Source organism: Numenius arquata, chromosome 1 (genome assembly GCF_964106895.1).
Source record: "Numenius arquata chromosome 1, bNumArq3.hap1.1, whole genome shotgun sequence".
In the NCBI taxonomy this organism is placed as follows: Eukaryota; Metazoa; Chordata; class Aves; order Charadriiformes; family Scolopacidae; genus Numenius; species Numenius arquata.
Window position 1 is genome coordinate 72,580,363 of NC_133576.1, and position 72,089 is coordinate 72,652,451.

Sequence of the window (72,089 nt, forward strand, 5' to 3'; positions counted from 1 at the left end):
GTGATAGGTCAAGTAGGAATAGACAGTGAAGATCCAGGAAAATGGAAGCAAGCAGTTTATATCAGTTACAATACTGGAACCAAAACAGGAACCAGAAGAGAGAAGCAAAAAGACAAAGTTAAGCTGCAGTCTCAAAGAATCTTTTCAGTAGAAGTCAAAATATATTTTAGTGGCACTCAGCTTTCCAAGATTTGACTGTGATGCTTCCACAACTTTTATCCAAGACTCTTTTTCCTTCTCAAACATGGAATACACCCTAAGAAATCCCTCAGTGACCCGACAGGGGAGTACCTGGAATTAACACACAATGACAGATACTTCTTATTGAAGCTTTTAGCATTAGTGGTCTCTGAGCATCACTGTTAATCTACAGAGGAGTCTATTTTATGTGCTGTTTCTAGATTTTTAGAGATCCTTACTTTGAGCTCCTAGCACCCATGTTGTTTCCCAAGTTTTTCCACAGCTTGAGTTATGAGTATGCATAGCTGTAACAACGTGCAGATCTGATGAAAGGGTATTGTACGGATTTCTATCCCATGTATGGAAAAGTGTGAATATATTTTTCCATGTCTCTTCAGGCACATATATTATTAGACAGATAGACTGACAGACAAATAGATAAAAATAAATAATTCCACATAGTGTATGTCCAGAATATTCCACTGTCAGTAGTTTTCTGTATTCCCATAATAACATTCTTTTTTAATTGCCAATTCGTAACTTTTTCAGTTCTTTCACACCAACATCTGCTTTTTTCTCGAGTCTCTGAACAAGCACAGCATAACTGCCTTTCATGTGTCCAACATCTACCAATGCCTCTGCTTTCAGCCATGAAGTTTCCTAGACACCAAAACAAAGCATTCTTCTCATACATCACAAGCGAGGCAGTTAGTTTCCACATAGTTCAGGGCTCTGCTAATCCAGAAGAAAACTACACTTGCCCAAGTCCAAAGGGATTTTAATTTGGGACTCCTTTTTTCCATGGGAGTTATGTGTGGAGCAGACTATAAGTATGCCCTGGTTTGAAGACCACAACGCAGAAGAAAGTGCAACCAACATACACAGGGGCAGGAAAAGAGAACAATGATGGAGGAGTCTGATTTTGTGGTCCAGGGACAAGGATCCCCTGAGTGGGTAAAATTTTCATTTCTGTCTTCTGCCCTGCCCCTGCACCTTATCATCGACATGTAATTCTTCAATTATCCCTGGATTGCTGTAATGAAACCTTGACTATTTTGGCTTCAATTGACTTTGAAGAACTGGGTCAGAATGCATGTGTGACAGACAATAAGCCATAACTATAAAAGCAACAAAAACCGCAGAAGGTGCTAGTTGTGCAACACGGTCCTATTAACATATCATGCCAGAAATCTTAATTCTGGAATTTCCTGAGGTAGTTTTAACCATACAATCTTCACATTGCATTAAAAGTCCTCTTTGTATAATGCCCAGGGTGAGGTCAGCGAGTGTAGCAGGAACTCAAACATGGGCTTTTGGGCTTAGTGACTTTAACCTCTGCTGCCTGACATTAAAGATGCCAGTCAGGAGAGACACAGGGCGTAAGCGTGGGTTACAGTAGCATATTCTTTCGTTGTCTGCTACTCACACCCTTATTTTCACAGCAGAAAAGGAAGATCAACAGACCTGAAGGAAATTGGATGTAAGTGTTCCTGGACTCAAAATAATATAATAAGATTTATTTTGAGTATTTATATGCATACACGGGGGTTGGGAGTGAGGAAAAGAAAAATACTTAGCATGGGTGTTAAGGAGAGAAAAACAGTGTCTGCTTTGACAGTTAGTATTTGGTGCCCTCTTCTGCACCCATCCATATTTTTAAAGTTCTTTAGAATCAGGAGAAAAGCATCTGTCTGTCAGCCACTTCTACATAGCGGTGCTCTGCTGCTAGGGGCAAGGGTCATCCTAGCAGATGTCAGCCATCGTGGTGATGGGAAAAGTAGAATCTTTTTTTAGGTGAGAGGAATGAGTTTATTAATAGAGAATAAAAGGCTGTGAATAGAAATTAAAAAACATTTAACTGAGATTTCATTTATGACATCTAAATTATTATATTAATAAAAGTAGATTGTATTTTGATTGTGACTGAATAAGAAACATACCATGTATATAAGGTATATAATCAGTTTAATCACATGCTGATCCCAGGACAATCTCATCCCAACATTTTATGAAATTACAAATAACATATAGTGCACACAATTCTTCATAGTAATTTAAATGTCACTTTGCTAAATGAACTTGAAGACAGATTTGCACTTCTTGAATGCAGAATTGTTCCAATATTAATTTCTATTTTTTCCATTACTGAAAGATAATTTTATGCTAGAATTTCAAATACTTAAATCCAAAAGGTTTCAGCAGTACTAAACTCAATTGGAAAGCTTGCTAACTATCTTTATCCTTCTACCTTGAACTTTATCAGCAGATGCATAAAGCATTGCAAACGTCTTACAGCAGCTCTCTACCAGTCTGCCACAGCCTGGGCAGCTCTTGTTTCCTGCAGGATTATTCATTTATTTTGAAGAGGGATGATATAGAGGTTATCATTGTGCCAGCTCACAGCTCCTTCACTGAGAACCAAAGAGAGCAATACCTAAATCATGGATGTTGTTATGAACATAACAAGCCTCAGGTTCCTGTACGGCAGCCCACGTGAGCCCCTGACCCAGGGCAGGGTTGTTCAGAAACACCATCTGAGCAAGAAGCAGAAGACTGAGGTTTGACTTTCCCCTTCCAGGTATGTCTCTGTTCCTGTTTATTGCTAGTTGACTTAATGAGAAGAAATCCATTTGACATTTTAAGATTTCCTTTCTTGGATACATAGGTTTGAGCAGCTGCTGCTAACCTCCCCTACAGTTTTGAAGCCAGTTTGTTTTCAGTCAAGCTAAACCTCAGAGCCAAAACTGTCAAACTTGGGTGACTACATTCCACATGCAGACATGAAAGCAATTGGCCAGATTTTTGAGGATGAAAAACAATCAGAGTTTGCATCAACTCAACACCTCCAAAACTCAGGCCATTCATTTAAGTGAGCAAATACGTATTTAGATTCCCAAACATCAATTCCTATTTGGAAAGGATGGCTAGTATTTTCAATTTCCTTCAACAATGAACTGCCAGGCTTACTAACCTGTCCTGAAAACTGTTACCTTCTTCCCTGTTTTTTTAACTTTGGGGGAGGGAAGATATGTCTTTTATGTAATTACTGAGTTTTATACATATGTCAGAGGATAGGTAGGACGGGGTATATCATAGAACAAGGCTCAGGAAAATATGCAAACTGCCGCTCTGAGCAGACACCCGACCTCAAAAGCATAAGCAGAGATGGTGCACCCAGGTGAGCACATCCCGAATCTGACACGTTACTGCCACTAAGCAGATCTGAGCAATACAAGGACTCTTGCTACACTAGAAGATCTGCATCTTATTGTGCAGGAGTGCAAATCCCAAATGTAGGAGCATCTCTGCAAAGCTAACTTTAGCTTAAATGTTGCCCAAGTTTAGCTCATACGTGGAATCCTAACTTCAGCCTGGTGAAGCCTGGAGCACTAACTGGCTGGCCCACTAATGGATGCAGTCTAACAATTGATCTTCCTGTAGCAGGGACATATGTTTGCTCCATGGGAAAACTTCAAGGGTATACAGTCCTTCAGTGCCTTCTGCTCATCTAAAGAGGTCAGCCTTTTCTTATAAGCTATTAACTGGGGATGTTTTGTTTTGTTTTGTTTTGCAGCTTGCTCCAGTAAAGAAATCCATAGGATGGCCATCCACAACTCATAGCATTACATAGAAGCATAGTGTGGACAAAACAAACTCAAGTGTTATTTCACAGTGTGGTTGCTTTCATGCAAACAGAGCTAACACAAACAGAGTAATTCAAGCATGGATAATTCATGTTAACTCTTCACTGAAGACACATCCATCAGTGGTGCACAGGAAGTGATTTTACCCTTGCTTTGTTTTCACTTAGATCGCTAATTAAGAGAAGTTAATCTAAACAAGTTTGAACTGGATTAAAAGTGTCAGCCTCAGGGATTTTTTTCTAGTTTACATAGATCAAATAAAATTAATTGATGTAAACTTTTGGAACTTTTCTAGTGAGGACAAGATCAAGTGCAAATATGAGCACAGACTACAAAAAATAGATTCTAGAGCTTGCAGCACCTCTTTTTGTGATGTCTTATACTTTTATATCATATGACCATCTGAAGCTAAGTGGACCTGGCCACCCAACAAAGGATCAGGACACTGAAATATGGAGTTGCCCTTTGCTTGCATTTGGATAACCCTGATGGATAAAACATTGTTCAACATTATTCAGGAATGACATCAAACATTTTGCCTCTGTACATAAAAAATTGCAGTCTAGACCAAGAGGAGGCTTTCAGAATCCTTATTTTCTTCTCAATTTTGCAAAAAAATCTCTTTGAATTCAATATTAAATGAAGGCATTTAAAAATACTAAACCAAAGCTGCACTTTAAACACAAACAAGGATGAAGTACCATGGAAAGAGGAAGGACATTTTCCTCCTTTTACCGCTGTACCTACAGTCTTTGAAGGTGATTAACTGTTGTATGCTCTAATATTAAAAGGATTTTTAAAAGGCATTTTATTGGTAGGATTCCTGATTTAAAGAGGTGCTTCAGGAAGTAATCAGCTGTTTTACTATCCTGTTGAGATAGCTATCTGCCACTGTAAGCTCAAGTAATATTCATATCAGTATAAGCAATGTTATGGCATACAATCTCAGAATAAACTGTGTGGAAAGTGGCTTCTAACATTGCATCATCTACATAGTAAAAATATATGCCATTAATAGAATGTACTTACAAAGACAACAAACAAATATCATGGGCAGGCTGCCTAGGAGAAACAGGCTTTATCACTGTGCCATCATCCTATTCCTCTAACCTAATATAATGAAAATAACTTTGATGAGTCAGTTAAGAACACGATTTCTGAATAAAAACACTTGGGTCTTCTTTTTCAGTGTCAGTATATGAACATCAGATCAACTGCCTCAACCTTTAAACTGCTTGCCTCCTGTCACACCACATCAACTGAAATAAGCACAGGGACTTGTGCTAGAAGTCTGTTCTTTGAAAAGGAGGAGTCTGGGAGGGGGTAAATTTCAGAGGAGTTTCCCCGAGCTTGGAAAGCATTCCCCGTAACGATTGGTTTATCCAGGCTTTTTTTTTGTTTGAGTCTGCCCTTATGGATTTCAGAAGCTAGTTGTTCTACCAGGCCTGACAACAAGGCTCTGAAAAACCCCCTTTTTAAAATCTAAACATCACCTAATACATCCAGAACCTAAAAACTCTAGCAATGTCCTCAGTCCAAAGGTCAAGAGGAAACCACTCTGACACCTTCCCAAGATGGCTCAGCACTGATGAAAACACCATCAGTTCCTGAGGAGCTTCATTCATCTGATTCTAAATCTATAGTATTCTACTTAAATATACCAATGAAAAGATTGAGCCCAAGAGCCACAGTAGCTGTATCTTGAGAAAATTACTTAGACCTCATCCGAATAGGATGAGCTCTGGAAGTGTGTGCTGCCACACAGCTCCCCATGGATCAGGGCAAATGTCACCTCACCTAGCATTAACCACCTCTGCACCTCAAGGGAGACAGTCATCCCCTTCTAAGCCCAGGCCGCCCAGCCTGCAGAACAAGGAGAACATCCCCCAGCAGAGGCAATACCTGTGCACAGCGACCTCAGTGTCATCGTGAAAGGAAAGTCAGTAGAGGTTTTCTCCTAAATATGCCTGAAGCCAGGGCACAGAAGATCATACTCCTTGGCCTATGTCTACTTCAGCAGAGGGCAGGAGAGAAGCAGGCAGAAGGCAAGGAAGGTCTGGACTGGGATGGAGAAGAAAGGAAAGAAGAGTGCCTGAGGGAACTAGACAGGGAAGCACTGCTCTTTGCCGTGTAGATCACTTGGTGGGTTCAGTTCTGCCTGTGCTCATCCTTGAGCAGAGCAGCAGGCAACTTAAACCTCAGCTGCTTTTTGGGCCAAAGCAATGCCAAGTTTTGCCACAGTGCCTTGCTACACTGCATGCAGTCCTGACTGAATGGTTCACCTGAGACCTACTACGCTGTTATGGAAGCTGCTACTGGCTTCAGTGATGCAAGCGATTCTTGGGATTCTGTTATTGAGCCAGTCTCCAGGGCTATATGCTAACAGATTAAACAGTGTGAGGGAAAGTTCCTGGACAGGGGAAGTCCATCAGCTAGACTGTACAATTACACTGTTAGAATAGTTCCAGCCACAGCTTTGATCTGTGCCAAATAGGACTTCGCCAAGCATAGTTCAAGAATAAGTACAGCCCTGGCACCGCTTCCAGCAGGTGGTTTGGATGTGGCTGCCCTTTGCTGAAGGGTAAGAGCTTTATTAATATAGTTGCAAGCCACTTTGTGACAGTTGGCCTCTGTGCCAGAACAGGGCTCCAGGATGCTTCACCTACCACCAAACATAGCCTAAGCGCCTGCCAACTGAAGACATACTCAGCCTCTGCAGAAATTCAGGACCAGATGTGAAATGTTGTTCCCCAAAGGTCTGGAGACACTGAGAGTATGAATGATGAGCCAGACCACTCACCCTCAGAACTCCAGGGCACTCTCTGACTTGCCTCTGGAGAGCAACACCTCGCCTGAGTGTGCTGCTGTTAGCTTGAGGTACATTTGTTGATGAAAGTGAGGTAAGTATTGCTTTTGGTGCTACCAGAAATGGAAATGGAAGTACAACAGAGCATGGGATTGTTGTTGTTATAGGCAATATGAAAATGAAAAGGATTATACATCTTCCCACTTAGGTGTTCATTTTCATAGTTGCAATTTTCAGATCAGAGGGTATATCCTGCTGCAGTCTTAATTTCCAGTAAACACAGATATGGTTGTAAATAAATATATACTGTGGCCCATAGAAAGTACAAATCATGTGCCTTACTACTGTGCAATAAACCTCCTGGATTCCTTTTATTTAATTAATCAATGCATAGGGAGATTTTTATTTTAACATCGTCACTCCTTAACCATTAGAGCTCACTCCCTGGAGAGAAATATCCCCAATTATCATAATTATCATATAGTTCAGCTTCTGCAAATTTTATATTATACATTTAACTTTTGGCACCATAAAATGTGAAGTGCAAAGTACACGATGTGCCTTCCTGCACAACTTAAGAGTAGCATTACCTACTTCCTAGCTTTGCACACTTTTTGTGCTTGTGACATGAAATTACACAAACACTAGCCATTCTTCTCTGTTACCAAAGTAAGAGAAAGCACGTTTGCTTCAAAAACACTTGCTATAAACATTCCTCCAATATGGTAACCATTGAAAAACTGTCTAATCAATTTTTAGAAAAATTCCCAATGGAATTCCTGAAATTTGGAAAACAAATCATATGAAGAGCGGTTGAAGGAGCTGGGACTGTTTAGTATGAGGAAGAGGAGGCTGAGGGGAGACCTCATCACTCTCTACAACTACTTGAAAGGACACTGTAGAGATGTTGGTGCTGGTCTCTTCGCACAGGTAACTAATGACAGAACAAGAGGGAATGGCTTCAAGCTCCAACAGGGTAGGTTTAGACTGGACATTAGGAAAGAATTTTTCACAGAAAGAGTGGTCGGGCATTGGAATAGGCTGCCCAGGGAGGTGGTTGAGTCACCATCCCTGGATGTGTTTAAGAGACGTTTAGATGTGGTGTTGGGGGATATGGTATAGGGAAGAACTTTGTAGTGTAGGGTAGATGGTTGGACTCGATGATCCCAAGGGTCTCTTCCAACCTGGATGATTCTATGATTCTAAATCATCAAAATAGGTTAGTTTGTGAACTGTTCTTTCAGAGCTGATGTATTAAAACTTCACAAACAAAAGTCTTCTGCCTATAGATACATTCATTCAACTTGTCTGACTTTCTTATTTATTTTTAAGAGGGAGTAGCTATCTTTGTTACACTGGCACTGACATACCAGGACTGCTCCCAACAATGATAACCTATTAGATGCTTTCCAAGAAAGAATAGTTTCTCTGGAGCACCTAAGTGGTAGACTACTTGGCAAATGAGTTATTCAAGAAATTTCACTTTCTGAATATACTTACTGTCCTAGGTTTTCTTCAGAAGTTTTTCTAGATGTTTACTTGAGGAAAGATAGAATAGATCATTGTTGGAAATTTAAAGATAAACTTGCTGTGGAGGAATGGCTGAGTGAAAAGGGGCACGACTTGATTGCAATGAGCAAGCCAGTCTTTGATAGGGATGAAAGCCCGGAGGAGGCTGTGAACTCTCCTTGAAAAACAGAAGTATGAAGAAGTAGCTACATGATAAACAAAAGATAAGCGGTACTGCCTCTGGGAGATAGAGAAACATCTGCTGCTTGTGGACAAGAGGTCTGCACTAATTGTGTGAGCGCTCTAGGCGCGTGAACAGAGACTGTAAGCCAATCGTATAGCTGTCGCTAGCACGTTCTCTGCTTGTCTGTCTTTATATACTCTGTGAGAACTTGAATAAAGTGAGAACGATCATACTCATATTGAGACTCATCGTTACTCCGGGTCCGTCTCCCACTCCGACAACTTGCCACTTGAAATATTGGATTGCATTTTAAAATTACATATAATTAATCTGTATTTTGTACTTTTGATATTAGATGCTTAGAAGTTCTGGTTAAGCAACCTAAGGATGTATTTCAGAAATTATTTCCGTGCATTTATGAACAAGAGCTTTTATTCTCAGTCTTGTTTATTTAAGTGTTTTGGACACACACTGTAGCTTCCTTTCTGCCATACACTTCTGTCCCACCATCATCTGTTTATTTTTACTCCTAAATGTATATTTGGAATTGTCACTTAAGAGAAAGCCTGTTCTGTCAATGTCTTTCTCTGTTCTACTTCATTCAGATCTGTTTCTTTTATTTCTATATCTTCATCTTCATTTCTTTAAATATTGACTTAGAAATTCTTTAATTCTTAACTAAGAAAATATGACAGACATCTTTATTGGTTTCTATTAGAATTACTCACAATGTACTATATATGCTATTCCAATAAAAGAAATTTAAAAAACAGATTTTGATCTAAATCAAGAAGATCTACCATAAATAGGACCATAATAACAGCTTGTTAGCAGGGAGTGAGAATATTGCTGTGGCACAATAGTTTCTATATTTTTCCAAAGACAAGTAAAACAATGAGATAGTGGTATTAAAAGGAAGACTCTTCAGCTGTGGAATATGGAGGAAGGTTCAAGAGTGTGGATTCACTTCGAGCTACCCAAAATATTATCACATTCCAACAGTAATGTTTTTATAGATTAAAATCATAAGTATAACTGGCAGTCTAAGGACATGTTATTTAGAGAAGATGAACCATCTTCTTATAAGATTGGTTTTGATTCTTTGAAAACATTTGGCTTCCATCTGCTACAAATTATAAAACAAGCACAGAATAGGTACAAAAGAAAGAATATTAATGACTTTTTATTCTTGTCTTTGATTTATGGATATAATCTTACTTGTGTTAGCATAAACTAAGACTATATATGTTGGTGTAAACAGCATATTTTTAAATAGAAAAAGATACTTCTCTGCCTACTCCCTTTTACAGCTTCTCTTTTGGTTGAGCTTGTTCAGACATCTTTAGTAGGGTTCAAAGAGGCTGCAAGTTGTATACACGTAACCTCAAAATGTAAATCAACTATTTATTGGCCAGCAGCCACAAAAGGTAGCCAAGACTTAACATTTAAGCATTAGTGTGCTCACCACTCTGACAAGGCACCTGATGACTCTCTGCTGGCCAGGCAGGCATCAGTCGCAGGGGAAAAGGCTGACCTCCAGGGCTCCTGAGGATGGCCCCTCAGCATGGCACAACTGCCATCCTTCAGCGCAAACTGAAAGTCCCTGGCTTGAAAAAATTCCATTAAATGATCCTGGAAATGCTTAGTACTTGGTTTTGAAAGCCCTTCTTGGGATGAATGGCATTTAATAGTGTGCTATTAATGATAACAGCATTGTTCACCAGGGAAGAAGTTCTTTAAAAAAATATGGCGGCAGAATTTTGGCCTTGGCTCAGTTCTAAAAAGAATTTCAAGAGGACAGAAGCCCCCCATCTTTGCCAATATATTCAGTTACTCTCTGCCTTCCAAAACATTTGAGAATCCTTGATGGTCATCTAATATTTGAAAAGAGAAGACTCACTCAGATATGTTAATTCATTTTGCCAGATTTGTTCTACTACTGGAGTAAAGAGGAAAATATTTATCATCTGATTTCCAGTGTGAAGATGAGAAGATGAAAATTTGTTTTCTCTTATAAATTTCAAACAATTCCAATTTTGTACATCAAATATTTGCATTAATCTGAGAAAAACTCTAAAGACCAATATGTGTTTGTGAACATTCTCAAAATAATTGGAAGGTGCTTGACTATCATATGTTGGCAGAGTGTAAAAACCTATTTCAATAAACCTAAATAAACAATTTAAAGTGAAAATTAAACTGCATATCATTTGCAGAAAATTTAAAACTGAAAAAGGCAAACCAAATTTTTCTTCCCCAAGCCTGGTCTACATTGTCAGGCCAACTGCATGCAAGCTCCAGTAAGATGTTTAAAAACTGACCTGAGCACTATTCTGAGTGTACTTTACCAAATAATTCTTCATTTAATTTCATGTTCTTCAGTGTATTGTCCATTGGATGAAATGGCACCGGTACAAACCCCTCACCAGAAAGGCAATTAAAGTACATATCTGTATTTCTTAAAACACTCTATCAGCTTGAGTAAGAGATATCATTATCAGGTCAAGATGAAGGAAGAGCCTGACAAGATAGGAGGGAAAATGTCCATATCAAGGCAAGAATAATAGCCCTATCAAGAAAAGTGGTGGGAAAAGGACAGATCCAGGCATGTAAGCAATATCTCTGCCAGCTATATCTCTCAATCCATTACTTACTCAGATGTCAAAAGAAAGAACTTCTAATACAGGAACAATAACTAAATGCCTAACCAAGAAAGAACTCTTTGAATATTACTCACAGGAGTAAAGTTACTAATTTGTTTGAGCATTTTCAGAATCAAACCTTTTATGATACACGCATCAAAAAGCAACATTGTTCTCCTGAAGAGCAACACTGGCAATTTGAAAGGAAAGCACTTTTAAAAATCAAAGTAATCTTTCTAAATTATTCTACTGTTTAGTCCTCACACATGCAATGACATTTGACTGTAGTGGGACTGAAGTTCTGCTCTTAAAGGTTGCTGGTCCCAGAACTGCTAAACACATGGTCATCTTTTGTTCTCCTATTTTAGCAGAATGAAAATCCAAGGAAAATCAGCATATAAAAGCCATATAGACAGGATCTGATCCAGCAGCCCAAGATCGGTGTCATATTTTCCATAGACTCAGGCAAATCAGATCAGTAAGGTCAAGCCTGTGCAGGCAGGAACAGTAAGGGAAAGAGATGTCCCTGAAGTGTACGAAAGTGAAATACCAAATTATGTCATCTGTTGTGGAAAAGTAAGTTAGACTTGCCTTCAAGTTCTGGTTCAATGCTAGATTTATTGGAATGTAGAGGAGAGAGTGCTGATAGGAGAGTATAAATATAGAAAATATTATATGCAGAAAATATAATATGCAGAAATATAGAAGAGAGGTAAAGAGAAAAAATGTCTATCCTATTGATCCCACAAAAGTTACATGTAGTTGACTCCTCTCCCCTTTCATTTTTAGTGTTTGAAAGTGCAAGTTTTTTTATTTTGAATAGTATCACATTTTCCCTGACAACTCCAGTCTAAAAAAGATTTTTTTCTGAAGGCTCCTTGCATAAAAAAATGTGTATTTCATTCCATATTTGCTCAGAACCTCTAGATTCCAACAGAAATTCTAAATGAAACTCCTGTCTGTTTCCCTCTTTTTAATGTATCCAAAAGAGTGGAAAACTAGAAATCATATCCCAGGGGACAGTGAAGTCCTCTCCCAGGAGATATTTAACAAGCTTCTTTTTCATTTTGTTTTGCTTTTATTTAAGTAAACCAAAATAACTTAATGTGATCTGTTTTAATCATATTGTATATCTAAGTACAGATTGACCTTTCCATGTAACTTTATAAATGACAGAAGGCTTGGCCAAAGAGACAAAATGTCTGGCATCCTTTAGAATATGCTGGAGCCTACTCACCTCCACAAGGTTCAGGATAATTTGCTGCCAGCCAACCATGTTCATGTGGATTGTGGCAGCACATTATAAATGGTACATGACTTGTGTCATCAATAAGTAAGTAAATCAGTCGGTTTGTGACTACATGCAAGAGATTCCTTCTCTTCCCCCCGCTCCCCCCAAAACCTGCAAACTTTCTCTCCCCTGTTTTGCCTCCCATTTTGAAACAGAACTATCATAATCTGAGAAATACAGTTGCTTGCTGCAGATGTTCAGATTTAGGCTGACATGCAGTATTAAATTCTCACATGTAAAGAGGTGATGATTCAGGCAGTTTCTACTGATACTTATAATAATCTTAATTATGTGTGCTATTTCATGAGTTAGCTCCAGACTGCATCATTTGCCCTCTTAACTGCTTTCTTTGATGGTTGAAGATGGCAGAGCAAGAGATGTCAAAACAGAGACTGCCTTTCAACCGGCAGGTCAGATGGTTGAGAAGAGAAAGCATTCAATAGTGCTTCCTACTCTTCTCAGGATTATTTCCTGCAGTTGGAACTTGGCCCAAAGTGGTCAATGGCTGACAGGTTCTCCAGGTTAACATAAAATGCCTGGAGGCAAAACTATTTTCCAGGCGCCAGCCTAGCTCTCGGAGAGCAGAGTACTATTTCTGGATTCAGGTTAGCTCTTGCACTGATGTTCGAATGCTAAAGAAGCTTCCTGTTCTTGCCTCCCCCTGCAACCATACCCACAGAGGATTATTGTGGACTAAGCTCTTCTACTTGTGCAGCAGAATGACAGGAAGGGATCTTTTTCAGGCATCACGCTGACTGGGTCTTCAGGTACTGGCACCCCCAGGGTAGACCGTAGGTAGCACCTTGTTGCTGCAATAAGAGAGAAGCCAAAAAGAACGATCAGTTCTTTTCTCAGAACATCTGGGGAAAACATCTGTGTTACGTTAGATACTTGGTTTTGCTGGACACTTTATAGCCTTGACATAGATTCAATACAGTCTCATGAACTGCTTGTTTCTGTAAAGAGTTCTACAACAAAGTGCAGATTATTTTCTTTATTATTTGAAAATAGTGGTCAGAAAATAAAAGCGGTACTTGGTGATTTTTTTTTTTCTTAATCCAGATCCAATTTGTCATTCTCTTTACTTCTTATTTCTATGAAATATGCATAGTATGTATTTCTTTGGACTTTCTGTGGAAGCCCTGATGACTCAGAAGCTTCTGCTGCGACGGCTCTTTTGAAACCTGAAATCTTTTAAGTCATACTTTCTTGTGCTTCATTACTTCACAGACTGGTCCAAAGCCTGTTAAAACAAAGTTAAAGCTTCTCTTTTTTTCAGCTCTGAACTGGCTGATCGTTTTCATCGCTTTCATTTTGAGGGGAAAAGAAATTTAATTCTGAATTAAATCTGAACTTTGTCCTCTTCAGAGCACCTCCAAGAAGCACGGAAAATTGTTAGGTGCTGGATCTGCCATTTCACGAGCTGCAAAGACACCGAGAGGACCACTTTTATTCCATAACTTTTCAGCTCCCATCTAGCTTTCAGCAGGTGAATGCAGTCTCCTGCCAGATTAGTTTGTGGCCAAGGTGACTGCGTCCTCAACAACCTGGTCTCCTCAGCAGGATTAACTTAGTGTCTGGTCCCACAGCACTCTATGGGATAGCGCTTGGACATTGACTGTCATGCACCCTGCATGAATTTTAATCCAGCAGGAAAGACGTGAGGCCACAGGAAGGCACATCCCAGCCTTAAAACCAAAACGGAGCTTGCAGTCTGACAAAGATACAGATGGAGTTCACAACCTCCAGCAGGATCCATAAACTGTACATTGGCAAATCCCTCGTGGTGTCCCAGGAGGGCACGGTCTGAGATGTATTTTCTGGTTATCTGGTGAGGTAGACAGGACTTACAGTGTCTACTCCCTATCTATAAATGAATCTTCAGAAGCATATACAATTTGAAAAACTACTGTTTTCTTCTATTTATTCTGAATATATGTATGTCTCCAGTACTTAGAAAAATCAATAATGAAAAGTTTATAAATCTGAACAGGTTCAGTAATGGGAACAGCAATAAATTTCCTTCTGTGTGATGAAGAGAGAAAATTACCACTGCTCTGTGTCTATGGATAGGGGAGATTATTTGTATTTCTGGTTCCATTTTGGGCCGTTCCAAGCAGCTCTGCTGTACAGGGAAGGTGGCCCTAATCAGTGCTGATGTGACTCGATCAAGGTCACTACATCTCTAGGCCAGTCCTCAGGCCTCTTTTATTTAGCAATATAGGCACATCTTCTGGATATAATGTCAGCCCTGACTCAAAGTTGCTGCTAGGATTAGTAATGACATTAGTCTAATTATATAGAGACAAAAAAGTCTGATGCAAACCCTAGTCTAAAAACCAGCTCCAAATGATTCTATTATTGAAATACTGAATCAGCAATAGCAACAGTGGTAAACATATGGAGGCAAAGTGTATGGTAGACAAATGACAAAGACATTACATAGTCTAAAAGCACTTGCCAACTAAAAATAGCCCCAGACACTGCATTTGGATCTCTTTGGGCTGACTCTGGCATCCATGTGGAATAAAACTATCTTCAGATGCCTCCAAATTACATCCATACAAATTCTCTTTCTGAGAACTGTTTGTAAATTCAATGGGGGCTACTCAAGTACATAAATTATGGCAGAGCCGGAACATAATACTGCAGAAAAGAATGCTCCCCAAAATGCCTTGCAGTGCTCAATGATACCCATAAGCTGTGGAAAAAAAACCCAAACCCAACCAACAACCCTTGGACTGTGAAAAAAGACGAAACAGACGTGGGGCTGTGATCCAAAGTGCAGTGAAGACCTGGGTAACACCTTCTTTCATGGAGAAGGAAAGCTGTAGGAAGGCACGAAACAGGAGGCACTCCTTTACAAGGAAAGATCTCTGGCTAGTTTTGATTCACCTTTACTAATTCTATGCTCAATCCAAACCCCTTTCACTATAGAATGAAATACGATACCTCTGTATTTGGATTTGTGGTGTAAATTTGTTTTATTTTTATATTTGATAAATAATGTTGGAATAATGATTCCTGAAATCTCTCTCACAACAGACTTGACTGACAGCCCCCTAAGTGCTGTGCCTTTTATAGCGTAACATAATTGACAACCCTTAGGTAGCTAGTGTATGCAGTCTACCAAATGGGAGTGTGCTCACTCTGCATTTGAAGACAAGTAGGTGCAATGAAATAGTTGTTCTTATTATTAGCTTTTAAAAATAAAATGTATGTGTTTGCATTTAAGAAAGCATGAATTCTGTATATATCAGCCTCAAGCCTTTCAATAGTGATGAAAAACATCAACGCTAAACAATTTCTATGTCAAAAAGCACACACATGCCATAAAATATCTAGAAATTACTCAACTGGAAAAGAATTAAAATACTGTTGAATTCTCTGCGTTTTTAACATGCATTTTTTTTCCAAACATATACTGATCAGCTTCTGAAACACAAAGCTTTCTGTCAAGCCACCCTTCTCCAGTGTTCTCCCTAGCCAAAAACTCCATTTTTATGTTGAACACTGGACCTGGGTGTTCCTAAACTTCCCTGGGTCTAAAGAGAATCCAGAAAGTACCCCTGGTTAGGCTCTGATGAATGTTCTCAGCGTGCAGATGCTCTGTGCAGCGTCCTCGGACTCTGACAACCAACCACTCAGTCCCTGGATAAGAACTGGTGATTGCTGTCCCTTTTGGCACAGATGCCCCAGAACTTTATCCAAAATACAGCCTAAGGAAGAAAGGCACCAGGGAAAGAGAACAGAAAATAGTTTATGAGAAGAATAACTTTATGTCGTGGTTTGGGCGTGGTTCAAAAACAAATCTACTCTTTTATTTCTGCTTAGGGAAAACCCTAAAAAACTTAGGCATCTCTTCAGAAGTGGATTTAGATTATGGCATTCTGAGAAGTTTTAACTCTCCAACAACTATTTGCTTTGTCTTCTGATTCATGGAGCCCCACCATGTATGTTGCAGTTTAGCTTGTTCTGTTCCATGGCAGCAGATCCTACTACATCCTCCATAAAGTCCTGTCCTCTTCTCCTGCATAAGTTTCATGTATGCCTAAGCCTAAGATACCACCTTCCACCCATTGCAAGTCAGGAGACTTTGTGAAGGAAGTATCTCTGTATATTTGCTCTGTCTTTCTACTCTTCTGTAAGCATCTATCATGGGCCAATGGTAGAGTGAAGCCATCAGGCTCAACGGATCTTTGGCCTGACCTAGTACTGCCGTCCTTGCCATCTTTTTGTCTGCATCTATGAGGCAGTGAGCTGGAGACCCATACATCTCCATCACTGCCACTGGGATACCTGTTCCTCAAGCAACTGATTTTCACCCTATCCATACCAGCAACCTGAACCCATGCTATCTACAAAGCCCATCTCTGATTACAAAAGGACACTCCAAATCTCACTGCAGGACTGTCTGTATGTAGGCTAGTAACGTAAGCAATCAGCAAATTTGGACTGAAGCTCAGCCTTAGGTTTGTGCTTAAGAATTTGCATGTACTGCAGATGTGACCCTCAGGCTGTTCCCTGACCCATGCACGTGGCAGGCTCAGCCTGGTTTCCTTATTTTGCATTCAGTGATTTTTCATTTCAGAAACCTCCAGCCCCACGCAGGAGCACCATTTTCTTAATGTCAGGCCATCCCTCAAAGACAGCACTCCAAAGCTCTTATCATCCCAAATTATACGCTTATCCTCATTACCTAAGTCTCAAAACAAAAGCAGGTAACAGTCCCCAGTTCTGTGACTGCATAGGGCACGATTAGCAAGTTAAACAAGTATATGGGTAATCAGGTTCACAATCTGAGCAAATCCCCAGAGTTGAACGTGGCCCAGCTGGGCTCAAAAAGGACATTCATGCCACACAAGAGACTAAAGATCCGCAGAGGGCTTAGCGAAGCATCAGGGTAGTTTGCATGGATTAGGTTAGGATCTACAGTCTGTCAACTAAACGCAGAGATAGAAAGAGAAGCCTTTTGGACTTAATCTTGGGATAAGTAGATTAAACATGGTCGTCTTGCATTTCCCTCCACCTCTGTCTTAATAAACTTTTGACAGAGGGATGGAGATGCAGGGGGTTGAGCATGTGAATAACTTCTGCTCATTTTTATCTTACCTTGGCTTGTGCAAAAAACTGTTTTTGAACTGGCAAACCCAGACCCCTGTCATTCAAGCAGAAGTGGCAATCTAGAACGGATCTTTCTGGGACACTTTAGCTGTGCCCATCGTGGAAGTACATTTTCTTCAAAGCATCCCAAGCAATAACTACATGCACTCGCATCCAGCTATACGATCAGCCTAGAAACCAGTCATCCAGGCATCTCTGTAGGTGTCTTCCAGTGACAAACAAGCCCAGACTGGCAGCAGCAGGATGGTTGGCAAATATACGTGAAATTTGTGCAAAAATCTTCCACCTCGAAGGGGCAGCCATTAATTTCTACGGGCTGACCGATCTAGAGATCTACAGCATGGTCCTTGTCATTAAATGCTGGACTCCACATATATGAAGGTCTCCATTTGGCAATTTATGAAAACACTTTTGTAACCTCAGACTGAAACCACGGGCTGTATGAACTCTCATGTCACTGAAAACATGGCCCAGACTGCAAAAGCATTTAGTTTTTTTTCACAGTGGGTACTGCAGTTGATAGATTTAGGGAGTCAAGGGAGCTGGATTTACATCAACCAGTTTCCAAGTGTAAGTAAGTGGATGATGTTTTATAGGTGGCCCTTCTCCCCAAGTTTAATTGACAATTAATTATACGTGGGGAATGAAAACTGTTCCCTCCAGCAGTGCTTTGTTTCTGTAGAGCTGACAGGGGTGCGGGGTAACAATTGCTCAGCGCGCTGAGGACTGAGGAGCTCCTCCGCCACTGAACAAAGCCAAGCCGCAGGGTGACAGATGGCAGATGAGAGTCACCACGGGCCTTGAAGAGGCCATCCCATCTCTGGCTTTCTCCATCCCTTCAGCTCTGCTGGCAGCTCCAGGAGGTGGGTCAGTGGGACTGTGACCCTAACCCAACCCCCTTTTTTTTTTTTGGAGAAACAGCTGGTAACCAAATGTTATCCCTACCCACTCTGTGAATGACAGCGTGGCTGCAGCTCCCAGTGGATGGCCAGGTGTGCACAGGAGAGAGACTCCACCGCTTTCCTTCAGTGCAGTGTTCACTGCATTCACTCGCATGTATCCATGTCAATAAAACTATTGACATTTTCATTTTCACAGTTGGTAACCCCGAGAATAAATGCACCTTTCCAGGTGGCTTCTCGACCTCCCCGCATGGGTGACTTCCCTTGCTCACAGCCAGTTTTCTTACACCATCTTTTTTATATCCCAGGGAGGAAATCATACTTCTGTCTGCATGGGGGGGAGCAAGAGCCACCCGTGAAAAAGTGAAAAGAAAAACAACCCGGAAAAGCAGAGATTCACTTCCAGAATTTCCTCTCAAATAAAAACTGGTCCTAAAGACAATGTCCCAATAAGTCTAAAGTAGAACTTTTTAAAATTTAATTTTTAATTAGTTTCCACTTTTCCTGTGGTAGAAAACACTATTGGCAAAGTCCAATCACCTCTAAGAGTATACACTATGTAACTTGGGGAAATGATGAAAACTCTCAAGGTCTCAGGGTTCAGTGTCCAGATTAACGTCACCTTGGGAGGTCACAGCATTCATACCAACCCCCTCTCAGCAAGAGACAACTGCTGCATCTCTAAAAAATGATTTTTTTTTTCCATTGAAAAAAATCCAGTGCTAGGGTGAAATATGCTTTTTGCCACAACTCTCCAGAATAGTAGTGTTGACCAGACATGCTGCAATTTCCAACGCTACCTGCTTAAATGGGAGCCTTGATTTTAGCCTTGTCCTTCAGAGGTCGGGTTCCCTGTGTTGTCCTAAATCTGGGTTCTTCACCCAGTGCGTAAGAGCCAATCAACACACTGAGTTTCGAGATACTTGTTTTATTCCAGTTCTGCGCAGAAAAGGGTGCTAGCCGATAATTTATAAATCTGGCACACCTGTTAGGAAACACCTAGGCTCTTTTATACAAAAATGTAATGAAGGAAAATCACATCAAAATAGCTGATTGGTCACTTGTAATTATATAATAAAAGTTTGTTTGTGCACATCCCAACTTCTGTCTGGCTCGTTATACTAAGGTGGTCTTGCATTTACAAATAAAATCTCCTCCTAGAGGTGTGATTTTTAGTATTAAAATTATTTAAGGTGATACCTTAATAACAGGGTGAGGCTACACCTTCACCCTACCAGCTACCACTAGGTTACTATTTAACCTCCTATCCCAGTTGGGGCTCCACCTGGAACAATGATCCACTTCCAGGCTGGATTATTTATGTTTATGGGCTTTTTGTTTTAGGGACTTTCTATTCCCGTTGCTCTGCTTTCAGAGTAGGCCACTACATGACGGTTGCTCAGCTGTGTGGATTTTTAACTCCATTTTTGACACCACACAGAGCAGCCCCCATCTCAGGAGACAGCCCGGGGCCTACCGCTGACCTCGTCCCCACTGCGACCACAGTGCTAGTTACATAAGCGTCACTTTAAAGACCAGTCTGAATTTTAACAACGCTGACGCGCTTTACCTTTCAAATACAGCCCGACAGCCCGCCCTGCCCGACGCACGGCCACACACCCGCCGCCATGGCCCCGGCAGGGCCGGGCCGTGGGCGGCGGGCGGCAGGCAGTGCGCAGGCGCGGCCCCGCCCCTCCGGCTCCGCCCGCCAATCGGTGGCGGCGGGGCCTGCGGCGGCCGCGCCGTGCCCTCCCGCCGTGGGGTGCCGCGGCCATGGCGGCGGCCGTTGGGCGCGTGCTGCGGCTAGGCGGCCGTTGGAGCGCGGCGGCGGCGGCGGCGGCGGCGGCGGCGGCGGCGGCTGGGCCGCGCGCCCAGGTGAGAGGCGGGCCGGGCCCGACCCTTTCCCGCCTCATTCGTTCTCTGGGGCCCCGGGCCCGAAGGGGGGGGCTCTGTGCGGTGGCAGGAGGCGGCGGGAGGTGGGGAGGGGTGGGGAAGCGGGCACCAGCGAAAGGGGGGTCCCTGCCGGCGTGACACCGCGCTGGTTTCGGAGGCCCCTGTTGGGGCGGGACGGGGGGGGTGCCTTTGCCCCTGCCCCTGGGCGGCCCGGCCGGCGGGGCTGCGGCCTACCGGGCGCCGGCGGTGCGAGAGGAGGCGTATTGGGGTGGGGTTGTGGAGGCCGGCGCCACGTCCGAGTCAGCCTTTCCTTCAGCCCAGTTGGTTTTTCTTAATGTAAATAAAAAGCGTAGTTAAGCCCTGATTTATTGTATGTATCGCTAGAATGAACAGAGCTATGTGCGGACCAAAGCTGACACAAAAGTGAAGTACTTTAAGTAGTGGTTTAAGTTGGTCGTCTTGAATTGTATTTGATCAGCAGGTGAATAGATAATGAAGTCTCCCAAATCCTACTGTGGAGAGAAAAGCACTCCGCAAGTGCGGTAACTTCTGATTAAACAGAATTGCCTGTTTGTTTTGAAAGAGAGCGGTGCTCAACTGATTGCATTTTAATTAAAAAGCTTACCTGCTGTCAGTATTGAGGACAGCTACCGTGTTTGTGTAGTGCTATTTGATACACCTGTATATATATTTAATCAGTGACCAGCAAGTGGATGAAAAGGCATGCTGGTAACACTTCCAAGTTACAAAGTAATTTAGCATAATAAGGGCTGAAGAGCTGTTCGGTGACTGAGCTAAACCAAACTGTGGGGTAACAGAAGATAGATGCCATTTCCTTCCGAAATGGAAGGAGCAATATGAACTGTTTATATTTGTTACTTCTAGATTAACTTCACCCATTAGGGATAAAGACCCAGTGCCCAAGTGGGTAGTTATGCAGCAGTCAGAAATACATGCACTGAAGTTGTGCAAGGAATAGAATAAGGCTGAAAATATTCGAACTCTTGATTTTATTCTCAGCTGGAATAGTTTATGTTACTTTGGTTACCCTATATCAAAGCTATGATCATGACAGGAGCTTAGTTTTCCTGGCCAGGCACCTGCTTGAGTTTGAGCTGAAAACTGTTTGTACCGTAAATGAGGAAAGGATCTCAAAGGAGGAGTCACTGTAGAAGGTAAAGCTGGAAGGGGCCTTGAGAGATCATTTGTCTACTCCTCTTGCCCCCAGAGATGGGATCAGTATCTAAGCCTTTAGCTATATGCAAATCATCTGTCTCTGAACCAAAGGATGTGAAGGGAACTAATAGGAGGCAGGACCCAGGAAACTTAAGAGACTCTTCTTTCTGTTAGGTGTAGTTAGCCTGTGGAACTGTTTGATGAGGATGTTCAGGATACTAAGCCTTTATGTGAATACAAAAAGCAACTTAAGGAACTTGAAAGAAAGTTCCACTGAAGACCATTGCAAACAAGATATCAGTACGTCTTTGAACTGCGGGTTACTGGAAATGGGGGAAGTGTCCTGGGAAAATTGTCCCGACTTGTTTGTCCTCTCCTTGTGCCTCTGATACCGGCTGCTGTTGAGGATAGAGTAATAAGTTGATGTACCCTTGTTGACTTGCTGTAACCATTTTTTCCATCAAGCACTTATCTGTCCTTATTGTTAGGGAATTTTTTATGATGGCTATCCTAAAAATCCCTTGCTGGAGTTTAGTTCATTACTTGTTGTCTGTCTTAATGGGGAGACAGTTTAATTTCTTGGGATTTTTTTTTTTTTTTTTTTTTATATTTGAGTGTGTCTCGCGTTGAGAGAGGAGATGGGAGAGAAACTTTGTAATTCCACTTCCCTTAGCTTTGACTGAACAACAGGTTTAGTTTCCTATTCTAATAAACAAAATGCAGAGATTTAGCGCAATTTATAAAGAAAAAAAAAGATCTAGCTTAGTTACTGTCAGTTACTTCTGATGTGATTGAATAGCTGTTCTCAACAGAGGAGTTCAGGGTACCATATGTGCTATTTAATTTGATTGGGTATCTTATCTAAATCACTGTGGATGGTATATGTACTGATACCAAAAAGAGATGATAGCACTTCTGTGACAGTCTTTCAGAACTACATGCTTGGAATGGAGTAGCTTTTTCTGCAGTTGTTAACTAAGCTAGAGTTGAAGAGCCTGTTAGTATTTGATAACTAAATTCTATTCCCCATTATGCACTTCTGACACTTAAGATATGTCTATACGTTTAGAGCTATCTTTTATTTCCATAGTTTACAGTTTAAGCAAAACTTAATACATAGATTGGGTCAAATATGCGCAGAAAGTAGTTTTTCTGGGTGGGTGAGATACAGTTTTACAGTTACCTGTTAAGAGACTTCATTTTGAGAAAAAAAGTTTTTTCTGCTGAAATACTTTGTGAAATCAGGTATAAAAAGTAATACAAAATCACTTATGCATATTTGTTGACACCTTGTGATACTTTCTTATGTGTTTTAAAAAATGCTTCATAAAATATCAGCCTGATGCAGGTTCACCTAATCAGTTTGTAGGCCAACTGAATTCTGAGATTATTTAAATATTGCTTAGGTAAGTAAATTAAACCACATTTTTTTAAAACAGCGCACTAAAAAGCCAAAACTAGCCCATTGAACTAAAAGCAATTATTTAGGAACTCAGGCTGGGTCTCAGCGTTTACATTTTGTATGATTGCTACATAATAAATATTTTTTCTTGTGCAGCAAGTGACCAGAGGTTCACTGTTTGTATCTTGTATGTCTACTGGTCTCAGTAGCACTAGTTGTGCCAGTCATCAGAGCAGTGGACACAGGGCAGCTTTAGTCCTGCAGGCTGATGTGGTTATACAGCCCCAGCTCTGCACCTCCTAGTGAAGTTCTATCCCCAAGATAACTTTTTAGTCCAGATTTGTTTGTGAGCTGCATGGTTTTGGAAAAGGAGATGGTTGAAGTCTGCCAGCTTAGAGCATGGAAGCAGCATGAAAATGGGGCAACTGCATGCGTGCCACATCATTTGGTGTCACCTTCTATCTCTGTAATTATGTCAAGTTCTGAAATAGAAAACATTTTCTCTTGAATTCAAGCCTCTTGTTTCCAATTCCCCTTTCCTTGTATTTCATATGTACAGGAAGCTTGATTCCTCTGTTAGTGATATGTGTTGATTTTATATCTATATAACTCCAGTGAAGCAAAATGAACAGGACGAGTAAATGGAGAGGTCCTAGTTATTTCTCTTCTTGGAAAAAATAGTCCAGAGAAGTTGAAGTTGTCTGAAAATGCTTTTTTTTTTTTTTTTCTTTTCCTCTTAAGGCAAATTTTACATAAGCTGACTTTCTGTGAAATTATGGTCTCCCTGGAAAATCAGGATTTGCCAAACTTTTAATGCTAGGTTGCTCGAGGAGTCAGGAGGGTTAATGCCAAGGAGTTGTGTCCAGAAGTAAAGGCTTTCCCTTCTTCCCTGTCCTGGTGGAAGAGCCTACTATTTCAGGAGTACTGTTAATAACCATTATTATTTTAAAAATGGTGAGGCTGCTGTCTGCAGTAATGCTTTATGAAATGTGTAAGAAGTGAATGCAAACCTCTATGGTTTCCTCTAGGAAGCAGAGGAGCGTGCTTTCTTGTTTGACTGAAATGCCAGAAGCATTTAGCTGTGCTTTGCAGTTCTTGCCTGTACCACCCATGAAATAGTGCTCTTATCCCAGAAGAGGTACCCAATACAATAGATATTAATTTGCATAAGAGGCTGTTTTCTAATTATGAACATTTTGTGTGTCCAGGGACTTTTGATTAGTGACGAATTGAAACTAGGGAAGAATATGAATAGCTTGAGGGAAGGAGGACAAAAATGAGAAAATTACAATAGAAATTGACAGGAATAAGATGAAAGCAATCTTTTTTAAAGTATTCTGTTTAAAGCATAGCAGAGAGAAAGTAATTTTGGGCCAAGTAATAAGGAATCATATGTTCATTAACAAGAATTACAAATAATTAGTTACTATTAAGACAAGTAAGACAGAAGATGAATTGAATTCTTTCCTGAGGAGTGACTAGGAGAGAATAATAGGGAATGTGCAGAGATACTTCTGCTTTCCTTACTGCTTTCTAAGGAAATCACCAGAGCCTTGCCTGTGGAAAATGTGTACATTTAAAATTTTGATTATTTTTCTTTTAATTCTGTATACTGTCAATGTAACCTCACAGAAAACATGAATATTTTGAAAACATGGGGAGGGGAGGGGGGGGGAAGGAAGGGGCAAACCAGGACTAGCATTGCATGTGCTACATGTAAGCTGTGGAGAAAACAAAGCCACAACAGGCTCTTCAGCACCAAATTCTGCCTTGGAGCTATTTTTAAATCTTTTCTGGCAGAGGTATTGGTTGCTTTTCTGAGATATATACCTTGGGGGTGCATATCTTTATCTATGTCAGGTTGTAAAAGCATAGAGGGTCACTTTTTTCCATCTCGTGTGACCTTGCTATTCAAAGATTACTTTACCTTCTTTATCAAACCTTAATGAATTCATAGGACGTATCCTGCAGCACACACATGTGCTTTACATAGGTTTAAGGCAGAGCATTGTAGTCTTTACTCCAAATTGAAATTTTAAGTGGGATTGTTAGATTTTGTATATTGAAGCCTGAGATATTCATGGATAGGTGAATTGATCATGAATAGCATTACATATGTGCAGCAAATTGGATGTGTTGGACCAGTCCATCCTGGGCTGCCAGATGTTCAGAATACCGACTGGGCTGTGTGACAGTACAAGAAAAGTTGTGTTTCATTTCTTGTTCATGTAGGACTTGACCATGTCATACAGAACACCCAAAGCTTCTAGTCACAGGAGAAGTTCATGTAAGCTAACTCATTCTACTAACAGAAGGTGGAAGTTCAATCTGCTTTTGCGTTTGTCTTGCAAATATATATATATGCTGTGCAAATATATCCCATGTAATCTTGTTTTGATGAGACGTGTGTGTTTTTATCCTTGTGGTTATAACTGGGTTTGAAGATTACTGTGGTATTAGTTACAGGAAGACAGCAAGTATTTTATGGTCTTCATATTAGCTTAAATCAGAATGGTAAAATCCCATCAAAATGGTCAGTATGTCTAAATTGTGATTTGGAGAAGACAATTCCCATGACTCGGAGAACATTTAATCATTTCAAATACTAGCTTTATTCTGATGCTAATAAGAAGAATACTAACTAGTTTGCTTCGTTCTGCTTGTTTGGGTTTTGGTGTTTGGCTAAAGGTAGACTGAGGCAGTAGCTCTAGGAGCAACAGAGGCAATCTAGTAATTTGCTCGAAGAAATGAAGGTAGACAACTCCCCCTCTGCTTCCTTGCTCCCAGTTGTGTGGCTCACCCACCTTTTTGTGTTAGCTTTGACTCTTCTCAGAGCCTTTTCTGAATCACTCGAACTTACCACCTCAGCAGAGAACTGCCCACTCGTTTGGAGGAAGCAGAAGTTAGTGTTCTGCTGCATTTAGGGAGCTGAGCTGTCTTGCAGAAGAGTCCCAAGTGCCAGAGCTGGCACAGGGCGAGTGAAGGGAGTGGAGGAAAGAATGCTCGTGGGGGTGGACTGTGAGGTGTGCTCACTCTGCTTTGTGAAACTGCACTGTCTGCTCACAAAGCCAAACTGTGGCATGTTGAAGGGGCTGGAGAGAAGTGCTTCAGGGTACTATCTGGTGAACAGAACTGGGCATTTTTCTGATTCAAAGTGATTCTTTTTCTGTCTTTGCTTTTCTATCCCACATACCCTTTTTTTCTTGTTATTCTCTCCCTCCCCCCGCCCACACAAATAATCAGCTCTCGTTCAGTGTGTGGAATAATTAAGCTGCAGAGGACTTTAATACTAATGTTGGAGAGACAAAATAGTGCACAATATTGGCACTAGACCAGAATTGGGACATTACAGCTCTGTCAGGGAAGTTCCTGTTTGTCTGGCAGAAAGCTTGATTGAAATTAGTCATCTGAACTACTGATTGTCTTTATAGAAGAAAAACCAAACCTGTATCCCACAAAAATCAAAAGATAACTATCCCCTGAGTTATGACTTCTGAGCTGGAACAATGCTCAGTAGTATTTGCTGGTGAAAACTACCTTACCAGTTTTCTAATTGTTCTACCTGAGATGGTGAAATAGCTTAAGAACCATTCTGGCACTGTGAAGAGGAAGGAGCGCTCCATAGCCTTTCCAGAGCCTTTAGCAGTATTTGTGCAGCCACATGCTACCAAAAGCTGCTAGAGAGCTGCCCTGCAGATTCTTTTCATACTTCATTATGGGATGCCTTTAGGTGGAGGCAAAACCTGCTTACATGCTGATAGATTTTTATTTTCTTCTAAGACTGCGTCTGTTGATCGGTGCTGTGTTTTGCTTTTGCTGGATGTTCCTGACATATGATACATTTTGTTTCATCAGGAAACACTTCTGAATTAATTTTAATATGTGAAAATGTTCAACTTGTAGAATGTGCTTATTTGCTTATGGGCATTAAACAATTGAAAGAAAATGGTTTAATGAGTAATACTGCCTTTTCTAATTTATTACAATAATGTGTTCAATCTTGTTATAGGTAAGAATGGCTTGTTATACTATTCATTTTATTTAGAGCTCACTGTGCCAAAAATATAAAATAAATCTTTCATTTTTCTTTTTTCTTTCCTGTTTTTATTAGATGTTAAGGCTAATCTATACCACTACAGCAGTGCAGAGGAAAAATGTAGGAGCCTCAGGACCTGAAAAGTACACAGAGGCATTTATTAAAAAACAGATTGAAGAGTTCAACCTAGGAAAGAGACATTTAGCCAACATGATGGGAGAAGATCCAGAAACTTTTACCCAAGAGGATATTGATGTAAGTACAGTTGCTCTGTTGGGGAAGTAATTTACTGTAGAGTTTCAGATATTGAAAGCACTTTACTTCAGCATGAGCCCCTCAGCTCTCTGTGAATTTTAATCAAACTGTCAGAATAAGAAAGAATGCTACTATACATTGCAAACATTGCAACTGTGACTGTGAATAGAGATTCTACCCCTGCTACCATGTGAGGTCAGACATCACAGTATAGAGCTGTATACCATATCTTGCTAAAGCACAGTAGGTTCTTTTTAAAAGTACTAATGGATAATCCCCTTGATCTGAGGTTATAAGAGGCACTGTAAAGGTTTATGTAGCACTTCGAAACGTTTACCCACAATTTGACCTGCTGTGTATATTTAGGTCAGGTTTTCTTGTATGATACTGTGGTTGCTGGTAATGCAAATTAAATTTTATAGGATGTTTTACAACTAACACTCTGGTTTAGCTTAGGGTTTTTAATATAGACGTGAATTTAAGCTCATATCAGTAGCTTGAAACATACTATTTCATTGCCATTCCCTCTGACAGCTGACAGATGGGTGGCCTCCTCTTTCTCTGTGTCATTTAGGCTCGTGTATAGATATGCTCCCTTTCACTCAGAAAAATGTTTTGTTGCATGGATTTTTTTTTTTAATGTCCCACCTGGTCTTCGCTTCTGTCATTTCTGTCTTATCACGCATCAGAGGTAGGGAGGAGAAATGTCATTTGGTGACATTCACTCTTAGGTGAAGCTGCGTGAAGTCTCATGGCTGAAGCTTTCCTTGTGCAGCAGCAACACTATTACTATAGCCCTGGCAGCACCGTATATCAGCAGGGCCCTTAGGGTAGACGTAGTAAAGTGGTATGTGCCAAGAGAGGTGTGTGTGGTTTAGTTTTTTCAGGGTGGGGAGGTTGTTGCCTCTCAGCAGCAAAATTCTGTCAGCATAGCTGTGTCCACATAAGAGGTCTTGACAGCGCGCTTGTGCTGAGAAAGAACTACATCTGTAGGTGGTGATACAGGCTGATTTCAAACACGTTTGACAGGCTTCAAAACTTAAGTTCTGAAAACTTCTCTGAAAATAGAGAGCAAAGTAGAGAAGAGACAAACAGTTACTGGCCTACTGAGAAAAGGCTGAAATGAGACTTGAGTTTTATCAGTTTTGTAAGGGAAGGTTGGCTTCAAGTCACAAATCTGTAGGAAATCGAGCTTTATGAGTACAAAGCTATGCATTGATACTGCAACTACTTTCATTCAGAATCATAGGTACCACTTTGCTTCTACAGACAAGTGCCAATGCAGAGACCCTTCCAGTCTCAGTGTAGAGCAGATAAGGTCCTGTCAACAGTAAAAGTATTCATTGAGGCAAATGGGTCAGCAGTAATAGCAGCCTGTTTCTTTAAATTGGCCTGCTTATTTCTGTACAGACTACAGAATTTCCTTTTCCTGTATTTTTCAGATGTTTTTTTCTTACCTTTAATGACTGTTATCTTTTTGAGTGACTTTCTTGTAAAGTATTCATACACAGATCTGCCACCAGAATACCTCCTCCCATGTTAGTACAGTATGATGACGATGGTAATAGTTCAGTTTGTTTGCCCAAAGGGTTGATGGTAGGAGAACGTGTTCATCTGCAGTCTGGATTCCTTCTTTTGATAGGGTCTAGGGGGAAGACTGCAAGAAATGGAAAATGACCATATCCAAGTAGCGGTTTCTTCTTTATGAATCCACAGCAGTGTCATAGCAGTGTCACAAAATTAACTGAGCTCCATCATTAGTAAAAGCAGATTCATTCTGCAAATGAGATTTTACAAATGCAGTGCAGGTGACAAGTATGGGACTGCTTTGCAGACTGTTTCTGAAAAGATGGAGAAGTGGAGCCAAAAGAATAGTGTTTTGTTTGGTAATACCAAATATCTGTGGTACGTTTGATTTCTTCATATTCCATCAGGTGTTGGAAAATACGTAGACTCTGTAATAGTGTCTGCTATGCATAATTAAACTTCTGTTATAAAAATACAAAAGCTGCTTAAGCACTGGCAGGAGAATTATCAAGCTTTACATTTTGAACAGTAATAATTCTTTCTGATGAGTGCTTATATACTGCCATGTCTTCTACTGTTAATCGGTCTGTGCTGTATATTTCAAAAGCAGACGTTGTAGGATTCTGTCCTTCACTGGATTTTTAGGTATAGTTTAATAAAAGCTAAACCTTGTGAAGTTTTGAACAGGAAAATAAGTTGACTTACTTGCTAATCCTTCTGGATGTTGTGGAACCAGAATTGCCTTTTACTGATGCTTTTATTTAGGAATGAAAAGTTAAGCTGTGCATTACAACTGTATTTCTGGAGGAGAAAAAAAAAATCCAGCAAATTGATATATAACTCTGCACAAGTCTACCAATTGCTTTTTAATTGGTATTGTAGACCTCACTCTGAAGCTAGGATGTTTTATTCTCCTATGTGTGAATATGTGCTATGAAGTTTCTCTAATTGATTTGCTTTGCCCATTCCATTTGATGTATCATTTTTCACAATATTTCATAATTTGTGCTCATTTCTAATGAACAGAGTCGTTAGGACAGGCATGTCTAAGTACAACTGACAGCTAACATTAGGTGCCAGATGCAGTTTATAAAGCTATGTAGAACTGCAGAGAACAGTTTAAATAAATTAGCACCTGTACATTAGTCTCACTTGCTGGTAATTTATAAGCGAATCAGTAGAGATGACATTTAGGTAAGTCATTGATCAAGTTAACAGCTGCATACCCACTGCCCAGCTGGGATACCTAATTAATAGAGATTGCAGTCCTGACCTAGTGCTTTTCCCCGGTTGAGTCTGTAATCCTTTTATTTTGTGATTTAACTTTAACTTATGGTTGTAGTAAACAGCCCACCATCATTTTCTGATGTCAGTTCTGTGATATTCTACTTTAAAGCTCAGAAATCTAAGTAAGATTAATACAAGAAAAGCATCTTAATCTTCATGACCTATTTATATGCTAGTATTTTTATTATTCATTTTTATGCAGTCACTAAATGTTCTCCCAAAGCTCATCATAAAGCAATACTCTTTCCCCGTAAGAGTTAGTAAAACTCAAAAGCTAGAGATCTATGTTCTTTTTCTCTTATTGTCTGCCTTGTGACCTAATAGATTATCAAGCACATGGAATAATTTGAAGCTAATATATACATTTATCTTCACTAATGTATATATTGTTTCAAAAGTAGCGGTAAGGTTGTGGCTCAGCACATCTGATTTCTAAATAATGTTCAAATTTTAGCAATGCAAAGTGTTAAAAATGAGTGAATATTGGCATATGTGAAACATCAGAAACATTATTGAGAACAAATTGCATTTCTGAACTTTCTGTTGTCTGCAAGAGTGTGTTGTCCAGCATTGTTGTTATAAGAAATATAGCATTTTGTATTGTTTTTTTAAATAGTTGAAGCTAGGATGCTTTTTTCAACTCTTTTTTTTTTTTTTTTCAGTGGACCTATACTGTGCATCAGTATTTTCTTAATTCTCTGTCAAAGTCCATCTGAACTGATGACTGCTGTATTTTTTTTTTTTTTAACTCTTTTGAACACTGTTCAGTGTTTTGAGAAGTTGAAATGAAGATAGAAATAATGACTGTTTCTTTCAACAGCTTTTCGGGGTGGTTTTTTTTTCTTCCGCAAGCTCTGGACAAGGCATTAATTTTTTTTTTAAATTATTAGTTAGTATAAAAATAATATAATATTAAAAGAAGATGGGTTGGTTTTTTTTTTTCCCAGGTGATGAGGTTAAAATGGTATATCACTGTGAACTTGAAATTTCTTTCTGTCCAAGCTAGAATTCGGCTTTAGATAAACAGTGAAAAATGATTGGGGTGGTTTCAATATATTTTTAGTAGCTAATTGTTAGAGGAGGATTTTGTTTTACAAGGTTAACTTAGGTGTGTTGCTTTTTTTTTTGGTGTTAACCTTTTCTGTCTTGTTGACTGAAAAATCTATTTCAGATTTAACATTTCTCGTTTTTGTTCATTCATTCCTGGTTCTACCCCAAATATTCTGGATTTTGGGTGCTGAAGACTTTTACAGAATACTGCTAGTGTGGTTAGAAGAAAAAACAGCTGTTCCAGCAAACATAGTCTGAGAAATGCTGAAGTACAGTGGCTAAATAATGTGATTCAAGAGGCGAGGTTTAAGAAGGGAAGTGGCTCTCGTGTGATCAAGTTGAGGAGTAGAAGCTGAAACAGCTATCACTCAGGCATTTCATTAAAACATTACGGCATAAAGTAACACTGGGTTCACTTCTCACCTCAGTGTTTTGACAATTAAAGTTTCATGTATATTTAAAAAGAAATGAACTGGGTTCTTGAACCCTCTGCCAGAAAGGATGCTGCTGCACGGAAACACCAGGGTGGAGGTTTTTTGATTCTTCTCCCCTCTTCTTTCCGTGTTTTCTACAAAATACCTTTCTTCACTTACTTTGATAACTATTTTTGCACATGATTTGAGCAATGAAAATTAGTGGAGTGTTTTGTGTTTGAGCTATAGATTCAAAAAAAGTGTGGGAAGACACTTGGGCAAGATGGATTTACCTTGCCAAACCTTTCCTACTTATGGCAGGTTATTTAAGGACTGAACTGTCTCAGTCTCCTTCCCCTGTCCCAACATGACTCAGTCACCTCTATATGAATTAAAGTATTGAATTCTTAATTTCTCAAGACATTAAAAAAAAGTAACACTTACTGACCCAGCTGAACTTGTTTGATTCAGAGTTAATCTCTGACATTTGAGAAAGTGAGTGAACGAAACTTCTTGGCTTGTAGCTAGATAGGGAGGGAAGGAGGATCTGGAGTCAGTATGTACAATATGCACAATGAAGAGGGAAAATGACGGTGCGGCAGGTATACTGAATTTGCATGACATGCCACATGCAGTGCTGGACAGATTATTTAATGAATTGGTTTGCATGTTTGAAGGAATGCCAGGTACGGTGGTTTTTTTTTTTTATAGGGATTGGAGCTTGTTCTCATTATTCCAACTGGCTTGAATTCAAATTTATAGCTGCAAGTGAAAGACATTGTGGTCCTGTGGGCAGTATACGGAATCATCCAGTCCCTCAAAAAGTAATGATATAACAGGATTCCTTTTAGTTTGTTACAGGAATGTTAAGTTCACCACTGCAGTTTAAGAACTGTCTGATGTAAACCATCTCGTTACTAACATGTATGCATCATGATCTGCTATTTTTAAAGGTGTGACTATTGGATAATTTTTTTTTTCTGTGTGGATCAATTGTAGAGTTTAAAAACAAATACTTACAAATCCCAAAAGGTAATGGCTAAATTTTTTTTTTTAGTAACTCATAGCAGAAGCAGGCTGTACCCAATCTACCTTTTTCCATTACATAGTATATGTAATTATTTTTGGAAACGCCATTCTGTTACTAGGTACCAGGATTTTTAATCATGTTTCTGCTGAAAATAATTATGGATGTTTCTTTTTTAGAGAGTTGTGTTTTATTTCCAAAGACAATGACAACAATGTGATCTAACAAACAGAATTGTGACATAGCAGCCTAGAACCTGCGGAGGCTGGAGTGGGGTGAATTAATCTTGTATAGCTGCAACAGTGGCCTGAAGAAAGTAGTTCTTGACCATATTCAGCACAAGATTTCCTTTCTCATCTAGAGTTCAAGTCAAATAGAGCACTAGAAGAAGAGTATGGGCCATGACCCTTAAGCTGAAAAGCACTCCTGGAATAGAAAACTACAGTTAAATCTAAACGAATTCTTGGGAACTTTACCTCTAGCATTTAAATCTTGATTATAAAGTTTTAAGAGGGATGTCCATGTTCTTTTTGTGTGATCGGGAAAATGCAGAATGTGTTCCAAATCTGAAGACATTGTCAAAAGATTTCGGGAAAATATTTCATAGTTATTTATGTGCTCCAGCTGCAGTTTGGAGAGACTAATTCTGATGTCATTCTTAAGATTGATCCACCATCTTATTTTATTGCTAGTACACATAGGTGTTGTGAATTACAGTTTTTCCGAAATACTCTTTTCTACAAAACCAAAACATTTGCATAGACAAAATTAGCTTCTATAAATGAAGTTTCTGAGAGGTAGGAGAGTAACTTGCTGTGTAGTTGGTAAAAGTACAGTCTGAGGACACAGCTATTTAAAATTAAGAAGGAGCTTCTGAATAAAATTGAACTGTAGTCTGCTGCATCCCAGGATAGTTCCTAATGGCATGTACAGACAAATACCCCGTCGTTGATGGTGTTTCCATAAAAAGGGAGAAGGCAGGAAGACCCTGTTTCTTTCCATTTTGGAATAACAAAAAAGCGAACTTATAAAGTGAACTATTGTTCTTTGTTTAGTTGTTGTGTAGAGAGCTGAAAGTAGATGTAAGGATTTCTTAATGCAGCGTTTGTTTATGCTTCAGTGTGAAAGACGTGAGTGTACACTCAAGCGATATAAAATAAACTTTCTAGGCCGCCACTCTCTTCATTATAAATGTTAAATTGTTATATTTGGCATTTATTAAGGTGTCACAGTAACTGTTTTGACTGAGATTCTGGAAATGCTTGTATAAAGACTGTCTTAAGTACACACAAAGTCAGTCTCAGTATCCTGTAATAAATTCTTTTAATATATTCTATAAGGTGTTTGTTTAACATCACTTGGCTCACAGCAGATTCCTCTATTGTCATCATAATTAATCCCCATTTGTTCATAAATAGGTGTTCACCTACTGTGTGTATGCATAAAATGCCCATTGACTAACAAATGGGAATACAGTAGTCACTAAGAGAAACAAAATTACCATTTCATAAAATCAAGTTAAGCCTTTTGTTTGCTTCAGAATTCTCAAAATTTCTGTTCAGAATGCCAGTAGGGGATTAATGAAAGTAATAGGTTAGGTCTTTTTACACTCCATGCATATTAAATCGATTGAAGCACTGACAAACCACTCCATGCCCCTGGAAAAAATTACCAGCAAGTAATAGCCCTAAGGTAGCCTAACCAACAAAGAGACATTCTTTTTAAGAGAAGATTTTAAACTCTGATTTTACTGTAATTCTACTTTTCCATACTGTCTAATGAAAATAAAAACGAGACCACTGCCAGAGGGGTTTATTTGATTAGTCCATGTTTTTGTACAAGCACAAGATTTCTCTCAAGCTCTACTACTATCTGAAGTTGGCTACATTTGCCAGACCCCTACATCTGGGGGGGTTTGATGGCTAACTTCTTCTGTTTTGTTATTAAAAACAAATGGAAATAAACAACTCTCATGAATGCATATTTTTGCTTTATTAAATTATGTTTTAGTTACACTGAAGAGGGAAAGTAAGATGATGTTGAACAGAAATGCGTGTCATTTGGCTTAACCTTGTAAGGTGCTTTGCCTTACATTTTGCCAGGATGATTTGGAATATTGGTATACCCTCTTTATTTGTTGGAGACAAATAATACTAACTTTATACATCACATGAATAGTGGTAGATATTGGTTAAGTAAAAACAAATAAGGCGCCTTGTGCTTAGTGAAAATAGTGGTAAACAATGTGTGTGTAATGAATGGCATATGTTTTTTCTAATTTTTTTATCTAAAGTATCTAAGGAGACGAAAGATGGCATTTTCTTCTTCAGTCTTTCTTCTCTGAGCAATTAGTTTGAGATAGTAGTGATTCACAGTTGTTTCCAAATGCAGTGATCAACAAAATGCTTATTTAGGCTATGTAAAATACCTTCTACTGCCACAACAAACATTGCTCTTAGACTTGAGGAAACTATGTCTCTACAAACTGGGATTCTAAACGTGTAAAACTTTGCCTTGTCCACTTGCTTTAAATGAAATTTCTGTGCTTGGTCTGTCAGTAGGCACTGTTAACAAGCACTGATATTTTCAGAAAAAATAATTAAATGTTGTGATTTCCTCTAGGAATCACAGCACTTGAATTTTAGGGGAAAATCACTGTGTATAAAGGTGGTCTTTGCACTTGGGTAGTTCTCATAAGTTATGATAAATACATACCATAAAAACTAAACTTCACGAAAGAGAGTTCACGCATCCTGACATCATAGAGTCCAGCCTTCAGAATGGGATTTTACTTTTCCTGAGGATTCTGGAGGAAATGATCTGCATTTCTTTTCAGCACAGCACATATGCAGCCCTCTTTCTTACTGATTTGGTTGCCTACAGTACAAAAGATATGCTATTTTTCTGTACAAGAAATTACCTAAAAAGTGTTTTGATGATGCTTTTGTTGAAAAAAAAAAAATTACATGTATGTTCTCTCTCCCTCTCTTTCTTTTTTTTTTTTTTTTTTTTTTTTTTTTTCCAGAGAGCTATTGCCTACCTCTTTCCTTCTGGCTTATTTGACAAACAAGCCAGGCCCATGATGAAGGTAGGATTTTTTTGCTACATTTCTGAATAACTGTAGTGTGATATTTTAAGTAACGATTTCCTTTTGCTGATACTTGTTTGTTTATTTACAGCATCCTTCTGAAATTTTTCCAGAGCAGAGGAGTAAGTGTTTGCAGATTTTTATTGTTTTTTTTTCTTACTATTTCTAAGAATTAGAATTTTTGCATGCATAGAATTCCTTATTTTCACAGATTTACTTTTTTCCCTGGGTTCCTAATAACTATGAAGGCATGAGCAGTAAAAGCATGATCTGATATTCTAGATTTTGGGATTAAAAGTACTGCTGGATTCTGGAATACCAGTGGTCTTTTCAAACATCTTGTTAACTGACTATAGATAAATGTTTTTCATTGTTTAAAAATAAACAATATGTGGGATGACGTGCAGAATCTGTTGAAGTCACAGGAAAACCTTTTGTTGAATTCAGTAGCTTTTTGTCAGAGCTGTCTATCACAGCCATAAAATATTCATTAATACTATTTTAAACCAAAAGTTTTCCTCCTAACTTCATTGCTCTAAAAGCATAGAAATCACAGCTTTGAAATTGCCAGTTGAGAGAATAGGGAAAGTGGAAATTCTCCCAATCATGGCTTGGTTTTGACCTGGAAGTCCTAACTGTGCTCTTATGTCCATACTGTCTTTGGTCTTGCTCCTGAGACACTGCATGAAATCCCAGTTGTCAGTAACATGCCAGTATGTTTGTCGGTGAGAACTTCACTGAAATCACCAAATCAGTTTTACATAGGTTTTGACATATTTTTTAAATATTCTGTTATCCACTTCAGACTCACATTTAGTATGAGCTAGTAGCATGGGTGTGAAATTCTACATTCACTGAGCTAAGTCCCAGATGGACACTTGTGATTATCAGCGAAATCTTATCATTTTCTGTCATTCCTTTTCCTACTCCTAGAATTAATTGATACTTGATGGGTTTTGGGCTTTGTATAACTTTTAGAAAGCTGTCTAAATTATGTGACATTTTGAAATTTCAGCTTTCAAATGGTACCATGCATTATTTTCTAACTTCACAGGATTGTGAAGTAAAAAGTAGAAAGCAAAAGGGTAGGAGAGAGTTAATCATTATGTCGTTTTAAAATAGAAGGGCTGTTTTATGGCAGAACTAAGCTACTATTCTGTATGCTTTCAGGACTAAAGAATTCTTTGAAATGCTAGCTGTGTCCTGAGAACTGTAAGAAATAATTAGTATAAATGTGTATCTTTGTATTTACATCTAAAAATAACACTTTCAATAAGTATCTCTTGTAAGGCAGCTTTGTCTTGTCTATGCATTACGTCTTTGAAGTACAGAAACATGAATTTATACTTCAGAATGTTCCCTGAACAGTAATTTCAACAAAATATGCTTTCACAGCTGCATAAATGGAAATTCACACATTCCACTTGTAGTATGTGTAGGTAAAAGCCCCCTGTATTCTTTCTGTTCTAGTAAGTTTTGTATCTTCACATTCAACTTCTGCTGTACTATGTCTTAACATTCCAATGCAATACATATCGTGCTTATCAGACAGGTTCTTGGAGTCTTATCTTTGTCTATAGTTTATAGATAGCTTCATTTGAACTTCACTGGATAAAATGACTGAGTTTCTTTACAGTTTGATTTGGAAAAAGCTCTCAGGTTTTTATTTTTGTCACTTTGCTTCATTTGGAAAAGATCTTTGTCATGTTATATTTGTTAGATTTTTTTTTTTCCTGAAGTTGAAGTTTATTTCAACTTTTTTATTTGTCCTTAAATAACATTTTTTTTAGTGAATAATTTAGCTGGACGTGCTGAATTATATGGAACATGTATTTTCTTGCTGAACCAATTATGTAAACTATAGCATAGGTCTTTGTATTTAAATATTACAAACTCATCAACATGAACAAGTCCTAAAATCGCCCAAGTTCTGAATACAGTCGTGTTACTTGTAAAAGACAATTTTACAAATACTTACTTTAGTTTAGACATACTAATTAAAAAGTTGTTCTGGGTTTAAAGCACTGTTTTTCAAAGCTGTTAATCTTTCATCTTTTGCAATTGTTATGTACATTTCAGTTGTCTGTTAATTTGTACTTCTTCCTATTCTAAAATGGATACTTTTATCTGTAATATCAACTATGCAGTCTTTGAAAGTTTAAGATGTACATGAGGGATTCTCTCATGTTAAACGATACTTAGAAATATTTAGAAATATTATATTAAATATTTGGTTATAGTTGCAGATGGAGATTGCTTTCTTGTCTAATCTTGCTTTTCATTAGAAATGCAGTGGGGAGAAGATGGCCGACCGTTTCACTTTCTCTTTTATACTGGCAAGCAATCATATTATTCATTAATGCATGTAAGTATGTTATAATCTGTAATAAATAACGTTAGCTTTCAGTCAGGTACGTGTTATTCTAGAGATGCGTATCAGGAGCTCCTGAGTTTACTCATGTTTTCACAGTAGGCCATAGTATCACCACTGAAGCTACACGTAATGTATATTTTTATGTCATTATATCCGTTATTAGGGACATTTTTATGTCACACTGAAGAGAACAGACTACATAATTGTTCTTATGTTAATTTTTGGTTTGTTTTACGGTTTTGGCTGTGGACTGGGTTTGAGTAGTCTGAATGCTTTCTTGTAGGCTGTATCTGTGGAGAATGCATATACAATAAAAATGGCTACTTCTAGGAAAATTTGTTGTAGAATAAAAAATAGGGTTTTTTTTTCCCTTGAAGGGTAAAGCTATAGGAAATGTTATTTGTGCTGACATTTAGTATGAAGAAAATTTGCATTTAAACTGCTTAATTGATTTTTCTAAGACTGTTCCATTCATGCAAACTTAAGGCTTTTTCTGATTAGTATGGTTCCAGGAGTAAAGGATCTGCATCTGTTTACCTTTATGAAAAAAGCTGTATCTAATAGAACGTCACTAGACCCTGAGTCTTAATGTGGATTACGAACAGACATTTCATATTGATGACCATCAATGCACAAGCATTATCTACCTCTTTAGAAGAATTTATAGGAAGATGTGCATGTTTCTTATGTGTACTTAAAGACAAAAGCATTAATAATGTATGCAGAAATATTTAATTGGACAATCATGTCAGATTTTGTTTCCTCATTAGTAGTCTTAAAAAGTTAGTTCTATGGTTAATCTGTGTTCAAAAAAAAAAAATAATTTATGTTATCAAATTCTGTGAACAGCTTTACTGAGTGTGGTGTTGTTATTAGAATTATCTGATATTTATTTGAGTTCTGCGTACCCAAAGGACAAAATCCCCACTTGTCAGGTACATTTATTTCTTTGGGAGAATAAAAAACATCCCCCCCTCTTTTTTTTTTTTTTTTTTTTTGTTGTTGACCTTGGGCAAATGAGCTTCTTGCCCTGGCAGAAATGAAATGAATGATAAATGTAGAGTGTGTCTTTGCTGAGTAATGGAGCTGCAGCATAGGCTTTCCACAGAGGTTTTCTCCTGCACAGCCTGAGGCAGCCCGAGGACCCCTGCTGTTCATTTAAATAGGTATGTCAAATCTGCCTCGAAACGCCGCTGGTTTGATCTGTGGTAATATTTGTGAAGGTTCCATATGGACTTGAGCCCCCTGCAGTGCTAAGAAATAATGTACAACGCTTCATGGTGCAGACGCAAATTTTCTCTGAAAAGGGATGCAATGCTGCGTTTTAGCTGTCGGAGAGGATGATGGAGCTGACGCGCTAGGCCTGTCAACTTGTTACACGGATGGGTTGCACGCAGCGAGGCTGTGGAAAATCTGTGCCTTTTAACTTTTCTACTTAATCACGGTTGTAGCATTGCCTTTAGACTGTATGCTACATTAATTCTCTTCCTGCCTTCTGCCTTTCATCCCAAGTTTCACGGAAAAAAGTAAAGCATGCAGGTCTTGTAGAGGAGCCTTATCAAACAGCTGTCATCTGACAAGCCATTTGCATTTGTTTTGGCTGAAACAGAGCAACCCAAGGGCAAGATGTTTTGTTGCATTCCATCATAATGAAGAAATTACAAATTTTACAAGGAGCACAAGTTTATTTTTAGCTCTTCCTCGCAGTTAGAAAGACTATGCAAGCTTGCCTTGGAAATCTCTAAAAGAATGGCGTGCATCTTGTTTCTAACAGTGTGGCAACCACCTTCAAACAAATCGGTTTGACAAATGCATTTTCATTAGTATAGGGTACTTGAGAGTTCTTCAACTGTTTCTGAATGTTTTCATTAAATAGGCTTCTATAAACCTAAATCCATAAAGTGAGGTTTAACAGGGTTGTTTGTTTTTTTTAGTCAGCCAAATGTAAGCTGAAATCTGCATGAAATTCCCAACATTGTTTTAACCTCTTATTAGGCTACTGTGTATTTAAGAAAATGTATTTTTAAGTCTCAAAGCTAATTAATTTGGCTAGGAAAAAAAAAAGAATTGTGTTAATACAGTCTAGTGTAAGTAATCAATCCCATTTGAGGATATCTTTTAAATTGCTACATGAAGTCTAAGAAATCGGATAAATGTAATATTTAGCTTAAACTTGTATGCCATTAATTACTACATTTGGAACTTGAATTTTATTAATTGACACTAATATAACTGGTCACAGCATTATTTGTTTACTTAATGCTAATAAATAATGTTATCCCCTTACTAAAAATAAACTGTGGATATTCACATTTATTATAACTGCCAATATAGATGTTGTTATTGCTTGAATATTAAATGAACCTTCATAAAGGATATTTGCTTTATACTCCATTGTTGTCATTGTTCTGCCTGTTGAATAAAATTTAGCAGTAGGGAAAAGGACAATTTATTTTTCTTCTGATACACAGAAGAATGTTTATTGCATGAAACACCATTTCACCAATGTTTGATAGTATGTTTGATCATCATTTAACTTAAAAGTTTTTCAGAGTAATATATTTTTGTAATGTGCAGAACAATTCAAAATAGTCTCTTCATACCATTCTGCCTAGCAAAATAGTAATTTTCTGTAATTGTGCTTATTACACTTTTTTAGAAATAGCAGAGGTTGTATATCAGAGGTAACTGCTCTAACAATAAAGCATTTTAACTCTTAAAACAACAGAACCTAAAAAACCCCGAAGTGTGTACTGAAGTTAAAACCATACAAGAAGCAAAGAAACATGCAAATTGTGATGTAGAATGTGGGCTCTGTAGCATATTTTAACCAAAATGTTAAAATTATTTTTTCCCCATAAAAATCTATTTTTAGGGTTCCATTTGCTAATTTCTTCCCTAAATTTTTTATGCAGGGTAAAAATAATATTTTTTTTTTAATTTAAAAGAAATAATCTCTTTAGAGATCTGAAATTTGATCTCTATTAGAAATGGAAGCATTTCAGTACGTAGCCAATCTTGTAAAATCAGCTATTTTGATTGTGTAATAGCTGAGTTTACAAGACACACAGATGTGTACATTCATGAATTGGACTATTGAATCCTGAAGTGATTAGTAAAATCTTCACCTGCCAGCTTTGAAAAAGCAAGTGTGTCTTCAGAAGCTTTCTTTAGCTGTTGGGGAGTGAAGATTTGTCAGATAAATTATTGGGCATTACATGTGACTCCTGATTTTGCAAAGGCTCATCCACATAGTTTACTCCACACGTGAGTGGTTCTTTTAGTCTGTTGACTTCATCTCTATACAGAGATTAAATACATGCATTAATCATTTTTTTTTTTTAATACTTAAGCCCAAAATTTTATTTCATAGGAGATGCAAGTCCACTTTCATTGCCAGAAGTACGCAGGAAATTATATTTAGCATTTCTCTTACACTTGGAAGTATTTTAAAATACTACTTTCTAATGTCATTTGACTTCATCTCCTGTGTTAAGGGTTCTTTGTATGAATGGACATGATTACTGTAATTTAACCAGAACAGTTTAAAGAGATCATTTTAATTCTTAAAGTGCACATTCTTAGAACTTAAACAGGCTGTGGAGTGTTGGTGTTCTTTGGGAATGCCTAGGGAGGGTCTTCAGGAATATCTTACTGTTCCAGCTGTTGTAAAGCTTTCTTTGTAGTTGTTACAATGCATTTCTGAGGCTAAAAACTGGTGGGTGGCAACGTGCACTTCATTCTCTTTACCTGTGTACATCAGTAGTTTATGATACAAAATCCTTAATTTACCTTTATCTTGTGTCATGTTACTTGAAAATTCTTCAGTTACTGTTGAGAAACAATTCTGACTGTAGTCAGTCTATCCTGAGCTAACAACTGTCATTCCCTCCCGCTGCCCTTTTTTAGGGAACTGTGATATAGTTGTGTTGAGCTCCTGGTATTATTTTGCTGAGTGTTCCAGTAGATAAATGTAAATGCCAGAGTGTAGTGATGATGGGTATTGGTGAGGAGGCAGACTGGAGACTGCTTTTGCCAGGTGGAAAGGTGACACTCTATGCCTTATGAAGGCAAGAGGTAAGCAGAGAGGTTAGCAGTAAAATGAAAAGCTTCCATATCCATTTATAAGACCTACTAACCCAGTACCTCTTCTGATCATCTAACACCAAAATATCTTCTTTGTGTCTTGTTTGACTTCTTCCAAATGCAGAAACTCATGGAGCTCGCAGGAATCACTAAACCTGTTCCAACTGAGCTCTCCCCAGATGGCTGAGGGACAGCCACAGCTCTCCTTCCCCTTCTCTTCCCTCCCTCGACAGTCCAGAGCAGAAGCTTCCGTACTGGTGCTTTTTCATGTCTAACTACAAATGCCTGAAAATTGCTTGGTCAAGCATCTCATGCCCTCTAACCCAAACCATGCCTGTACTTTCCCCATGTAGTCAATAATTTTTGCAGCCTAATAGTCACTGCTGAATGGAGATGTTCAGATTATTAGAGTGATGTGACATGAATCTTGTCCAAAGTTGTGCTACCGTATCTTGTTATCTTAGAAACCTACTGGTATATTTGTGAGGTTTCGGAAATATTCGAAAATATGATTTGTTGTGCTCTTTTATATGCTGTTTCCTGTGTTTGAAGATAAAGACTTCTTTTTTTTAAGTTGAAAAATTTTCCTAGTTCCTATCTGATACAATTATCTCGATCAAAAATAAATTATTTCTGAAAGGCATACTGCTGTAATATGAGTTCTTTTGTTGTCTCAAAGAAAAGTGGACAATTTTGTACTTCAGGATTTTATACTGTGGAGTTATTCCAAAAATGCTTCTGTTCCACTGTGCTGTTAAAAATGTAACCAATGACCTGCATCAAATACTTCAGTGAATTGTCCCTATTTAAATGCTTTGAGCGCAGCTCAGGTAACAATCTGTTCTTAGTTCATACACTTTAAGTACAAATATTTTTAGTATATATGCGGGTGTATATTTATATTAGTGGATAAATGAGCTTGAATGGTAGGTGTTTATAACTAAGCAAGGGGTTCTGTTTTTTTTTTGTTTGTTTGGGGTTTTTTAAATGTGAAGTGTTGCAGAAACTTCATTGCATCCTGTTGCAAATCCCAGTTATGTTAAGAACTAGTATTTCATTGGTTAATTTCTGACAATACAGAGCTGTCTCATGTTTCTTCTTTTCCTGTGTTTTTTTTTTAAAGTAGTACAAAGGAAAAAAAAAAGCCAACAACCCAACCATTGTTCTTTGTCCCCACTAATTCTTACACTGTAGTTTCTTTCTAGTATTTGCTAAAACTCATTATGTTAAGGTATAGGAAAGTTGTTATAAGCTTTCTATTTTCACTTGTTAATGGAAATATATTATTTGGAATATAAATACTTTGCTGTAGTACAACAATCCTGTTTTGTTTCAATAGCATTCATAATTATTTCCTCAAATACTCCTATTTAACTTGTGATTTGAATCGCTGTTGTAATTCAGAGTATTAGATGTTACATTTTAGAACCAGATAGTCTCCAAAAGTTTCTGAAGAAAAACCCTGAAAATACTGTTTTAAAAGTGTGTTTTCTGCTGTAATATTTTCAGTGTGACTTTTTTGGAATATTTTTCCTTTTGTTTTTCTGACGTAAAATCACTGAAGTAAATCACTGTTACAGCATTGTTTGAAAATAATGGCATAGCTAAGAATTTTGAGACAACTGTTTAAAAAAATACTGAAAATGCAGATTAAATATATCTGCAATACTTGAAAGAACAGGAATTCTGATTGTGGTAACTGTCAACTCTATGTGTGTCCCGATAGACGTGCCTGGGTAAGAGGGAGTTCTGACTGATACAGATCACCAATAAAACTGATACTCTAAATGTACAGAAATCTAACTAAATGAAATTATTTACAATCTTAAACCCTGTCAGTATTTTGAGGAAGACAAACTAAAATGTGGATGCACTCATGAAATTATTCTGCAGTGTTTTGGAGTTACATCAATTATACAAATGTAGTTGCCTTTCTGTATACAGTTGAGAATTTTTTTTTTTACAAGCATATATAAGAAGGCAACAAACACTGTTGACGAAAAATAGCAGAATTCAAAATTAATTACATTGAACTGCATGTGAAAATATTATATATACTGTTTAAATGTTTGTGGGTTTAGATTTAAGTTGCTATATTTTTATTAATAGAGCTGTGCTTTTTTCTGACTTCTGCCTTTTAAGTGTTTGAAGACTAAAACCACATAAATGTGTTAAATAACAAAATTTAAATATTAAATGGACAAATGCATTTAAATACTTTTTCTGTATACATTTTAGGAAACATATGAAAAATTGCTAAGTGTTCAGAAATATCAAGACCAGCTGACAGATCAAGACCTTCCTCCTCAGAAGGAAAAAAGGTAAGCTTGCAGTTGGATGAATGTTGTTAACTAATTTTCTTAAAATGCTTCAGTATGTTGTTTTGGCACTTCTTGTATTTCCCCACCCCACCTGCCTTTTATCCTACAAACACATTTTCAGACTTTTCCCCTATTTCTTGTCTGATATTTGTATGGTAATTTCAGGTTGAAAAGTGTTACCTGCAGTATGTGTGTGTGGAGTGTTCTCACTGCTAAAAAAGGGAAACGCCACCTATTTCTCTTGCTCTTTAATATCTCGCTGCTCTTTTCAATATTTTCTCCTATGTAAAAATTCTGAAGTGTGAGAACGTTCAGTACTCTGTGTCTGTATATGAAGTTTTCTAATTATTTCTTTATTAAAGGTTTTTAAAGAAGGAGGTAAATTCTTTACAAGAAAACAAAGCCTTTTGAAATACCAAATAAGTTGCTTATCTGTTGGAAAAATCCTAAGGCCCAAAGCTCAGCTCTTTAATAGTCTTTCATTAATTACAGCTCTTGAATATTTTTACTTACCAATATTTACCTTGAAGAGTATCAAAAGACTTAATTTCATGTTTTTTTTTTCTTCTAATGGCTTTGAACAGCTAAATCATCAAAAACTACAGTAATTTTAGACAAGTTTATTTGGTTGGTTTTGTTTAAATATCATTATTAGTAATTCAGTTTAGTTCCTCTTCTTTTTCCTCTCACTTCTCTGGTATGCACAGCAAGCTCTCCAGCTAGTTAGCTACTGGACAGAAAAGATACACATCAACCGGAAGCAGCTATGGAAGATGCTACAGTTGTTATTTTTTTAGTGCATACAGTCAGGGTTGTCTTTGAAATGGGTATATGCTTTAACAATGGTTTGCTTCTCTCAGGCTGTATTCTTGATTTTCTATTTTGAGATTTTTTGCAATGATTTTATGATATATCAGAATATTAAATTAATCATGTCTTGAAATGGATGCAGATAGGAAGTTTTGATTTTGGTATTTACTTCTTCTCTATATAGTTACTTTTTCACTGTCCAAGTTGTTTTTATCTTTGTTCTTGCTGTGTATTTTCTAGCCAGATTTATGGGCTGTTGCAGTTGCACATCATGTTGGTTTGTCATTTCTTAATTACAGCCATTTGTTATTTATGTTAGGAAGAGAAAGGATTAATTCGCTGAGATTATTTCAATTTCTTAAATAACAGAAGTTCATGTTTCTTCATGATATAAATAGTGTCCTATGACCCACAGAATGTTTTATCATAGGTTCACGTTAGCTTCTGAGCAGACAAGAGAACAAATGAATTCAGTCTCTTGGTGTATGCTGTTGAAAAATAACCTGACTTCTTACAGAGCTCAGCCAGTGGATTTACTGATGTGAAAAATGACCTAAAGCTAGTCAGAGTTGAAAGGTTTTTTCCCTGTTAGGTTTGTAAAAGCTCAGAGAATTTAAAGGATTTTTGAGACTTATTTTCTACACTGGATATGGTACTTCCTTTGAGATTAGCCTGGATAATTTATCTCCAAAGTGTAGGTAGAGGGTGGGTGGGAAAGGCTGTTTGTTTGTTGTTTTTTTTTTTTATTTCCAGGAAATAGTCTGTTGTGGACACATTCTGTAATATTAACTGAAGGGTGAGGACCTGATTTTCAACCACATTATGTTTATAGCTTTTCACATGTAAAAAAATTTCATTGACTTCACTGGAAGTAGGAATATGTAAATTTAAGTATATACTTGAGTCTGTCAGGATTGGAAACTTTTTAAAATGAATGTTAAAACCAGCATCGTTTCTAAATAAACGTTTCTCATGCCCTGACTCAGAAAAGCATTAAAATACATACTTAAGAAGAAGTACTACTTAAAATCACCTTCAGAAGGAGTGCTTTTCTGAATCACAGCTTCCTTAATGCTGCTGAAAACATTAAGATTGTTTCTAAAAAACCTAAAGAGGTAAGAAACTAGTTACAGCTTTGCCTTATTTACCTGATAGTGTTGGCATGTATACTTATGGTGGCATTCTGTTTTGTTAATCACTTCGTATCATACATAGTTCACAAAGATTTACTTCAGGCATTGATTTTTTTTGTGTTAACATCTCCGTATGAGTCTGTTTTCTTAAAAATCTCTGGGTTCACTATAATCAGTGCAGTTTCTGTGCTGAGCAGGTGAAGATTACACATTAAGTAAAATACAGTGTGTCATTGCTGCATTAGTACTTTGACCATGCTCACTGCAAGTGGAGTTTTTTGTATTGATCAGGAAAGTAAAGACCAGAGACAAAATTCTGTTACTTCAGAACTTGATTTTAATTTTCTGCCTTTGATTTTGTTCTTTGCTGCCTGTAAGCCAAACGTTTTCTAGCAGCAGGCTTTTAAAACTGTCCTAAGTTGTGGGGAGGATCGCTTACTATTACAATATTACTCTAGCTCAATCTCGGACTTCAATAATACGAATAATGCGTAACTGATACTCATAATTTTCATGCAGTTAATTCAATACATGAAGTTACCATCCCTTTCAAAAAATCTTTTAAAATCAATGTAGGCTTTCTCATATTTACTATAGGAATGTGATCTGTATTCTTTTATAATGGAAAATGTATTTCTGAACGAAGACTGACTGTATGTGTGGTCCTTTGTGATGTAACTCTAATTGCATGGTTAATTAAAGGGAGAATATGTGTGATATTTTAAACAGAAACCTGGTTGGCAGCAGATGGCTGACTAAGATTGAATTGGAAGAAATGTTGTTAGAAAAACTGTCAGATAATGATGTAAGTAATTAATCTTTCTAATCTTAAGGAGGCCTCTGTCTTAAAAATATGGACTCTGGGTACATTTTTGGGTACGGAAAAGCATTACGTAGAAGCAGGTGCTCCTCAAAAGAATTTTCTTCTTTCTCATAAAGTCTATATATGCTCGCAGCACTATTACATTCGTGTTGTTTTGAAAAGCACCCTGTGTTGCTTTTTTTTAATCTAGCACAATATAGAACTATTAAGGGTTTTCCATTGTTACTAAGATAGTTTAGTTTTTCTCCTGGTAACATTGTGAGGCCTTAGAGCACTTGTTTCTTGTCATCTAATTATGTAGTCAGGAATGGAGTATAGTAACACTTTATAATAGAAATAAGTAGTCACTTATTCTAGTTACAGATGAAAAACAGACAGTGCGAGAAGCTCTCTTACTTATTGTAGAGAAGGGGTAAATACTCAAGATAGGAAGTGCGATGGCTTTGTGTAATGGTAAACCTGCATGGAGTTTCTGATTTATTAATCTTAAGAAGGACATGATAATGACAGAAAAATCACAGAGAAGGCTGATCAGATATAAGGAGTCCTTTTCCGTAGTGATTGGCTACAGAATTAAATATCAGAAACAAGATACAAAGCTATATAGGTCTTTGGTCTGATACAGATATGTCTTGTTATATTCTCCTTGATATGAATATGGTGGGAGAGAGGAGAGTTTTGCAGTTTCCCCAGTATGTGCAAATGGTGTCACTGCCTAGATTTGGAGTCCTTTATCTCTGGGAATAAGACTATTCATCCTGGTAGTCATATGCTTTTTTCTCACTCAGAGCTTTTTTCCTACAGTCCCCTTAACAGCAGGTTCAGTCTATGTGGCCAGCTTCAGTTTTCTTTTGGAAGTTTAAGCTTGAATAGACCAGACAATATAACACTATTTTCTGAGCATCCAAGTATTCTCTCACGTAGAAGTGGTGCTGTCCTGTGGACAGCATCATTGCAAAAATAGCAAAGCAGCAGCAAACATGCCCTATGCTCACTTGTCATCCAGAACAGTAACGTGATGGCTTCCTTGTCTATGGGTGGTGTGAAAGGGTCTCAGGCAGATTGTGGTCTATAAGCATAAGTTAGAAATCACTGTTGTAGATTCTTCATCCTGGTATACCCAGGAGACTGCATCTATCTTGCTCACAGTAAAAGCAGTTATGACTTCAGTGTTTTCAGTAGCTCCTGCATTTGGAATAGCTGTCTTTCCTCTCGAATACCAGGAACTGGACTAGTTGTACAACCAAACAGTTTGGTGTTCTTTACGGCTTGTTTTTTCTACACTCTACATCTGTAAAAGTAGACTGTAATAAACTAAAACAAACCACACAACCAGACCCTCAAACCTTTTACATACTGACCTCTCAAAGCCTCAGCCTACAGGAACAAACTTTGTTTAAATGTATTTGAAATGTCTCAGTATGAGCTACCAGTCTTACCTGCTCAAATTCTTCTATTTTGCCATTGCAACAAAATTTTCTGTAGTGTTTGCATTATTAAACAAAATCAGAGCTATTGATTTTTTTTTTCCTTTGCATTCTGCAACTGAAAACTGTTGGAAGCTTTCTTCATCTATAGCCTCTAATTTTTAAATTTTTGTATTTTTATATTTCTACTCTTCAAAGGGTTTATCATGCATCTGTATCTTACCATTAGACAGAAGTAGCTTCCTAAGTGATGTCAGAGTTCCAGGGGCTATTGCTAGGTTACAAGAGAAGTATTAATTTTGTGCAGAAGCCTCTGGCAACAGAGAGAAGAAAAAATACTTTTAATAGCAGCTTGTAAGTAAAGCAAGCTTTCAGAAGAAGTTTATTATATCTATATGAAAATCCATTTCAGATGATATCGTACTTTATATCCAGTGACCAGCTGTCTAGTGCTTCTGCCAGTAACACTTTATAACAGGACATCCCAGCTTTTAGCACAAATGGGTTAACACAGTGGTGTTTACTCTTTAATCACATGTTGAAGAACTTTGGAGGGGGATGTAAGGGGGAAGGAGAACCACACAGTAGCAAAGGATAATTTATTTCGAGAGGTTGCCCTTTAAGTCAAGTATCTCTTGAATTTTTAAATAGCTTGATTGTTCGGTTTTAAAGGAAATCATAAACATTAAAGTAACTCAGCTTGAACAGCCAAAGATAGATAGATAGGTATTTCCTGTATATATTATGAAATATAATCATTGAAGAGATTCAGTTCAGTGAAATAAAATTATTTCCAAGTCAATGAACATGCTGACTTACTGAAAATGAAGTGAAAATCTTTTCCTTTTTTTTATTTTAATAAAACAATAATAAAAGAATGAAGACCCCCCCTCAATGTTTTCTTTTTAAAAGTGACACGAACTTCATTCTCATACAGTAATCCTTTATTACAAAGGGGTTGATTATGCTTTGAATTAAAGTTTCATTGTTGCCTGAAGAAAGAACTAGGTATCTTTAGTCACACATAAAATGATGCATCTGCATGCTGTTCTTAAATCAGCATGTAGGTGCAAAAGTGTCATCTTGTCAGAAATCATCAATAACAGTGAAGTAGGAAAGATCAATTATATAAAAATAGAAAGTTTTAGCAAATGCAATTACACTTGCATCCTTTAATGAAGTCTTGTTGTCTACAGTATTCAAGATTTATTCAGCTCTTACAAAAACTGATGGCGTTGCCATGTAGTGACATCGAGGAGAAGTATATACAAAAGTTTACCAAAGAAGTTCCTGCCCAGTTACGGAAGGTAGTTATTGAGCCCTTGGAGTATGATGAGCGAGGAGTGGCCTTCAGCACCGGTGAAGGTAATGGTTTCAGGTTGGTTGGTAATGATGCAGAATGTTTTCCTTTTCATGCTACTTTCTTTATAGTATGTACAACACTGCTGAATGTGTCATTACTTCACTTTATATGCTTATGTGTATATTGCATGTCTAGTTGTTAATTATGTTATGGCATACTAAGTTATGACATGGCCTGGTAATGAAGTGGAAGGTTTTTGGCAAAGAGTCTATCAACTCTTAGTTTTTATCTGTATTTCTATATGTCACTACCTCTGTAGGGAGAACCCTGTTGCGCTACGTGTTATAGGATACAAAAGGACTTTCATTGCTGGCGAGAGTCAGCTGTTGAACATAAAGGGCAGGGGACTCAGGGAGCACAAACATAATTGGAGAATTCCACGGGTGTAACAGAATTGTTATTTAGTGGCCTAAGCATGCCACTAAGCAACTTTTATCGTGACTTTTGTAGGCAGTCCAGCAAAGGAGGATTTCAAAGATGCAAAGAACAAATAGCAACGCATTTGGATATTTGCAAACAGCTTAGGACAATGTGAAGGGGGAATTCCTGATTTTTTTTAAACAAGTGGACAAACAACAGCTAGCGTTATGGGACAGAGATGGGAATCAGACATTGGTACTGAGACAGAATGAATATTAGAGGAAAGCCATGAAGATCTCTCTTCTAAACAAAGGCTGTTTACATTTTCAGTAGAGAGACACATAGTGGAAGACTGCAATGATATAGGATATGATTGATTGCCTAGAAAAAATAGTGTAGCAACAACACATGTAGGAAAGTCTGACTTTCTGGACAAATGCACATGCACACACTGTACATTTAAGAGGAATCTTGGTCAGAGATGACCTGTATTCTTAAGCAGTGGGCAGCAGATGATAATAGTCGCAGAGAATTGAAGGGGCAAAATGGCTAGAGAGCTCTGTCCTAGCTGGATTGGCTTCAAGGTGACATGGTGAGAGCACTGAACTGGGGTTTAATCCACACTGGTTTCCAATAGTGTCTTCAGAATAGTAGTTATTGCAGCTTGATAAACGTGCAACCCATACTATTTCAGAAAAGCCATCGGATTTTATAAGCTTGAGAACAGTCTTGTTTGTGTCCCATCACCCCCCTAAATTAAGAAAATCATCTAATTTGTTTCATAATTCCTTTTTCAGAATGATTTCTCCATTTGTCCTACAGAAGATTGGTCTTAGGCTTTAGCACAGAGAGTTTGTCATGGTTTAACTTGAAGCTAATGCACTTAGAACTAACTGTAAGCAGTAATTTCTGAGGAAACTATGCTAAATGATGCACAGGCATTGCTTATACCAGTGTCATTAAAGAGTTATCCTTTTCCATGTGAATATTCCTAAACTTCTGTACCTTTTGTATGATTTTATAAATTATTTTAATATTACTAGAAATTGTACTTATGGTAAATGTAGGTGTTCAACAAACTGTTTATTTTCATATAGTATGACATCACCGTATCAAGAAAGTGTCCTGATCTACTGAAGTTATGGGAGGTAGTGTTATCTCTACCTCCTCTCAACACATACTTCCCCCTTCTCTTAATAGACACTGATTAAAATATACTGAAAGCTAGTTGTTCATTGTATTTATTCCTTTCCCTTAATTTTTTTTTTTTGTTACCTCAGCCTTCAAAAAGAAACAGCTGGTACTGTGTGAAAATGTTCAGATTTGCTTAACTTCTTGTGGACTTGAAGTTCTGTAGAATACTGAAGCCTCATAACAAATCGGTTTTAATTCCTTTAAGGTGCAAGAAAAACCGCAAGAGCTACTGCAGTAGTTTATGACAATGGGACTGGAAAAATTACAGTGAATGGAATAGACATTTTGCATTACTTCCCAGTGCTGCAGGACAGGTGAGAGCACTATGAAATGCTGTATTCTTACTGTACTTATATTATTCCAGCGAAAGTTGTGCTATGCAATTATATTTTGGTGCTGTGTTCCACAGAGTTGATGCTACATTCTTGTTTCTGTATAACTATCTGTTTTATGAAAATTGGTCTTACTTTTCCTCCTGGTTTTCAGGAGTCAGTAGTATAAGAACTGATAGGTAAATCTTGCTCTGTATTTCTTGTCTCTCCCTTTCTGAAGAGATGCAAAACCCAAGAGCACAGACTATTTGGATAGTTAAAATTATGGTCCCCATAGAAAGGGCTTGCAGTTTATTTTAAAAATAAATAAATAAGAAATAGTGTCTTTAAATGTTTCTGCATTGTATGCATGTGTAACTTCTCTGGCATACAAGTAACATAGTGGAAGCAAACAAGGTGAGACACTTCATGTAAACTTTCAGATTTTGGAGGATGTGCACAGTCTGATATAGAGAAGACTTCTCAAAAGGCTGACAAGCTTTCTATCCCTTATGTGATTTTTATTTTATATTGTGGTTTCTGACCTCAAGAGTAGAGTGAGAGATTGTTCGGTTTGAACATCCAGAGCTGACATCTTGGCATCTATAGATAATTAGTTAAACAAAAGTAATTGCAAAACTGAACTTAAAATACTTACCATTGGCAGTTTGAATATGCTCCTAGCTGCTAATTTCCTGACAATATCAGTAGGAAATTAGAGATATGAATGCCTTTCTGGATCTCTGCCTGAAAATTAACTGGTTTTGTATATGTTTATTTTTTTGTATATACTATGACAAGAAATGTACATAGCATGTAACTTTATATACATGTATATATTTCATTTTTATTATTATTATTTTATTTTTAGAGAACAGTTGCTGTTCCCTTTCCAGTTTCTTGACAGAGTTGGAAAACATGATATGGTTTGCACAGTCTCTGGTGGAGGAAGATCTGCACAGGCTGGAGCAATACGTTTAGCCTCTGCAAAAGCCTTAAGAAGTTTTGTGACAGAAAGGGAGGTGGAATTCATGAGGCAAGGTAGGAATTGAAATTATTTCAATGTTTCTTAATGTATTTCTGGTAATTAAAGGAATTAATACAAGGATCATTAAGGATCAGATAGTGCAAATTTGAGTAAATCCCAGTGAAACATTGTATATTGTATGAAAGGGATCTGCATTTAATGATAAATTGTTTTTACTTGTTTCCTAGCATCCTTTGTGTACGCTTTGGATGACTTCCTGAGCATTTTTCCATCTGTTCATGACCTCTCTTAGGTCTATTAACCAGCTATATTGCCTCAACATAGAATCACAAAACATGGATGTGTATTCACTAACAAATAGATCAAGATCAGGCATTAGTGAGCTGGAAGGTACTAAGGTGGTATTTTGTTTTACTTGGTTAGTCACATCTTGTTCACATTTAAAAAAGTTTTATTCTTGAACGTAAACACTAGAGGTTTAGCTTTGAAGGGATAGTAATGAGCATAAACATATTACATGCAAATAGGCAGACTGAAGGAGCTTCTTTCTTCTCGCACTTTATTTAGGGTTTCCTAACTCTATCCAAGTTAACTTATCCAAGGTAATTTATCCAACTACCTTGGATAAGGTTGAACTTCTTTGGATAACTGTAGTATTCAGTGCTTCTCAGTGATTAGATGCCATACTGTTTCAACAAATACAGAATTATGAACAGTGAGCTTTTAACTGTGCTCTTCCTGGAGCCTCTACCTGTGTATGCTGGCAGAACAGTTATGATTTTTTCCGCTCTATTGCCATCCATGGAAATAAAGCTACCTTCATGCTAGTATTTTTGCAACAAGTTTTGTTGACTATAGTTTTCTCAGTACTGATGAGTATGACTTGTTAGGAGTACCCCTTAAATTGACATTGTAATGAGTTGGGCATCTGTAATGTGATATCTGTAGTGCATAATTCTCAACATGTTTTGGACATTGCCAAAATATATTCTGGAAACACTGAGTGTACTTTCAAGTTGAGGTCTCCAAGGTGGGATGTGTGCACCCTGGTGTTGTGCAAGATGATCCATTGGAGTGCAGGAAGAAAGTCTTAGAATTTCGGTGGTGTAGGCAATTTATAAATGAATAAATACAGATATATATTGGGGGTGTATGCTCAAAAATATTTTACTGATAGGGGTGCACGATCGAAAGTTTGGAGACCGCTGCTCTAAAGGCTTAAGCAATATAGATATAAAAAAGTGAGATTTTTTTAGTGGCTTGTAAAGTAAAATGTGAAGAAAGTTCGGTTACTAAAGAAACGTTAAAATGTTAGAAGAACTGATGAATTTCCTTCCGGTGTGTTTTATATTGAACCCTTATCCTTCTAGGTGTTACAATTCATATGCCAAGTTATTGACTGCCTTGAATCCCCCACGTGTAGCATATCTCTAATATTAACTAATAACAGTGAACAAATGGGTGCTTTTCCGTGTTTTGTAGCTGGACTACTAACAGTTGACCCACGTGTGAAGGAACGCAAAAAGCCTGGTCAAGAGGGAGCCAGACGGAAATTCACCTGGAAAAAGCGATAAGTTTGAGTATTTAAAGAATGACAAAATGCTACCAGAATTTCCAAACATACTGACTTATGATTAAAACTGTATAAATATATTTAGTAATAAAGATTTTTTTTTCCATTATAACTACTCTGTTTTCTCTGTTTGAAAAGCAACAAATAACTTTCTTTAAATTTATTTAAAATTGTGAAAAATTGTGGTGTGATTTGCCTAAATGCTAAATCTAAAATAGCTTAAGTGCCAGCTTTGCATCTTAGTTTCACTGAAGTCAATAGCGATTTTTGAAACTGTTGCTGGATTATAACTTCTAACAATCTACCTATTGGTCTAAATTCTGGAATTAGGCAGCTTCTAACCAGGTATTTGGACAACTTTGATGTGCTTCCCTTTTTGTCTCACAGGTATTGAAGGACAAGTGACAACTTCCTACCTAAGCTATGGTGCAGTTGAGAAACTAGTGAGAATGATACTGACAATTGAGGGGACACTGAAGGAGGAGCAGTCACAAAGGATAACCTTTGCCTGTGGAATCAGTTGTCTCCAGGATGCCTCTCTAGGTTAAGCAGGGAGTGATTCAGAGCAGGTACCTAAATTTAGGTGCTCTGAATCACCCTCTGGAGGAGTCAGTTTTTCTCCTCTTCCCCCAAATGCAGAAAGAGCTGGAGGGATTAGGCTGAAGTTAATCTTTTAGAATATTCTTCTCCACCCCTTAAATCTCAAGGGGCCTGATCAAGGAGGCGTGTTCCAAATATGGCTAATGCTCAAAGATAGCATTGGACTCTTTGCCAAATACAGTCATAACTTTTCTTTTTTAAAATCAGAAGCAGGAGGTGATGACAGTGGCTGCCCACCTCCTGTCTATAATTGTAGCCTTCCAAAATAGATTAGTGGTTACAGCACTCACCCAAAAGCGCAAGATTTTGGTTTACTGCCAACTTCCTTCCTGGTACAGAGGTCAAACACTGAGAGCTTCCAAGGAAGAGCATATCCTTCAGCATTCCCATAGGAACTGGGCTAGTGCAAAAAAGAGTATAAAATTAATCTCACCAGAAGTAGGAAGGAAAAAAAATAAATTTAAACTCAGTAGTATAAACAACACCTTCCAACTTTATTTTAATTTAAAAGACTTCAGTAGTTGGAATTCTTTCTCCCCAGCCAGATTTTCTAAGTGCTAGAGTACCTGCCCTGCTTCTTATTTGCTGTAGATTATACAAAAAATATTGCACCTCAGAGGTAGCAAAAGCAGGTCACCGCAGGTGATAAACAGCTATGAGTGATCTGTATGGGCCATTATTTTCCTGAGCACCATTCAAGAAGGGGCAGCAAGTAAATAGACTTCTTGAACAGAGTAAAACAGAGGTCAGAAACTGAGTAGTGCATCCTTGACTGATGTGTTTGATTCCTTCCTCCCCAAAGCCACTCTGTGCTTTTTTTAACTCTTGTTTCACAAGAATACTCAGTAATTCTTGGGCAGGATTCCTCATTGCTAAGGTAATTTGTCTTAATATATGTGACTCTACAACTACCTGAAAGGAGGTTGTAGAGGTACACAGTTAATGGGGTAACGTTTTTAAACTGAGAGTAGATTTAGATCAGATATCAGGAAGAAATTCTTTGCTGTGAGGGTGGTGAGGCACTGGAACAAATTACCCAGAGAAGCTGGGATGCCCCATCCCTGGAAGTGTTCGAGGCCGGGCTTTGAGCAACCTGGTGGGAGGTGTCCCTGCCCATGACAGGGGGGTTGGAACTCAATCTTTAAGGTCCCTACCAACCCAAACCATTCTATGAGGTGAGTGTTGGTCTATTCTGCAGGTAACAAGTGATAGGATGATGAGAGGAAATGGCTTCAAGTTGCGCCAAGGGAGGTTTAGATTGGATATTAGGAAAAATTTCTTCACTGAAAGGGTTGTCAGGCATTGGAACAGGCTGGTTGAGTCACCATCCCTGGAGGTATTTAAAAGCCATGTAGATGTGGCACTTAGGGACATGGTTTAGTGGTGAACTTGGCAGTATTAGGTTTGTGAATGGACTCTATATCTTAAGGGTCTTTTCCAACCTAAATGATTCTATGATTCTATGACTTATTAAGTTGAATTCAACAGCTGAAGTAATTCACCCAGCTCTTTGAAAAATGAATGAAGGTTACATGAGATGTGTTTTACACTAAGGCAAATACAAAATGGTTTAATTAGCATTTCTGCTAATTTAACTCTTGAATTGTTTCTCTGTAGCAAAATAACTATATCGTGTTTCAGTAAAACTGTGACTTGTAATAAAAAAACTCAGTAAATACCTATGCTGGAACAGATACCTAAGGATTCTTTTGACATGCTTACATAAAAAATGTACATAAGTGCATGGACTTAAATGAAGGTGCTAGCTGGAGCAGATACAGGAGAAGATTAAATAGTAGAATTTTTATCTTAAGACAAATCAAAGTGGATCCATTTGACCATATTAGTTTTCCTACCTCGTTATTGGACAGTAAAGCTTTAAGAGTGCAACAGCATATCAGTACTTACAACATACAAAGTCTTTTATGATGTTTTAAAGGATTTCTTAATATTTTACCTTCTAAAAAGGTACGGACCTGTGGTGTTCTGGCCCATCAAAATTTTTGATAGGGTGAAGTCTTAGAGCTTATCGCAACTTTTTAAGGAAGGCCCTAGAAATACTAGTTAATGCTGTGTGACCAGGTCACTTGCTTCATACCTACTTGCTCAGGCTTCCAACTAATTTTGAAACTGAGCCAAAAGAGAGAAGCATTTTGAAAAGCAAAAAAAAAAACCCACTACATTGTACATATTTTCTGCATTTTTTCACTTGTATGAAGTTCTTCTCAATCATCTGCAATACACATCAACATTTAGGAGTTAGGTGATGAGATAATTCTATCAAGGAGTGTTCTGTAGTGTTAAAGCTGATCAAAAGGTGAGACGACCATTTTTTTCATTCGTTTTTATAGATTCATCAGAACTGAAGTATCTTATGGGAGAAACAAATAAGCAAATTTCATTGGGGTTGTTAATTTTGGTTTGTGACAGTAGTAGAATCAGTTTATCAGTTCAAATGATCTGATCTAGGGCCTGGAAAACAAATCATATGAAGAGCGGTTGAAGGAGCTGGGACTGTTTAGTATGAGGAAGAGGAGGCTGAGGGGAGACCTCATCACTCTCTACAACTACTTGAAAGGACACTGTAGAGAGGTTGGTGCTGGTCTCTTCGCACAGGTAACTAATGACAGAACAAGAGGGAATGGCTTCAAGCTCCAACAGGGTAGGTTTAGACTGGACATTAGGAAAGAATTTTTCACAGAAAGAGTGGTCGGGCATTGGAATAGGCTGCCCAGGGAGGTGGTTGAGTCACCATCCCTGGATGTGTTTAAGAGACGTTTAGATGTGGTGTTGGGGGATATGGTATAGGGAAGAATTTTGTAGAGTAGGGTAGATGGTTGGACTCGATCCCAAGGGTCTCTTCCAACCTGGATGATTCTATGATCTAACTTCTTGTTCCTCCCATTCCCTTGCATTTCTGAGGTTATTGAAAGAAGCAGTCCTGAACACCTACCTACCGTGCCCGAGCCAGGCTTCTCAGGTCTTAATTTTGAACCACTTGCAATGTGGATCATCTTGTCTTGCCAACAAGATTTCAGCAAAGTGTCCTGAATGTGACAGATGCATATACTTTAAACATTAAAATACTTTCTGAAAGCAGGCAAAAAGAAATAAGCCTTCTGTGCTTTCTGGTCAATGTATGTTGTGATTCACCCAGACTCTTCTTTTTTTCTTTCTTTTTTTTTTTTTTTTTTCCCCTCCACCACATTGATGTTTTGCTTTGAGTTAAGATACCAAAATTGTCTCTAAGACAAATGGAATATATCTATGTCATCGATCCATCCATTTCTGGTAATTGTCACATTTCTTTAGTGTGGAAAGCAGTCAGTCAATCAACAGGTAAAGCTGTAAGGATGTTTCTGCTTTGTATTAATGCTGCTAGGTTACCACAAGATGGAGCAGTTTGCAATCTAATGAAATGAGCTATTTTCAGCTGTGGTGTGTAGGTACTTGAGAAAGAAATGATGAATCTTCCTTATAAATAGTGATTTTTATAACAACAGATTAATGTGAAAATAAATGTATAAGGTTTCAAAAGGGTAGATTCAGGTTGTCTTTCCAGGATTTTTTTCTCCTGACAAGAGAAGCAAATTTTAGTGAGAAATAATAAATGTCAGTTAATGCTATTTTTCAGCAATCTTATTTCAATGTATAAGTAATACCTTCAAATTGGTATTATAATGTTATGCTAAGAAATGCCAGTTGATGTGTGAGGCTTGAAACTGGTACAGTAACATTGTGCCAGTCATCACACAGTTAAAATTACAGAATCCCAGCATCATTTATGTTGGAAGGGACCTTCAAACATCATATAGTCCAACCCCTCTGCCCCCCATCTTTCACTAGACCAGGTTGCTTAAAGCCCTCTCCAACCTGGCCTTGAACACCTCCAAGGATGGGGCATCCACAACTTCTCTAGGCAACGTGTTCCAGTGCCTCACCACCCTCACAGTAAAGACTTAGTAACTTATTAAAGGACCTGTAAACACAAATCACTGCCTGTGTACCTGCCCGCATAAACAGAGCCGCATGGGAGAATAACAAAATATGCAAACAAATGGGCAGTAGTGGTTTTAGACCTCATATTACTTAGCATCCACCCCCAAGCACGATGTCAACAATCACCTTCACTGGTAGTTCTCAGTACTAAGTAACTGAATATTGAAGTCTTTCTGGTGGGCAGTTCCAATTCCACCTGTCATTTCTCTCCTAGTTTCCAGCCACCTCGGCAGTAATGAGTGCTCCTCTGCTTGGCTAGGAACTTGCTCATTTTGAAGGAAAAAAGCCTTCAGTGCTCCACAGGGGAGGTCTGTATTTCAAGAATCCTGAAGGCATTCAAGATGTGTGGTGATCATTTCAATAATTGTCATACTCAGATGCTGACAATACTGACATAATAATGTACTTGGAGTGGTGCGTGCTTGCTGCAGGTCCTGAGCAGACTAGTACATCACAGGAGCAATTTTGGGCTAACAAAATAGCAGGAGACACAAGATGATAGCACTTTCGGAAGAAAGCGTTAGTGTGATTTTCCTCTGAGATCAACAAAAACAAATTCTCCTCTGTTCTGGGACTGGTCCCCAATACTTCCTGCTTGCCTGGTTATACTTTCCCTTAGTAACTGCCATTTCTCATAAGACACTATGATGCCAAGATAAAGAGGATTGTACCAGGGCAGATATGATTCAAAAAACTCCAGCATGTCTTGGTACAGTCCCTATTTCAAGTCCCAGAGTAGCCCTGCAGGATTTGAGTTGGTGGCTCCTCTAAAACTTTGACCTTATGTACCTTATACCTTGAGTGCTGGATCGCATATAGGCAGTGGCAGCTGGAATGTTTTTCAGCTGGTGGAGATATCAACAGGATTTTTCCTTTGTTTAAATTTATGTTCATATAATGTAACAGAGGTTTTAGAGGAAAATATTGTGCAAAGCAAGAGTGGTAGAGATATTGTCAACAATAAAACGATAAGAATATTGTTATACATTGCATAACAGAGGAAGAGGAAGCAATTGCTTTGTAAAGGACCTTGTGCGTTTTATGTTGTATACTCAGCTTTTCACACTTGGGCTGAGCACCGCATCCCTGTCTCTGCAAGTGTGTGGGGTCGGCCAGCAAAATCCCCACTGCGGGCTCTTGTGCAGGAACACCAGTGCCCGAGAAGGCTGCGACGTGCAAGCTGAACGTACCGCCTGAGACAAAACATCTGCTTCATTCAACTTTGTCGCCAAAAGGAGAACGCAAGCACACAGTTGCACAATATCCTCACATACAAAAAATCAGCTCATATACAAAATCACAGGGCAGCTGGTTTCTCAGCATCTTCCAGCTTTCTGCTGCCTGCCACCTTTCCCACTCAACCCAAGTTGGACATCCCCATCTCAGTGAACACCTTTGGGGACAGCTAAGGAGACCCCCACCAGCAGCTGCTGTGGTGGAGTGTGTTGCAGTGCCAGGCTTGATGCTGGCACGTTTGCTCTCCATGTTTACTGCAAGAGGGAAGTCAGACCCGGCAAGACCTCGCTGAGGCTGTCATGCTCTGGTGGGGATGGACCCCAGCATCGCTAAAGCAAGGTCTATCACTGCTCATATAGAAGTAATAGACAACTAGGGTCTGTTATTTAGTAGAAGTTTAGCTGTGGATTATACCACCTGCAAGGTAGAGAGGAAGTTTTTTTCTCTTCACTCAGCTGCAGTTAAATTCCTAGGAATTAAAAACTTGTTCTTTATTGAGACCTTGACATGAGTGCTGACATCACTTGGATGTTTTTGAACCAAGGCCACACAGGTCCCTCCTGTATCTTTCACCTGAGATAGCTCTCTGGTAGATTTTGCTCCTGCTAGGAGAACTGGTAAGACATACAGGTTTAACAGTGGCCTTCCCTCACAGAGTTTCTTTCCCTGGGAAAAAGTCACTTTGAGACCTATTCTAAATCCCCCCCCAACATTACTTCTGAACTCCGTTTAATTTCAGAGGTTAAGCAAACAGGCAGATTATCTTCGCCTCTAAGTGCGTGTTTCCAAGGCTGAAGGACTCATTTGTACTCAAGTTGCAAAGAACACTTAATGATTTTATTTGACTAAGGCAAAATGAGAAAGGAAAACGATATTTAGAAAATTTCATTAGGAAAACATTTGCTGCTTTGTTTCTATAACAGCAAGATTACTGGGTAATCTCTGCCTTAACTCATCGGGGATAGCTGATTGTATCAGGGATGCTGATGGAGCTGATATTGATGGGCTGAGCATGCAAAGCATGCACATTACTCTTTGGAAGACTCGTTAAGATGCATCAGCATCAAGACCAGCAATGTGCTGTGGCACCAACTGATGCAGTGACGGTGTCGAGCACTGTGGCCATTTGGGACGTCACCCTTCATTAATGAGGGATGGGGTCCCGCATCTCCCCCACCCACACCCCTGCCAGCAGGTGAGTAGAAGGCAGGCAGCTGGGCTGCCTCCAGGTAGGCAGGACAGAGATGGGGAAGGGCCTCACTGGGGGAAGGAGGAACCGGTGGCCGGACCTCTCGCACTTTTCACAGGCAGAGGAGGTGCCCTTTCCCTACAGCAAAGCGGCCGATTCAAATTTCAGTATCTGAAGGGGGCTTACAAGAAAGCTTGAGCGGGACTTTTTACAAGGGCATGGTAGTGATAGGGCGAGGAATAATGGCTTCAAACTGAAAGAGGGGAGATTTAGACTATATATTAGGAAGACATTCTTTACTGTGAGGGTAGTGAGGCACTGGAACAGGTTGCCCAGAGAAGCTGTGGATGCCCCATCCCTGGAAGTGTCCAAGGCCAGGCTGGATGGGGCTCCGAGCAACCTGGTCTAGTGGGAGGTGTCCCTGCCCATGGCAGAGGGGTTGGAACTCAATGATCTTTAAGGTCCCTTCCAACCCAAACCATTCTATGATTCTATGAAGTTCTGTCATTTGCCAATAAAAAGGGGACACTGGCTGTGTTTCATAATCCACTGTGAATTTGTTTTTACCTTAAGGAGCTTACCACTTACAAATATAATGCTTTGCTTTAGCATAAAGTTTATCAAATGTTTAGCGTCAATAGTCAAGGCTTCATCCACTGCCTGAATTTGGCACGAATCTGATTGGTTTCTTTTGTAGAAAGCCAATTTAGGAATCAATTATATATATTAATGGGCGTGAAAACAGCTCCTCTTTGGTCATTGTAGTAGATTACAGCTTGTAGTCTGACATCACTTAACTGCGTAGCAAATTGTCTGAAAATGAAAACTCCTATTAGGACACTTAAAAATTTCTGTTTCAAAATGACTACTTAACAACCATTAAAGCATCTTTACAGAAATGTCACTACCCTCGTTACATCTGTACCTTTGGTTAGTTTCTTTCCCCCTTTCCAATTTTCTCCCAGCATCTTGCAGCTTGCCTATTATTTGGATGTATAATTAGAAATCCATTATTATGTTTTATGGAGATGTAAAGAGTAGGAAGAAAGCTGCGTAACTACTTTTTACATGCAGCATGCAAATTATCCACCTTGTGTATTTTGGCTCTGAATGTTCTGCAGATGTAGTTTCATTTCCCTTGGATCTCTGTTTACCCATTTTTATTGCTAGTCATCAAGTATAGCAGCAGAAAAATCAAAATAGGAGAGGGGGAGGGACCTTCCCATAGAAGCAGCTTAGCGTGCCCCCATCACAGACTGGTATTGACATTAATGTGCTTCACCTACACAGCGCTGTGCACAGCCATTATTTATAATAGATGGATGTGGGAATGGTTGGGGTAATCAACATCTCGTGAGAAAATGGTCACTGCTAAAGCTGAATAATTGGGAAAGTGCTTTGAAGGACATGATTTAAAATATTCTATCCAGATACAACACGTACTGAGACAGGATGCAGGATGGGGCTTTGACTGTACCTCACAGCTCAGAATGAGCAAATGCCTCTATCCTCAGCCTGAGTCTTCCAGATGGCATTTTTTGAGGGGTCTGGAGAATAAGTCTTATGAGGAGAGGCTGAGGGAGCTGGGGTTGTTCAGCCTGAAGAAAAGGAGGCTGAGGGGAGACCATATTGCTCTCTACAACTACCTGAAAGGAGACTGTAGAGAGGTGGGGGTCAGTCTCTTCTCCCAAGTCACAGGCGATAGGACAAGAGGAAATGGCCTCACGTTGTGCCAGGGGAGGTTCAGATTCGATATTAGGAAAAATTTTTACACTGAAAGGGTTATTAAGCACCGTAATGGGCTGCCTAGGGAAGTGGTTGAGGCACCATACCTGGATGTATTTAAAAGACGTGTTGACATAGTGCTTAGTGACATGGTTTAGTGATGGGTTTTATTGGAGTTAGGTTGATGGTTGGAATAGATGACCTTAAAGGTCCCTTATAACCTAGACAATTCTATGATTCTATTCTATGTTCTGGTCTTGCCTAAGGATAATATCTCACTGTGCGATAGACTTGGGACCTGATCCAAAGTCAGTGAAAATCTTATGGACTTCATGGCCCTTTACATCAGGCCCTTATGTTTTAAAGGATTTAAGATCTGTGAAATAATCCTTTATCCTCCATTGTGAAAACCCACCAGTGCATACGGCACAGTGTGGTTTATGGGTTGCGCTCCTGCCACGGCTTCGTCAGATTTGACAGTCCACCAGAGAGCGAACTGGGTAGAAGTTTGTCCGCTCTCTGAGGTTTGTGACCAGAAAGGTCAGGTGTGGCTCCTAAATAAAACTGGCAAAGCCCCTGGAGTTGTGACTACCTGTTTCAGAGTGGCTTTAAATGCTGAACGCCTTGAGAGAGCTGCAAGTTTTGCCATGACTTTTGGAGGTTCCTTGTTGGATCCCTACTCGTGTTTCCTCAGGTGACAAGACGCATCTAAGAGGGAATAGGCCTCAGCGCAATGGCTGTGAAGAAAAGATTGCTTTAAACTGGTGTTAGATGTTGGTTCTAATACAAGTGTAGGGAGGTGGATTTTGGAAGGAGCATCAAAGCACCTAATCTTTCTTTTTCAGGGAGTAGGAGGAGGGTGTACCTGAGGAGGAGTTGGCTTCACAGGAAAGAAGGAGCCTCCTTAATGGGGGTCTGGCTGAGCTGGGATATGGGAATTATGATTGCACATAGCACATGATGTTGTTCTGTGTTTTAGTGGCTAGTGTAACTTGCTGAATATTAAATTTTAAAAAGACAGAAAGGCAAAATACACCTTGTAGATATACATTTAAAAAAATATTTTATTTTTTCCCTGAATATTATTTTATCTCATTCCTCATATCCACTGGCTGGACAAAACCAGATATAACATCTCTACAATATACAGATTTTTTTCCCTATTCTGAATTGCTGCTGTTTTCACTTAGCTTTTAATTCCACATTATGGGTGAAATAATACATTGCCCAAGAGCATCAGTCTCTTTTGATCATGGTAAAAGTAGGAAACAGAGTCTGGTCAACCAGACATTACCACTTATAATAAAGTAGTATTTCATCAGTGTATTATATGCATATATATATACACACACACATATACATCCAGGTATTATACACATATATTATATGTATTAGAACTAGGGAAGACAGTTTATTCTTTCTGATAAAAAAAAAAAAAGAATTATTTCTTGAGCTAATTTGGTAACTATGCTACAGTTATGACTTAGGGAAGTCATACAGCTATAAAGACTGAAACAATTCAGGATAATATTGCAATTAAGGAGAAGTTATTATGGTGCTGGGCTAGGACATGGGAAATAGTTAAGGTCCTGCTGCTTTACAGAGCTCATACATGACTACAGAGAAATTGCTTATTACCTGACCATGAGATGCAGGAATTTGGTAAAGAATTATGGGAATGGCACTGGATGTCTACTTAGCTCTTGGTCTTCCTGACAGTGTCCAAGCTTTCAGTAAAGAATCCAAATCAGAGATTGCTAATGCTTGGCACCCTGATCTTACCTGTCCATCCTTATGGCTGCTTGCAGGGAGCCTGCAGCTCACACTGTGTCCTGAGCCAAGTCCTCATGGCCAATAGCACTGGAGATGCTGGTCTCAAAGAAGATCAGCGCTGCCTCCTTATCTTCTCCAAGCTGACCACCAGCCCTCCAAGGGGTCAGTTCTACAGGCTTTTGGGACTTTTTGAACCTAATATGGCTATACAACTTTTAGCTGGTATTCAAAACTGGCCTGTGGCTTTTTGGAATTGTAGATGAAACAAAACTGTGTTTCTAGGATGAGAGGCTGGGGTGGGCCGCAGAAAGGAGAAAAGGTGGAGCAGGACAACAGGACAGACCTTTTTTTTCTGGTGCCATTAGCAATTCTGGAGAGGTATTGACTGCTGCTTTGGGGTGGCGGCAATCCTTCCTCAAAAACGGGTGATGTTCTTTCTCTGTGTCTTCACCTCCTTATTGATGGCAGCAGTGGCAGCCAGGCTGGTTCTCCAGGAGCCTCATGTGCATGAAAGAGGCGGTAATGCTATGGCCAGTTTGTTGCACCGAGAAGTTTCCTCCCACAATGTGCTCGCTGTGCCTGTCCTGCTCAGTTGTCCTGCTCACCAGGTGGGAGAGGGAGGCTTTGTCCCAACCGGAGATCTGCCACAGCTATTCCCAGGCATGACCATAGAGTGGTTAGGCTGCATTTTTGCAAACTTATGAACATTTTTAATGTTATACAAAGAGGGTTGCTGTAACATTATAGCCTTACTTGACCTTAGCAGTGTGCCCAGGTGGCCAAAAAGGCCAACAGCATCCTGGCCTGTATCAAGAACAGTGTGGTGAGTAGGACCCGAGAGGTGATCGTCCCCCTGTACTCGGCACTGGTGAGACCCCACCTCGAGTACTGCGTCCAGCTTTGGGCCCCCTACCACAGGAAAGACATTGAGGTGCTGGAGCAGGTCCAGAGAAGGGCAATGAAGCTGGTGAGGGGTCTGGAGCACAAGTCTTACGAAGAGAGGCTGAGGGAGCTGGGGTTGTTCAGTCTGGGGAAGAGGAGACTGAGGGGAGACCTTATCGCTCTCTACAACTACCTGAAAGGAGGCTGTAGAGAGGCGGGGGTCGGTCTCTTCTCCCAAGTTACAGATGATAGGACAAGGGGTAATGGCCTCAAGTTACGCCAGGGAAAGTTCAGGTTAGATATTAGGAAATATTTCTTTACTGAAAGGGTTATCAGGCATTGGAATGGGCTGCCCAGGGAGGTGGTTGAGGCACCATCCCTGGAGGTATTCAAGAGAGGAGTTGACATGGTGCTTGGGAATATGGATTAGTGTTGGGTGGTGTGGTGGGGGGTGTGTGGTGGTTTTTTTTTTTTGTTTGTTTGTTTTTTTTTGTTTTGTTTTTTTTTCATTGGTTGGACTAGATGATCTTAAAAGGTCCCTTCCAACCTAGGTGATTCTGTGATTCTGTGATTCTGTGAAAGTAGAAGCAATCCAGTAACCCGAATCATCTCCCTGCTTGAGCTGAAGGACAACCAAGAGAGGCTCTTCTTTACTTGTGCTCCAGCTGAGGCCAGCAACCTGTGCTTCAGGGTTTTTTTTGGTTTTTTGTTTTTTTTTTTTTTCATTGGTTGGACTAGATGATCTTAAAAGGTCCCTTCCAACCTAGGTGATTCTGTGATTCTGTGATTCTGTGACCTGGTCTAGTGGGAGGTGTCCCTGCCCATGGCAGAGGGGGTGGAACTTGATGATCTTTAAGGTCCCTTCCAACTCTAACCATTCTATGATTCTGTGATTCTATGAAGGAGAGGGTGGGGTCTGAAGACATTGGCGTTGTTGCTTGCGTTATCACCATGGCTGACAACAGCTTTATCCGCTCCTGTGGCTAGGGATTTAGGTCAGTGCGGTGTTGCAGTTCGGCTAGGTATGGACCAGAAAATCTCCAGCTCAATCCTGTCCCATTTATGGGTTGTGTCTTGCAGGTCCAACAGCTGTAGAAACTTTTTTTAATCACTAGTTTAAGAAGATACATCTCTGGATACACCCAGGGAGTAGATCTGTTGAGGAAGCAGGTGCCAGTTTTCCATAGTTACTTTTAAGAGCCAAATTGTGCTTTAGTGCTGATTTTTAGTTTTAAGGCAATATTGAGAATTTAAAAACACTTCTTTTTTATTTTTTTTATTTATTTTTTATTTGATCCAGCTGGAGCTTGTACTTCCTCTTTAACTTTTTCTTTTATTATTTAAAATCCTTAATTATCTGAGACAAAATTGGTAAGGAAATCTGCAGAATCTAGGGATTCCACAGAGCTCTCTCTATAAACACTCAGGCTATTCACTGTTGCCAAATAGACATGTGCCAACTCTGAAACACCCACCCACTCCCTCCTTCTGCTGCAGCAAACTAATAAGCGCATTGATTACATTCATTTAAAGAAAAACACTGCTCTTTTAATCTTTACATTCTGTGTGCTTTAGATTTCTGATTACGAGCGATATCCTGTTTATCACACATCATGTGGTGAAAAAGCTACTTGACACACCTCAACACATTAGATATTTTAAAAGAATATTTTATAGGGTACCAGCAAGTGGTAGTAGGAGATAATTATCATTTCCTGCAAGCTGTTGTTGTACTATTCGCAAGATGAACGAGAGGTCTCTTAAATGTGATTTTTGTAAAGGTCCCTTAAATGCCTTCAATCCCCCCAAATAAAAATGTTCATACGCAGTTTCTCTCTTCCTTCCCTCTCCTCTCCTCCCTCTTCCCCTCGCCTCCCGCCAAATCTGGAAGAACTTTGTTATAATGATATGAGACACAAGATGCCCATTTCACTGCTCTTTAGAAATCAGTCATTAAGAATGACAATTATGTAGCTATATATAGGTGGATATGTGTATATATAAAAATGCAAATACAAAATTATATGTATGTTTTGAACATGCATTGATAAAATCCATAGTGCATATTTAAGCCAAACTTGAAACCTACCTTTTTAAAAAATTGAACAACTTTTTTGATTCAAAGACTGGCAGGAATGTCCCAAGTTAGGTGCAAAATCCTTTCCAAATGCTTCATGCAGGTACGTGTACATATGCACATAACCAAGCTTGCTGTCCTCCAGCAGACCACTGTGGAAGTCACCCACCAAACTCCATGACCACTGGTGCTTCCTAGGGTCTGTTCCCAGCCAGGTGTCCTGGAGGCGCCAGCCCAGGGAGGGGAGGTGGGCAGGTCCCCAATGGGGCAGCTCGTGCTGGATACCACCTCCGAGCAGGTCAGAAATGAGCAACAAACTCATTCCAAAGCTGTGCAAAACCTTGTTCAAAATCCTCCTGTGGGCCCGTTTGACTTTACTGCAGTGAATTTTGGATCCTGGCATCCAGCACACCTGAGCTGTAGTGATGTACTGGCCATGGCACTGCCTGTACCCCGAAAGGCAACTGGCAGTACCAGTCCTGATTTCTAAAGCTGCTGAGGTTCCCAACTGTGTGGAGAAGCTTCTGCAGCCTCTGGAAAAACACCTCAAATCTAGCATCTTGGACCAGGCTCTTGAGGTATTTACTCTTCAGTGAGTTCAGGTATCCAGGCACGACCCCTCTTTGGGATAGAACGTTTCAGCTGTTCTTGCTTAGGGCCACTCTCCCACCCACGCTCAGTGGGAGCAGTGCCCCACTCCACCAGCAGGCCCATCAGTCCCAGACTGAGACTATGCTGAGCAAAGAAGAGCCACAGGAGCTAAAATTCACCGATAATGAATACACAGCCTGTATTCTTTGCTTCTGAAGAGAAAGGCTGGCATCAATCTCCTAGCCCAGCTCTCCTGGTTTCTTTGCAGTGTGCCATTCCCCCACTGCAATGGTGATGTAATTATAGCATCAACATTTAAAGCATCAGTTGGTAATAATTGCCATAATCTAATGCCAGCCTGCAGTTTTTAACAGGAACTTCAGAAGGGAGCCAGGAAAGACTGGACAGAGAGTCCCTGTGGAAATTCAGCTCAGTGCCCAAACTGGTTCTCGGGAACAATGCAATATGTAGCACAGTCCATATGTCAGGTCCAGTGTGACAGGGAAGCAGTATAGAGCTGCAGATGAATAAGAGGAGATAAAGGGAGGCCCTTCTGCAAGTATGATACATGAATATGAATTAATAACAGAAATGATGGTCTGGAGGTCAGTGAGAAAAGTAACTAAGCAGCTGCCAGTGAGCCTTAAAAACTTGATTTTGGAGCCTCTAAGGAGGCTTGGACTGAGGGTGCTGTAGAGTAAGGCAGAGTGTGGAGGGAAGCACCCCAGAGTTATGGTCTGCTTCTTGCTCTTGTATTAAACCAACCAGATTTGGGGGGAGTGGGGAGGGAATTTGTTTGTTAAATGGAGAAAATACCCAGAACCTAAGTAATGAACCAGAATCCTGATTCATTCCCCTTGCTTGAAATAACATACTTCAGAAGAGGGTCGATGGTAGGATGCCAGCCGTGTTTGCTGACCAGCCACGTCCCACAGCAGTGTTGGTATCAGCGCTCTGCCATGACAGTGCCGTGTTTATTCTCCAAGTCTCAGTATTTCACACCCCTGAAGCTCCCTGACCAGACCTTAACTTTTACACTGGCAGTACTCCCCGAGAGCTTGCCAAGGGATTAAATCATTGATAATGATGCAGAGGGAAGTTGTTTGTAGACACCCTGGCATCCATCTTTGCAGCACTCCTGCACTCAAGAACTGTCCTGTGCTGGCTCTGACCCTCCAGCTTTGCTTTTTCTTTTTTTGCAGAAGAGATAGGATATCTGTAGGCAGTGGAGAAATCTGCAGGGATCTGAGTTGTCTTCGCTGCTGAACTTCAATATTTGGGATTCTGTACTCGACACTGTGTGCTACAGTCATTGAGTGCGGAGACTAGTGCATCTGTAAAATCAGTCACCATAAACCAAGTAACTTGTAGGCACAAGGCAGTGTGAGTTCTTAAAACCAGCTCTGCTCTTTCCTTGCCTACAGGTTGCGCTCCAGCGCAACCTTTAGGTTTAAAATTCATTTGAGATCAGAAGTCCTGTCTCCACACCATGCAACTGTACTCTTACAGCTGAGGTAGGATCGATGTGTCCACAGCTGCTCATTCTTCAGGCTGGTGCCTGTTCATGTTTCTCAGCACAAGCATCTATCCTCAGTTACCGATTTGTTTTGCTAGGTACCTTTAAGACAACTATTTATTATTGGCCAAAACCATGAATACTTCTTAAAAAGTGCATCATTTTCCCCTTTGCTCTGTTGGCCTATAAATTACTAATGTAGATTGAATTTTTCAATCAAACCCAGCTAAATATAGATATGAGAATAAAAGTGTTTGGTTTTTTATTCTATATAAGTGCAATCTCCATAGCTATTCTGGCAGACTTTTAAAGGCGGCATTTACTAAGAATTCTTCCTAATATTTTGACTGCTAACCAGGTTTTTTCCCCTAAGAATAGTTTTTCTAATGGAACAGTTCAGAAAAAGCACTATCATCGTATCAAAATGTACTGTGACAAGGACTGTTCATCTTTACGTTTTGGCATTTAATGTATTCTCAGCTCTTCACTGTGGCTGGCAAGGGTGACTTTAAGCAGCAAATATTGCAGAGAAGTAGCTGAAACAAATTTTTGCAGTAAGAGATTCAGGACAAATTGTAGCAAATCTTCTCTTGCTGTTTTGCAATTGTTTTTACCACGTGTGTGTTTCTGTCTGGCATCTTGCAAAAGAAGACACCGTCTGAAGACTCTTATGATTCACGTCTGCAAAGTTTCCATAGACTTTCCAAGATTTAGTAAAGATCATCTCTGTCTTCAGAAAGAAGGGGGCAACTAGCTCACATAGAAACCCCAAATATACAGAAATCATGGCTCACTGTAGAGGGATTTTGTTTGTAAAACCTAGTTTGCTTCCAGAAACTTAATTGTGGTGTTGTCTGAGTATGAACTACTTTGTTATGGGCTTGGATATATGTCACAGATAAGGAACTTGTAAAGCTAAAGAATACCCTGAATTTTCAAGCGCTGATGAGAAGCCCTCTACAGGGCTCAGTAGAAGCTGTAAAAGCATTTCTCTGAGTCTAAAGGATTTGGAAACAGCTGAAAATACAAATTTATGCTGTAGAACCTTGTTCTTCTTGCCACGTTTTTTGTTGCTGTTCCTGTTAAGACTTTCTGCTGTAGTGATCCTTACAGGGAGGATTCCCAGAAGGCCTGAAACCTTTCAGATCTTATTGCTTATATGTTTTCTTCTCTTGACAGAACAATATGAAATAGTTGACCTTGCCCAGAGCAATATCATTAAAGCTAAACAAGATGACATTTGTACTGTGTCTTGGTCTGAAGCTGTCTAAAGCACTTTCTGAATTCTTGTGGAACAAGAAATAAAATCTCAGGCAATTGAACTGTGATGCTAACCAAATAATCTTTCTTGTTTTAATATGTATTAGTATGCATGTTTAAAACTAAGGAGTGCTTTATAGCTCAGAAGCTCACCTTGAAATTTTTATTTATTGTACAGTAAATGAAACTCAGATATTTTGAAGAACCTTTGTTTGAGGACCTATTAACGGGCTCTACGCAATCATCTGTGTTTGTCGGGTGACCAGCGGAGGTCTGTCAGGATGTTTTATCCCCCATAGCAAATGTTGGAGAATAGACGGAGCCCCACTGACATCAGCTACCAACTAGCAACTGCCCTTCAGTCAAGGTGAACAAGGAGACACTAAGGGCTGACACAGGCCGGTGGGGAAGGGGAGTACACAGCAATTTTCTGGATTGAACACAAGAAGACAAAATTGAATTTTTGACAGCCAATAAATCTAGCCTTCCTTTTTTTCCTTCACTCGGGAAGGAACTCTGCACACTTCAGGTATAGGTCCCATTCATGCAGCCTTTGTGTCCACCTGTTTAATTGGGCAAATATTTTGAAGTCCTAGTTCTCTTCACCTCCTTCTCCCCAGTGCGCCTGAGTCAATGCTTCAGTGGCTTATGCCAGCATTGCTTCTGCTACGATGCCCGTGCCAACCAGTGACCTAGGTGGCCAGCCTGAGGCTGGCCAGGGAATTGTAACTGTCAATTTTAGGAGTGAGATGTTGCAACCAGTTCATGAAAACATGCAGAGAGCATGCGCAGTACCCTACTTGGGGCAGAGTTTTCCTTGTCTGCCAACTAATTAGGTGGAACTCTTTTATTTTGGTTGTCCTCTGTGCTTGCACAGGATGGATAGCACTGAGGTGGGGGAATGATAGAATCATTTAAGTTGGAAAACACCTTTAAGATCATTGAGTCCTACCACAAACCTAACACTGCCGAGTCCACGACTAAACCATGTCCCTAAGCGCCACATCTACCCATCTTTTATATAGCTCCAGGGATGGTGACT

At 39.0% G+C, this 72,089-nt stretch overlaps 1 protein-coding gene across 1 annotated transcript; it reads left to right on the forward strand.

Moving 5' to 3' along the window:
• Positions 1-20,036: 20,036 nt before the first annotated feature.
• On the forward strand, positions 20,037-56,472 carry MRPS9 (mitochondrial ribosomal protein S9). The gene is made up of 11 exons (XM_074149324.1): positions 20,037-20,157; positions 26,865-27,044; positions 35,374-35,436; positions 35,528-35,558; positions 37,722-37,801; positions 44,135-44,217; positions 46,890-46,965; positions 49,607-49,775; positions 51,533-51,641; positions 52,510-52,679; positions 54,109-56,472. The coding sequence occupies exons 1-11, from the start codon at positions 20,056-20,058 to the stop codon at positions 54,198-54,200; spliced, it is 1,155 nt and encodes a 384-aa protein (XP_074005425.1). The 5' UTR covers positions 20,037-20,055; the 3' UTR covers positions 54,201-56,472.
• Positions 56,473-72,089: the final 15,617 nt, after the last annotated feature.

What these genes read in the sequence shown, in the direction of transcription:
- MRPS9 (XM_074149324.1), top strand. Translation starts at nt 20,056, where the DNA reads ATGGCGGCGGCCGTTGGGCGCGTGCTGCGGCTAGGCGGCCGTTGGAGC. An exon ending in GGCCTTCAGCACCGGTGAAG is followed by an intron (nt 49,776 to 51,532) that starts GTAATGGTTTCA and finishes AATTCCTTTAAG; the next exon opens with GTGCAAGAAAAACCGCAAGA. An exon ending in GGTGGAATTCATGAGGCAAG is followed by an intron (nt 52,680 to 54,108) that starts GTAGGAATTGAA and finishes CGTGTTTTGTAG; the next exon opens with CTGGACTACTAACAGTTGAC.